The sequence below is a fragment of the Glycine max genome, chromosome 7 (genome assembly GCF_000004515.6).
Source record: "Glycine max cultivar Williams 82 chromosome 7, Glycine_max_v4.0, whole genome shotgun sequence".
NCBI classification, from domain to species: Eukaryota; Viridiplantae; Streptophyta; class Magnoliopsida; order Fabales; family Fabaceae; genus Glycine; species Glycine max.
Window position 1 is genome coordinate 13,489,412 of NC_038243.2, and position 72,089 is coordinate 13,561,500.

Below are 72,089 nucleotides of genomic sequence, written 5' to 3' on the forward strand. Positions count from 1 at the left end.
CCTTTGAAAAAAATACCCATACCCACCTCATACTTGTTACAACTTTTAAGTATATTAGTAATTATTAATAAGAAAAAAATGTTAATGTATATTAATACTATCTTAATTAAAAGTATAAAATTCAAACAAATACATATATAAAGATTTATCTCTGTACTTAAGGAAATTCAATTATTACAATAATAATATAAAGATTTTTCTTTATACTTTAAGGTAGTTCAATTGTTACTAAAAAAACTATAAGGGTTTCTCTCCATACATTTTTTTTAAGGGTCTCTATATTTTAAGAAAAATCATTTATTATTATTCAGCTACTTTTGGCAGCCTGATTCTAAATTAGCAATATACCAATATGAACCGGCATGTTACCACCAATACTATCTTACCTTATGATCAAAACTACCACCGTACCTTATCACCAAAACTATCGACTGATTTTTTATTTTGAATAATAGCTCATGTGCTTATATATATATATATATATATATATATATATATATACTTATTAGACAACTGGCCTCAATTATCTAAAGAAGGGAGATTGAATTAAGATACAAAATTATTCTCAATTAAAATTTAATTTTCTTTTCGGATTAACAGTACACCCTTAATATGAATTACTCAAAAAAAAACAATTCAAAATAAACTTTTTTAAAGTGAAAGATAAACATCAATAAATAAAAGAAGTTTAAGAGAAGAGAGAATGCAAACTCAGATTTTATACTGGTTCAGCCATACCCTGTGTCTACGTCCAGTCCCCAAGCAACCCGCTTGAGATTTCCACTATCTTATAAAAAGCCTTTTACAAAGTCTAAACCACACAGGGTCACTTTTCCCTTGTGTTCGGAAATCCTTACAACTTAAGAGACCCATGGTCTCTTGAACAATTCTCTTTAAATAAGAAGAAGAAATTTCTCTCTTTAAGAGAATGATATTACAATGTGAATATCACTCAAGATTCCTTATTGAATATGCAAGTGTTTGGCTAAGAAATATTTTGAGAGGATAAAACAGTTTGGTTTTGAGAGGATAAGACAATTTTATTTTTCTTGAGGAATTTCGTACCCCAAGTCACCTATTTATAGGCCTTTGATGGTCATTCAAAAACTTTTTGAACAGTTGTGACTCTTGGGAGTTATTTTGAAAAATTCTTTATTAGTAATCGATTACATAAATGTGGTAATTGATTACAAAGTTAATTTTGAAGAATTGTGACTCTTTAGACTTGAAATTTGAAATTTTCGTGTCTGGTAATCGATTATACAACTGTTGTAATCGATTACAAGCTTTTAAACTTTAAATTCAAATTTTTAAAAGTTGTTACAAATAGTATTAACTTTTGGTAATCGATTACATGCATTGTATAATCGATTACACTGTTTTAAATTCAAATTCAAAATTTATAAAACTGTTTCAAAAATTATTTTAGTTATTAGTAATCAATTACATCCTCTAGTAGTCGATTACCAAAGAGAAAACATCTTATTTTTGAAAACATAATTTTACTTACAAGTTTTTGTAAGATATTTTCCTCTGTCAAACTTGTGCAGCATCATCTAAGAAATTCTTTTCAAGATCCTATGAACTAAGTACATCGTTCTTCTTGAATTTTTTTATTCTTGACTTAGATCGTGCTCATCTTTGACATCATCAAAACTTCATATCATATATGCTTCTGCAATACTTTTTTCACTATTGAATTAGGAATGAATGAGGGTTTTGGCTTTAAATACTTTTTTATTACACCAAATGTTGGCCCTCATGAAGCTCTAGTTTGCATGGTGGGGGTGGGGGAACTCAGACCCCACATAACAAATAATTAAAAAAACCTGCAATAAAGACTTTCTAAATTTTAATTTATCACTAATTCAAAAATAATTACAGAAAATTAAAAAAAATGAAAAACAAAGAATAAAAAGGGAACATAGTCAATTTCAAATTGAAAATTAACAAAAAGGAATAATGAGAATAAATTAAGGCATTTGAATTTAACAATCAAATTTGATTGGTATCATTCAATTTATGCTAATTTATAAATGTAAATGAATAGTTATAAAAGTAAAAGTAGGATAAAATAGATCGCAAAATGTGTAAGGCAAGCACTCAACATTTGATTCTAGTATTTTTTTTATCTATAGGAATTGAAGACACTATCATTACAATAACTCATACATCATGTTCAACCAACTAATTAGATCCCCTTTTACATTTGATTCTAGTCTCTTAGAAGAAACAATGTTAGAACTGTAATTCAGATTAAAATTTAACAAACAAAAAAAATAAAACAATGAGTAAAAAAATGATAATAAATTAAAGGATTTCAAATTACATTTCTTATATGATAGTAAATTAGGGGATTTCAAACTACATTTCTTCTTATATCCTTAAATACATTTCTTCTGCAAACAAAATAAAAATACATTTCTTCTGCTTCTACAATTCAAACAAATTAGGAGTTTATAACTGTTGTTAGGGTCTCTCCATATTCATATTAAAAACAAAAAAGAACATCATTTGAAAGAGTTATAAAAACAAAGGAGAATGTAATCAACGTCATTTGTGATCTCGTCAATTATAAAAGTTGATTTACCTATTTAATATTTCGTAAGCAAAACAATTCAAAATTTAAATGTACCTATTTACAAACTCATTGATGTTACAATTTTTACTAGAATAGTTTTTTTGAGAATGCCGAATGTAGCTTTCCTTTAATTTTCTATTTCAAATCAATTTATTTTGAAAAACTCATGAGAATACCATGTGTAAGTTTCTTTTTTAAAAACATTTTTGTTTGTATATAGTATAGATATAGATGACAGAATGATGACCAATTTTATTTACAAGGACCGGGTTTAAAAACTTTATAACAATCGACTGAGTTGACTATGAAAGTCACATACATATAAGAATTAAAAATATAATTTAACCTTCTTGATTGTTATTTGGAGTTGAGATGTCCTGACTGACAGTAACTTTTCAACTTAGTTTATAAGAAATAAAAATAATATTTGGTGAAAAATAATAAAATTTGGTTGTTATTTTGATCTCCCTAGCGCTCAAGTGCCGGTAACTTTAACCTTAGGCTACTTAGCTTTCACAATGGAGTAACTAGTTTAGGATTGCTTTCAAGGACCCAAAAATAAATGAATAGCTTTCAGTAAATCCTCATTAGCTTTCTTTGTTCTTATTATCTAATCAGTCATAGATAGACATGGCAATGGGGCGGGTCGGGTACGGGTATTGTCTCCCCAATCCCTTACCCCGACTCCTTAACATATCTCCATACCCGTACTCGATACCCGACGGGTTTGAGTTTATTGTCCCATCCCCGTACCCGTCGGGTATCGGGTATCCCCAACCCGGTTCCACACACCATTTAGAAAAATATTTTTTTTTTGTAAAAAATATTAAAAATTTGATTTTAGAAAAAAAAAATTGATTGTTAAACATTTATTTTTAACTACTTATATATCAATAAATTTATTATAACACGTGTGTCTACATAAATAGTTAAGAAAATAATATTAAATTATGTAAAAATTTTAAAATAAAATTAACTAATAATAAAAATTATATGCTTTTTGATTAAATTATGCAAAAATTCTAAAGATTTTAAGTGGCGGGGCGGGTTCGGGGTCGGGATGGGTCTAGTAATCCCATACCCGTACCCGTACCCGACTTTTGATTATCGAGAAAAACCCGAATCCGAACCCATACCCGGTCAACTCGGATATTACCCGTCAAAGTCGGGATGGATTTGGGCGGGTACCCACGGGTATGGGTTTTCTTGCCATGTCTAGTCATAGAATAGTTGCTAAATGCTACTACGTTAATAATTAGTATTCTAAAATAATGTTTTCTCCTTGGAAGAATACTAGTACATCAACAATAGAAAAAGGTCAAAAACAAGCACCAGAAGTAAGCTTAGAATCTTGGATTCCCGTAGAATTATCTACATATACATGCAAGGTAAGGGCTTCCTATTTTCTGTAGCAGTCACCAAAATACATAATGCTTTCTAATTGGTAAAGAAGCTCCTAGCCTCCAACCCTCAAATTAACTACAATCCTTAGCTTTATATAGCCAAGTAAACAAGTGAGCTTGAAGCAGTTAAGCAATATATTAATACTGAAAATTCTGCTCTAGCAACACTATACACCAATTACCAGAATTGAGCCAAAAAGTTTTCCAGCATAAATGAAGTTATCCCAGATCAGATTGTTGAACCGAATCTTCTGTAATTCAAAAATCAGATATAGCTACATCCGAGAATCAATGTTTGAAATGCTACAGGAAAAGCTATTGTACCCATATGTACATTCTCATTGATACTGAAGACACGAACTGTTAGTAGGGGTCACAATACCAACTTTCACTTTCTCCACACTCCTTCATTGGTAACTAAGAAAAAAGGGCGACAAAGGATACCCACACCCTTCAAACTTGATGATTTCAAATAGACTATCAGACCAGACAAAGCATTATGGGCAGCCAGGCCAATTTTGGCTGAAAAGATTCTGGTTTTCTAAATTTCCATGGGCATACACTTTGGGCTCTTTAACCTGCAAAGGGTCAAAACAGAGATCAATACTTTTGGAATGAACAAAGCATTCATTGTTTGAGCGGGTTGTGAACACTAATAGCAACTACCAACCAGAAAAATTGGTGGAAAGCCAGGTTTCAAGCGGACTCTTGAGAACCCATCTTCAATAAATAGGCACTTGAATCCATTGATCACAGGATGTTCACTGTTAAAGATCAACAAGGACGTCAGAGAAAGGGGGAAATTTCTTGCAATTAGTCAGTGAATTGACATGTGAAATCATACATAAACTTCCAATTCAAGATCTCCAGACATTCATTTCATCTCTCTCTATCACATTCTACACACACAAGCACAGAAAGATGACAGAAGTCAAACAAAATTTATTCATCCAAGTGCCAAATTGTTAAATATTATGGGAGTTAGAGACGTAATATAAAATCATCATGCATCTTCACTTTAATAGCTCAAGATTTTGGGATAATAGGTCCAGTATATGGTAACAAAGATTCTATGACTTAGTGTTCTAGATTTCAATCTGTGCTGCCCCAATTTTTGTAATAAAAAGTTAAATTTAAGCACGAGGCTGGTGGGATTGCACACTATCCACGCTTCAAGCCATAAGGGATTTGGCATGAAGGGATAATTGAGATGTAATATAAAACTATTCATGCGTCTTTACATAAAACTAAAGCTTGTAGGATAGTTGGTTCACGGCAATGACCATTATGCACACAACACATGCTGATGCAGTCCTTGCCAACAACACATACTCTTCAAGGACGAATCTGAAGTACAAAGTTTATCAATTTTATTTCACAGACTTACTCACTTGACGATACCAACACTTTGTGTCAACAGTCTGTAGGATCTCTCATCATAAACATAGCATGTGTTATCCAATTTATGTGTGTCAGACAAAGTACTGGAAATAACACTATCATCATGTTAATAGATAACTCACTTTATAAGAAAAGTAAAATTTCTCTGCTGAAATTCTTGCAAGCTAATTTGTTCTTCTTTAGAATACCTACACCAGAGAATAGTAGATAAGTAACTTGTAGTTGGAAAACAGTGGAAAGCAACATAGTCTGATCATTGCAAATTGCAAGCAATCAATGCAGAAATAATGAGAAGTATACTGCTAATACCTCGTTAACAGTTAAATCTTCCCCATAACATCCTATCTCATTCTTATTTAATCATTTGTGTGTAGTTTTTCCACAATTTTTCCATGTGGACATCACAGACCATGTAGCAGATGCAAAAAACAATCTTCATAATCATCATGAGTATATGAACGTTACGAGGAGTCGCCCTCTCTTAATATTCAAATCCAGAATTGAACTTGGTAGCTACAGAAATGAATGGTATAGAAGACACTTACAATTAGATGTTAAAAAATGTAAACCCTAGAACCACAAGGATGGCTCAGTTCAGCTAGAGATAAGGTGCTAACTAATGAACCTGAATATCGTAAGCTTCAGGAAAATATATCAAGGTTTACTGTTTTTTCATTAGTGGAATAAGAAACACATTCACTAATCCTAAATAGCTCCAGCTCCTTGTCACTCTGCTCGGAAAAGCTGCAGTCAGCTAAATACCTCATACTGGACTTGAGAAAGCAGATTACATACTTCAGCAACATTATCAAGGCCTCCACTACCTGCCTTCCGAACAGAAAGGTACCTATGTCATACTGAATTACAGTTTACTGTGGAAAAATAAAATCAAATAAACAAATCCACTCCTTTATTCCAAGGATGGAACCGAAAAATGTGAATGTGCAAGTCGAAGAATTCAATTAAGTTTTTCTTTGCATCAATTTATTACTCAACCAAAGAAGCAATTTTGATGATAACTTTGAAAACATAACTTCTGAAAATAAATATAGTTGATCTCATTCCAAGTAGGACAATGAAATTAGAGAACTGAAACTTTCTGTGGATACTGAATCATAGATAAAGGCTGAGGAAGGCATGCCTTCATTGGTCCACAAAAATGAGATTTAGTCAAGGAAAGGTTTGTTTGCATCCATGCAATTAACAACTTGATGCATCATTAGCAAACTGCAAAGAAAGAAGTAAAATATACCTCCATGGGAAATCACTTTCACAAAAGCGAGATATCCCGTTCATGGCTGAAAATGTATCAATGTGCACCCACCGTTCATCTGTATCATTATGAAAGCCTGCAACAATTAAAAAATCAAAAACAAAGACCAAAAAATTGATGACAAGGGGCAGTATCAAAAAGATAAAAACAAAAAGCTCATTACATTAATATCTTCTTTAGTGCTCAATTTTTCATCTTTTATAGGAATTTCCTTCTTTTTATAATTTAAATAGGGGGTTTTCTGGATTGGAGTTGTTTTAGGTCTCAATGCCTGCTCATTTGAATTCTAATTCAGATTAAAGGAATTCTGAGCAAGAAAAACAATTGTACAAATCAAAAAAATCCTGTTACATCAACCAAACACCAAAGAAAAATCTTCCGTAATACCACAGTAACCATAAGCACAATCCTTTTCCCAACACAACCCATCAATCTATAAATGTGTTTCAACTATACCACAGATTCCATATTTATATAATAAATGTAATAATCATAAAGATACAATCTTTCTAATTGCCATGTTTACATGATACATTGAATGTACAAATAATAATAAATCTTTCTAACACAACCCGTCAAGCTAGGGCATTAGCTCATATGTGGCCAGAGCTAGTTTACAAAGATAATAAGTAACAACTTGTCCAATGAACTATCAAAAGATTTGGTGAAAATATCTGCTAGTTGAGCATTTGGATTGACAAAACAAGTTATGATGTCTCTAGAATGCATCTTTTCTGATAGAGTGACAATCTACATCATTGTGCTTGGTCATCCCCTAGAAAACAGGATTGGAGACTATGGAATGCATCTTGGTTATCACAATAAGTATGAGTATCACAAACAATGCCTTTGTATTGTCCTTGAGAAAATCAGAAGGACCAGTACCAACCAGTACTTTATCTTGGTCCATGCATAAATTAGCCAAAAAATAACTCATCAGCTCTATACACCAAAGGGAAAGCTTTGGCATATTTATTATGACTATGAAATTCTAATTATTTTTTTGCTCAAACCACTGAACAAAGAATAATATAGTTTATTCTAGAAATCCTTTTGAGAATTGACATATATTTTTGGAATGCGGGTAAGAGATTCAGAGAATGAGTCTCAATAAAGCACCCCAAAGTCACACATCATTTAATTTAGTCCAAAATGTCATACATATGAACAATCAGATAGAACCCATGGAAATAATTTTTAGAACAATAAACCGTGACCAAAATATCAAGCTCAGTACTGACCCATATTAAAAATTGATGTTTAGTAGTTCATCAGAGGATCCAACAGATCCAACAATATCAACAATTTTTAACAGAACTTGCCACTGTTGATTATGAAAAACAGAAACTGCAACTCCAATATTTTACCAGATTAAGGAACAAACATGGAGCAGATTCTCTCTAGGAAAATTCTAGCAAAATAATTTGCAGCCAATGCATGATATTTCAGGACTTGTGTACTCACCAATTCCATGCAATTTTTTTAACGCATGCCCACTAGGATAGTTCCAATATGATGCCATGAAACTTGTGACGGTGCCAGCAAGACTGCAAGGTAGAGACTAAGTACAAAAAAAGAAGGATATATCCATCACCAATGAAACAAAATGACTAGTGAACCAACCTCATTAAAAGTAATCCCAACAAAATGAGGAAAAGCAAGTTCCAAACCATCTTTTTCTTATTGTTGTAACTGAAACATTTCAGGATGCATATTAATGAAGGCTAGTAACTTAAAAGGGTAAGAAACCAAGAAAACAGATATAATACTTCACAAGAGGGAAACATCTGAAATTTCCATATTCTGTTTAGATTGTAAATACAGTTCAGCTCAATCATCACTCTTCAAATCAACCATGCATTTCTCATTTGGTTTACAACTCCTCCTTTCATTCTTCAACCAATCTCATCTAACAAGCTAAATAGATTATAAAAAAAAAAAAAGCCATGGGATTGATAAATATATTGCACACAAACTGGATCTGGACTAGAGTTATGTATTTGGCTTCTTTTTGGCACACAGCTCACAAGTGACAGCAGCTTCAACAGTTTGTGTCTTGCATAAAGAAATTGGGAAACTGTGCTGGATTCATAGCTTTCTCATTCCTATTCTCCTTTGGATTTATATCTAGTTAACTTTTTTCTCGATCAAAATGGCTAGATGATGATCATCATTATAATGTATCCACACTATATTGCCTCACCACCCAGTAGGTTAAGGGTTGTTTTCTGTAGTCATATTGAATTAAAAACTAGTAGGTTAAGGATAGTTTTTCTGTTGTCATATTGAATTTAAAACTAAATTACCAATAAGCAAAATGAAATTTCACACATAAATGACCTCAAACCACCTAATGTTAGAATTCCATCAAAATGTCAAATACCTTTTGGATCATGCAATGATGCAAATTGTCTTGTTGCATTCACTTGGTGACTAACAAAATGAATAGAACAGCCATATTGTATTATTAGAGCACAACCCATATATATTGTATTATTGGAGCACTATACTAAGCCCAGTCCAGAAGAACCAATATATATAGAAGACTGAGGAAGATGCTTTGTATATTGAACTAACTTGTTACAATATATTTTAGCAACTGCAAGTTCTTCAATTTTTTGAGCTACAAAGGATGATGAAGAAAACATGCTTCTCAACCCAGATTTTACATAATTTAAACAAGGAATATGCATGATCCTTGATAAACCATGCAACGACCTTATATGAACATTCTTAAGGAAAAATTCAAGCTTGTCCAAAATAAAGAAGCAGGGGCAACTTCCACTCCAGTGCTCATAATCAAGTATTGTCATTTGAGAGCAAAACTTAATGCCTTGGTCTAATGAGCTTCCTGACAGGTTGACACGGCATCATCATTCTTGAAGCCAAAACTTAGGTTGACTAACATTAAAAATGTTACGAATGTTGTTCATAATCCAATAACAAATGAGAAAGAATGCTTACTAATTCCATAGAAACAAGAAAAAGAATACACATTCGTTCATATTTCAAAATCTCAATAAAAAAACTTGCCTTCCCATAATATCCATTTTCAGTTGTATTTTAGTATACAAGATTATACACAATGCAATAATTTCAGAAAATACAAATAGAACCCCATTAGTTTTTACAGACCTATACAATACCCATAAAGAGAACTTACATTCTATTAGAAGCAATTGAAGCAGACAAGTTAAATATTGGAACTGAACTTATGATAAAGCGAAGCTCCTGCAATTTAAATCAGAATAATACTAAATAAATGCTTCAGTCTGAAGACAGACACAAATTAAGCAATGGGTTTCAGATTATAATCGTAATACCTTGTGGGGAAGCTTAGAATAAAGCAAAATGAAGGCAAGAACTGGAAAAGTGAAAGATCGTACCCTTCTGTCTACAAAAAGGCCAAACTACAAAGAAGACAGCATGTCAATTGTCAAGTGACTGAAGTTAGGATGAAAAAGAGGCTTTCTTCCTTTTCTTTTCCCAGTTCTTTTTCATTTTTTTTTTCCTTTTTTTTCACTTTGAGTAAGGTAGAAAAAGTGGCCTATACTGTAGGGCATGTGATGTTGATCAATTCACCTAAAGAACTCTTCTAAGGCAAGAGTACTCCTCTGATTGAGTTTCAAATATTCACTGAAGAAAAGAAAATCTAAATATTGTATTATAATGAAGTCCAAATAACATGAGAAACTCAAAAGATGTTTATAACCCAAAGATAATGAAAATCCCAGTTTAATATAAAATCCTAATTAAATACTATTAATTTCCTTAAATGTTAAATCCTAATCGAATTAAATTAAACAGGAAGTTTTAACATGACAATATTTTCTTAAGAACATATAACTTGAAGATAAAATCCGTAAAAGAGTAAGCCATCTCTCAAATAAAAGGAAATTCCAAAACTTATGAGCATAACATAAAAATCTGTAAATAACACAACAATCCTCAGTGCTGCTTCATTCTACATTGGTATGCTAATTGTTAAATAATTGAAAACATTTTCCTTACTATAAGCCACCTTTCTACCAACATCTAAATAAAACTTTCCATGCTCCTTAAAAATAAGTTCTTGAATCTCCAAAAAATCAGGGAATTGAAGCAGGGCAATAGGGCTCATTAATGATAGTCAGGGCCCTGAGGGCAGATGATTTTAAGAAATTATTTGCCGAATCTCACACATACTGCATAATTTATACATTACTTTCCTGTAATTTGCGTATTGATACTAACTTTTTTCACAAAGTAAACAGCATGGTGTCTGGCACTTCAAAAATCTGGCAATGTAAGGCAATAAAAATAACTAAATCCAGAAAACTAAGAAGCTCGAAGGGAATTATACATACGAACTTGAGGGGAAAAAAAGATTCAGGAAAAAGAACAATCTTTAATAAATAAATATTAAAACACAAACTCAATTAAATAAAAAAACTGCTAGAAAGAAGTGTGTCATTTGATGTATCCCAGCGCTATTAACAGTTAAAAGTTGAAACTCAAATAACTAGTTGCTTTATGTTTTAGGTAGATTTATGTATCATAAAAATGTATAAAGAATGAAGAAGGAAGTCCAAAATGCTTAAACAAAATGACATATAATTTTAAATTCATCCTATAGCCATGCACGGCCCCACATATGTGTCTAGAACAGCATACCTTTACACATGAGATCCCAATAACAGGAATGAAATGTTAAACCAAGAATGTGAATGAAATAACTCTACAATTTTAATTGTCATGTGCATATAATTCCTAATCTAAAATTATTTATTTCTTTCCTTCTCTAAAAAATATTTATGATACATTCTTCAAGGGCAACAGCTACATAAATCATACAACAAGCCTGATCTTCAGTGCAATATACCATGACTATCCACAATCCAAATATCCTATTATCTTTTAAACTAGGTTTTCAAGAATATATATGACCAAGTGTATGCATTTTAGATATTTGAACTAGCTGAAAAGTGAAAACAAATAGGGAACAAATAGTTTCCAAAGCTAACAGGTAAGAAATATTCTATATTAATTCATAGTTCAAACATAAGTCATAGGGAAAATATTAATCTTTAAGTGGTAGCTCAAACTAGACAAAGGAAAATTTGGGTACTACTTTCAGACAGTTCAATTTTAAGAAGAAAACCCAAAATATTTCATATTTAAGTTACAAAATGTTAACCAGATCACTAGAAGTGGAATAAACCACCATGTCAAGCTAGAAATCAACATAAGCAACAATGCAATCGTTAGATAATATTTGGTAATCCAAGACTTACCAGTGAAAGTGGAAATGCAGCAAGTAGTGAACGAGGAAGTGCTGAGGTGAAGTACCAATGGAAAGCATGTGTCTAACAAAAATATTATCAAGGAACATAATAATTTATCAAATACAAATACGACAATGTTATCAAAGGCAACAGACAATATGCAGATTTTAGATGATGTCATGATAATAGTGCAGCATGCCTTGTCCATGGGCAAAACAGAGAGAAAATTCACAATGATCAATGAAGATTACAAGTATTAGCCAACATCCAAACCCTAATCCCAATACACCAAAATCCTTGTTGCAGAAATTTACTAATTCCTCCATTTCATATTAATTATCTTTTAAGGTAATGCACACTTCTTAAGAAAATTATTAGTTACACAAATTACTATGATAAGATAACTTTCTTTGAGAAAACTACCCTTATTTAAAGAGTTAGAATGTATTTGCGAATTCATTCAAGTATTAAGGTGAGATACCCATAAATGAGGGTATTGATGGAAAAAAAAGTAAATAACGCTTTCCTGATTTTCTAAAAGTGACAAATATTTTGAAACTAACTAAAATACCCAAAGAGCCATATAATATGAGACAAAGGAAGTACAAATCTCTTTGAAAAATCCTTCTTGGGTCACATAAATGGCTTTCAAAGGCAGCCAGCACATAATTAGATACAATTCAGTACTCACTTCAAAACAAAGATCCGAGTAATCCCAGGATTTCCAAAAGAAGTAGAAAAGGATTACCACCCAAAGGAACTCCGAATTATGTGAAGGGGCACTGTAAAGTTTCACAACATCCAGAGAAGCAATGGAAGAAAGAACATAGCTATTCACAATTAAACCAGCCAAATCACTCTTAGAAAAATTAACCTTAAAATCAAAGATAGCTTCCAAAAAATTAATAGAAAGAACATTCACAAAGGTATCATTATCCTCTAAAAAGTGAATTATCAGCAAACTTAAGATGAAGACCATAACCTCCTCTAAATGGTAAACCAACTTTAATAATATCTCTATCCACATACAGCAATTGAAACTATTCAATTCAGAAGATCAACCACTAAAGTGAACAAGAAAGGTAACAAAAGATCCCATCTAGTAACTCCTTGCTAAAATAGGACTTAGCCTCATCATTCAGTCATATAAAAGGTAGCAAACAAAGGCCTGTTTGGTTAAAACGTCATATGCTTTCACAAATTAATACCTCTATTTTCACTTTGTTTCCTGTTTTCAATGATTTATACAAGAAATAGTGAAAAGGGGTTTTTGTTCTCTTTTTTCCTGTACAAACAAATGTTTGGAAGGAGGAAAGAAAGTGAAAACAAGGTGGGATTTTTGCAATTATTTGTGAAAACTAAAAATGTTTTTTCAAACCAAACAGAACCAGAAGAAAATTTAAAATACCCTGGTCATGAAATATGTATAACATGTATTTTCATATTCTACAGCTATACAGTTGTTCAATATAAACTTGGTGCAGGATACTCCCCATTCAGAGCTCTTGTTTAGTACAGAGTTAAACCAAAAGACTTCAAATTCAGGCCACAATAATCTTTTCCACATAATTGAATCAACCAATATGGTTAGACCTGTAATCAGAAGAGCATAATGTTATAATCATATTTTAACAATAGCATCTTATCATGCATAAAATTTTATTTTCATTTAAATAACAGATTAAATTTAAAATAAAAAAGTATATGTCACCAACCTATGCAGAAGAGAGCCATCCCAGTGCAGTGTTTTAGAGCACCCCACACAGAAACTTTTTTTGTCTTCCCTTCAAGAGATGAATTTTATTAGGCACAAAGCATGATCATGTTACCATAAGATTGGGATTTTCAGAATAAATTTTCAATTTTATAATAATTATCAAAATTGCGAGGTCAGAAAATGAGGATAAGAAAATTCATCAAACAGAACAATTAACTTCAGATGCCAAAAATAATAAACATTGTTCTCCAAAGATTTGATAACGACACAAGCATAATTAACACAATGAAGTTCTATGTTTAAATGTTAAATATAAATTAGAGAGTCAATAGGGTCATACAAATTGGATTAGAACCGTTGCCACAACAGCTTACAGATGTCAGATTACATTCCTAGCTAATAGTAGTTTAGGAATCCATTTCACTTTTTTCGCTCCAATTCATCCCATGTTATTTAATATCTCCTAACTATTAGCTTTTATATCTGTTGCCAGCTAACTAATTATTAGGTCCTTAATTTTATAGAGTAATTTTACAAAATATATTCTGTATATATTCAAAACAAAGTGACATAAAAATATATATCAATAAAATTTCTTCTCTGTTTTTACAGAAAACGTGATCTTCATTTCATTGCCAAGATATTGACATCAGAAGTCCAAAGCTGATATGGAATAAATATATTCCAGTACCATGAAATACCTACTGTTTCTTTATTACAATACTCTTACACTTGACTTGTTAAACGTAAAGCATAACATTATGAAAGGCAAGATAAAGAATAGGATGTAATAGTTTAATAGACACAGAGAGTGGTGTTAGAAAATAAGAAATTCGAGCACCGAACAGAAAATAACGAGCATCGCCAGATTTTTCCTTTTCTTTTTAAATATATAGAAGAAAGTGTATCAGGAAAACAAGAACAGGTACAAGTAGGGGGAAGCATCATTAATCATTAGATATCCTCCAAACCAAACAAATTAAAGAATTGACAAGCTCTCTATCAGTAGCTCAAGAATTTAAGGAGAAAACGAAAAAATGAAAAGCAAGTTACAGAAAAGCACAACGTACCAAAAGAAGTTGCAGCCCAATAGGGCAAAGAAGCAACAGCATGTCACATCTGAATACAGTTGTAGTAAAAATCTGATAATCCAAAAGGGCCAAGAGATTATTTCAGAAAAGGCAAAACATATCAAGCATACTATGATATTGAGAATTAAAAGGGCCAACTAATTAACGAAACCATTCTAGGCATCAACAGTAAAAGGAGTATAGTCCCCTTTCCCCCTTTCTCACTGTGTGTGTGTGTATGAAAAGATGATATATTAAACTAGTAGAAACATTAAAAAAAATCACTTTCATAAATTGATTTAATTTCAAACTTATTGACAACAAAACGATGCTAAACTATGTACCCAAAAAAAACATACTAAATTCTATGATTTTAAATAAATAATATAAAGAGTAAGTGAGCTATTTAACATATTATAAAAGCTTGATGACTTGAATCAAGAATGTTATGCACATTGTAAACCCACATCTAGTTCAAGTTTAAAAAAATATTTCAGGAAGGTTATAATCCCTGATAATTCAGTATTCTCGTGTTTCAGTCGAAGACATTCTGAGTGAGGGAGGGAGGTGGGTTTTGTTTCATTATTGAGAATGAAATGCATAGAGAGACATCATTGATCACCCCTTACCACTTACCCTCCACTCTAACCACACACCACTGACACTGCACTACTGTCATCACACTGCATCTTACACTACTCTAACAACCCTCTTTAGGAGGTCATGAATTTTTCTCTCAAAGTTGATTAGGAGCAAAAATATCATATATATACATTCTCACAAGATATTCTTGCCCTTGCAAGTTTCCAAAAAAATGTAAATGCCATGTACAGTCCACTTTTATCGCCCATAAAATATTATAAAATTGCGGATAAATTTTATTTTTCCCTCTATTCTGGTCAAAATGGACCAAGAACATTTCATTCTCACCTTAATTGTACCTTCTTTCTTTCTAATTTTCCTTTCCTTTAAAAAAGTTGGGGCTAAGAAGTTGCATATATTTATATGCTTAAGAAGTTAATTTCAAAATCTCTTTCATTAAATTATAAGCTATTAACTGAACTTTGCAGCATATGCAAAAGAAGGAGTCATTTAGTTGTGCAAGAGACTCCATACATAGAAAATCAAATCAAGGGCATTGAATTTGTCTCTGAGATCAGAATCATAAACATAGATGCCGATAGACCCTACTAAATAATAATCATCGGGAGGTAACCAATACTGCCTCCATGGAATTCACATGTGTTATTACACGGGCAACTAGTTCACATTCACACATACACATTACACATACAAATGAGAATTAAGAAATTTTGTTAATCTAACAGAATAGGTTCAGAATCAAAAATTAAGGAAATAGAATCCATGTAACTGGCCCCACCTAATGGAACAAGGCTTTGTAGTTGTAAACTTGATAATATAAGAAGTTGAACTTTTCTTTTTTAAAATTTAAAAATAGCAATTTTACTCTAAAAGACTAGTTTAAAAAACTAATTCTGGCACGGAATATTTAATCACAATATTCTGGATTACCAAAATATGTATATTATATGAAGTGAAAAAAAAAATACATAAGGGCTTATAACATTCAAAAGAAAAAATTTGTATTGAGATGAACCTGAAATAAAACCACAACATACATACCAGAGAGTTTAGAGCTGCATAAAAACGTCCCCTGAACCAGTATCCATATGCCAAATTCACTGCAAAATAAATCAAGAGAAAATACAGCACCATGACATTGAGTAGCAAGCGAGAAAAATCCCTTATAAAATTGTAGATACAAATTTGACGGATAATTAAATAAGGGCTAAAATATAAAATTCAATTAATTAATGCAACAAAAAAATTTCTTTAATAATTTATAAAACAACAAAAACACTATCAGGAATATTAAAAAGCAAAACAAGCTAGGTAGTTACCTAGGCCCAGAGCAAGAATGTTGGGAAGTGGACGGGTACAATAGAACAGAAAATGAAATTGAGTTGCAGTTAATATCACAAAGAAGGCTTCTACTTGATGCCCAAATTTATTCCTTATCTGCATAGCAAAGATCATTTAATAGAATGATAAGAAAAGAAAGTTTATTGCTTCCTTGGGAAACTTGGAACAATTCTACAATGCTCTCAAATTTGGTGCCATGCACCCTTTAGATTAATTTTTTCTCTCAATATTTTACCAGTTTCATCCTTTTCAAAAGTTTTAATCAATGCTCAAAGTTTTTCCAATGCTGGCAGGCACGACAAGGTGAAGGAGGCACATGCGCCAGTCCATCGGTGACACCTAGTTAAGCTTTTTGAGAGATGAACTAGGACAGCACAGATAAAAGATATGCTACCTACATAACCAAAATTTTTGCCATTGCTTGAGAAGGTTCGACCCCATTTGAGTTCCTCAATAAATTTTCCAATTTACTCCTTTGTTTTGATTAATCTCTTTCTCATAGTCATGAAGCTCAATAAAGCTCTGGTGAAGCTTTAGTCTTTACAGAACATTTTCATAATTTTAAAATTTTTAACACTACATCCCTCATAAATTGAGATAAATTATCTCAACTGTTGAATTATTATTTTTATTTGATCAACAGTTAAAACATCTTTGTGCATCCATGCACCAAATATACAAGGGTGCAAGATAGAAAAGTCTTGAAACTTGAGCTTTAATTGGATAGGTACAATATCAGAGAGTTGAATAAACACTTATTGGGAAAACCCAAGTCCCACATTGGCTAGAGATAAGACAAAGATAGAATATATAAGTAGCGGACAACTCTCACCTCATGAGCTAGTTTTCAGGGATGAGTTAGGCTCAAACCCACATTCTAAGATAGTATCAAAGTCTATCCTAGATCCATTAATGGGCCGCCCACCATACTATCCACACACCAAGCCCAAAGTGTTTGGGCGGGAAGGGATGTATCGGAAAAAATCCAAGTCCCACATTGATTAGAGACAAGGCAAAGATAGAATATACAAGTGGGGGACAACCCTCACCCCATGAGCTAACTTTTGAGGTTGAGTTAGGCCCAAATCCACATTCTAAACACTAGTCCATAAATAAGTAAAAAAATAAATAAATTTACTTGCTTTGAGTCTTCTTTATTGATGATCCAAAGGTACATACCTGATGTCGAAAAAATCTTAGTGTGTATAGTATTATGCACCCTAGGGCCATCCAAACTAGACATCAACAATAAGACATATTAATGTACTTTCCACCACATTCTCAATTAACAGAGAGCACAGGAGAACATAAATTGACACCATCATCTTGGTAATTTTAAGCATTTTGACATGGTATATGATTAAAAACTCTGCTATGAATTGTAAATTACTAGATTTGATCAGTCAATTCAATTATTTACATATAACACAGACATTTGCCTGCAATAAATGCTTGTGAAACTAACATAATGATGCAAAACAACATAGACCAATGACTCAGTGAAACAAGTACATTATCAGAATTATTTTTTGAGCTTTTGTTTTCCAGCTAAAGACAGTGTTATAGACTTTAAACTTCTAGTGTGATTGGTTTCTTATCTGTACAAATTCTCAGGCATCCAAACAAAAGAGTAATAACTAGATACTTCTTGGCATATGTACGTCAGGCTCCTCCCAACAAAAAAAAAACACACATTTGATCATTAGCGCCAATCTTTCTTTCAATTTAAACCAAAGGAAAGGAGAAATCCAGAGGGAAAAAAAAAGAAGACAAAAACAGCATTCTCTGAAATGAGGAAAACTAAAATAACCAAAAACCAATATGCAATGATTGTCAAGTATGAAAGAAGGATACCTATGAGAAGAGCATAAAACTTCGGCAAATGCAGCAAATTTGCAGTTAACACAAACGGTGCTGCAATTAATGACACAAGCAAAGCACCTAAAACAAAATAACAATAACCCAATTAGATAACATATAATTATATAACAAAAAGAGAAGTGCTACACTAGCACACACCATCTTATACTGAGGAGGCATGGCCATTTCAAAAAACGCATTCTAAACAATCCAACTGAACATCATCACGGTTAAATTTCCAGCACTAAAAACTAAACAAACTTGAATAACAGTCGTAACACATGCTAGTCACAAATCACAATCTCAAAGATTATTAAATGGATTCATTCATTCACATCAGGCACACAAGCAACGCAACTGTATAAACGAGTCCATAATCCTTATTTGCTTAATTCTTCACAAAGTAAATTATTATTTTCCATAATAAATCACAGAGACCTGATTAGTGCTAAATACGAAAGCATAAACCAAAAAAAAACTTGATGAATAAATAAAAATACACATTTTGAGAGAAAATGGCTACAAAATACAAAAAACTTAACAAGGAAAGTGCGAGGAACCACCCCAGGGAATTCCAGATGATCATACTATTAAAAGAAACATTAAAAGAAATGATCAGTTATATACAAAATACAATAAACTATCAATTAATAAAAAATAAATAAAATAGCAAAGATACAAAGACAACTCACATTGTCTAAATTCAGCCGGTGATAGAGAATATCGTGCATTGCCTTTAGGAAACACAAATGAATTATAATTTAATAAATAAATAAATAAGCAAAGAGAGGGAGAGAGAGAGGGAGAGAGAGAGAGAGAGAGAGACCTGAACGTTGAAACTCTCTTCGACCTTAGTGTAAGGCACGGTGAGTACGTAGAAAGCAGCGATTGATCCCAACAGAAAATCGTAACCATTTCGTTGCAGAAAAGTCTCCGATTTGGAATTGGAAGCCATTGTTGAGTGGTTTGTTGCAGAGTGCGTGCAGAATGACAGAGACGCTACAAAAACATGAAATGGGCTTCGTGAGCCTTACAGAAGCAGGAATTTGGAAAAACCAAACACTCTTATAGATATCTTATACCGATTGATAAAAATATATTTGATGAAATAATTTAAAATTAATAGACTATGCACATATCAAATTTGAGACTTTCACATTATTATTATTAACCTCTAACCAATCAAGTTAATAAATTAATTATATTAAAAAAAGCAATTAACATTGTTATATATAATAATAAAATTTCTAATGTATATTTAATATATATATAAGTTTATATAATAAATTTTATAATAATTAATTTTGATCTAATAATATATTTTATTACACAACGTTAATTATTTCTTAACATAATTAACTTATTAACTCAATTGATTAGAGCATCATGCTAATAACTAAAAGTCACATGTTTGAAACATACGTCATTAATTTTAAATTATTTCGTAAAATATATTTTCAAACAATATGTAAGGTTAATTCATATAATTTGGCATTCATTTACAAGCTGTTTTGGTCATCCTGTTTAAACAAACTCTTTTTTTTTTTTCTTCTTCTTAATCATACTACTTTTTGATAAAATTGGATCATTTTAATATTTTATCATATCATCTTAAATGTCAATATGATATGGCGATAAAGTAATTTTTTATTAAATATTTATATAAAAATATTTTACATTGATAATATATATAATTAAACTCTAAAAAAAGTAGAAATCAAACCTATCTAAACAAAACTCTCTTTAAAACCAAAGGAATGGTGCACTAGTATAAGGTTTCATTCTGTTCATATGTAGAGGAATGATCTATTTAGTGAGAGAATTTGTGTTCAATTTTCACCTTGTGTGAAATTTCATTAGGCTAGCAATAACCACGCATCATGAGTGAGAATAATATTTGACCAAGTGGATTAGGAGTAGGGGTGGATACATGGACCGGTCTGACCCGTTTAAGATCCAGGGCACAAATCTTGCACTTTAGATGAGTCAAATAAGCTCAACTCACAAAATAAATGGACTTTTTTCAATGTTCGTATCCAGCCCACAAAAACCCATGGATAAACGGATTGATATGTAGGCCCAAATAGTATTTGACAAAAATATTTTTATAAAAAAAATACTTTAAAGCAGTGAAAAATGTATAAAGTTAGAAGAAGAAAAAATGGACTTCATTTTTTAGCTAAAATCTATCACACTAAAATATGCTAACATTTTAAACATAATAGATTAACAATAACAAGCTAAATTAAAGATTAACATCTTAACATAAGAAATTAATAATACTTGTATATTGGACTAAGGCATGTTTATATGGGTAGTCCACGAATAAAGCCTATCAAGTCCGCATGCTTAACGGCTTAGACTCAAAAACTTGATATAATTGTGTGAACTTTAAAAAAAAAAAAAAAGAGGCTTGTTATTTGCAAGGTCCGCAAACTTAATGAGCCGATATGTGAATCTTGACCCAAGAAAAAAAAATCTTTCAATTCCTCTTTATTTAGAAAATTCTCTTTTATGCTTATATATGAGAAACTATAGGTTTAGAGATCCTACATTTAAGCTATATAATTTATTGATGAATTTGTTTTGAATTTGTATTTTGTTAGATTGGGGTGGTTGTGACTTTTTAATTTTTGGTCTTTAAATGCAATTTTCAAAACAAAACACGTTTGGTAAAAATGGAACTAAAATGGTTCTTAAATAATTTTCGAAATATTTTTACACTCATTTTCAAATCTAGAAAAAAAAATTGTGAATTTGATTTAGTTTTAAAAAAACACATGTTTCCCACATTTGACAATTGTATTTTTTTGTTGCCACCACTACTATCATCATTACCACCACCATTGCTACTGCCAATGCCACTATACTGCCACCGCCATCACAACTACCACACCATCATTAGCATCGTCATTGTCACAACCACCACCAACAACAACAACACCAATATCACCTTTGTTGTCACCACCACAACCACGACTAACATTGTCGCAACACCACCATCATTGGCTGCCAACACCAACACCAACACCAACACCATCATCATCATTGTCACCGATATTACTACTACCACCAATGCCACCACCATCACCATTGTCGGCACTACCACCCCTGTCATCGTCACTATCACCACCATCATTGTCACCACCGCTACCACCTGTCACCGCCACTACCAACAACATTAATGGTTTGGTTTGCTAGAAGCAAACTTATTTTTTTTAGTTGCCATTTGCCAATATTTAATGATACACTAAACATGACAGGAACATAATGGACCGATGCAATAATCCAGGAAGAGAAATTTATTACTGAATATTATGGATGATAAATAATATTATCGGTATTATATATGCTTCACAAATATTTCTAGAGAGGAGTTTACAACCGAAAACCTTAGCTATGTTTGGATAAAGGATTTTTAGTGTGGGAATATAAGTTTTCAGAGGATTTAAAATCCCAGGAGAATTTTGTTTGGATACACAACACGATCATTTGAAAAATTCCAAAGTATTTTGGTAAGGTATTTCATTACTCAAAATGAAGAATTCAAAATTCCATCACTCACCTCATTCTTCTATTGATACATGCTTCATCTCATGTTGCAGCATCTAATTCACCTTCATAAACTCTAGAAGTTGAGCAGTGAATTTTTATCTACTTGCCAAGAAGTGAAATAGTGTTCTATAATATACGGATTTAACTGCATTTTTGTTTTTTCTTTAATACTCTTAATTTCTTTTTCCTTTTTGTATTCTTTGTTTGATAGCTGTTATAATCTTGGTTTAAGCTTGATCTATACCATCTTCTTTGATCATCTCTCTATGCTGTCATCTATCATTCCCACTTGTCAAATGGCCATGGCCATGACTACGAGATAAAATATTTCTGGCATAATTTTTGTATGTTTTATAATAGCTATTTGCTTGTGATGATGATTCATGGATACTTCATATGCTTGATAGTTGATTTGAGGAGTCTAATATGGTTGTGATGATGATTCATGGATACAACCCACACCTTCAGTTTGCATTTAGGTTATCTCATTTTCTGATGGTTTGGCCTCTGCAATCCTTCCATCGTCCATGGTCTCCTCAGCTTCAATTATGCATCGGGTACCTTGTGATTCTTTAAATACTGTTTACTTCTTTATTTGCTCCTCCTCCTACTCTTTGATCTAATTGTTTTGCTTTGTTGCTGAGTCTGTCCAGATTAGTGTCCTTGCAAGTCAATGATAATTCCACCGAAAGAAGTCTCAATTGTTTCCCTCAAGGAAATTGCCACCTGGTGATTATCTCCTTCTGCACACTGCTTTTCTTTCTTTTTACGTAGTTTTGGTTTAATTTGGGAACTTGGGAGGTGCATAATTTGGCATGGCATTTCATGCCGAGGATGCTAGATGCTGACTGTTGGTTTTTGTTTCGTTGGATGGACTTCCCAGCGCTGTTAACTAATTTGGTCAGACTTTTGGAGTCTCAGCGATTTGGGAATATTGGTGGAGTTTTCAAAGCGGTGTTTGGAGTTCTAGCTCTTGAAAAAAGGGATGTTGATTATACTTTCATGGCAAAGTTTGTAGCTGCTCTAATGGTTATATAGCACGATGGTAGTAATGCTATGCTAGGATATTCAGATGGTAGAAATGGTTATATTGCAAGAATACCCATGCACATTCTGCAACTCTCGAATTATGTTCAATTTTAGACTAATGGATTTCTTAATTTGATTCTCTAGGTGAGGGAAGGGATTTTCCACTGGGATGGTGAGAAGTGAGAATATTTTCGCCGATGACCATGTATTAAAATTACCTTACAGGTTTCCTTTCTTTCCTTCTATTTTAGGTGTCACACCAAATATCTTATCATAATCATTTTTTATCATTTTTTTTTAAATATAGTTGTTTATTCATCTTATCAAAGTCACTCTCAAGCCTAACGAGTCCCAAGCCTGGGGTTAAAGGAGGGAGCCAGGGAGGGTAGTGATAAACCCTGCAGCTAACATAAAACATATGGAGACACTGAACGCGTGCATTTGTAACATGAAGAACAAAGAATGACAGGGTATTGCTTCTATTCTATTGTTCCATCCTTTCTCTTTTCTTTATGAAACAATTGGGCAAGACATTGTTAAATATTGTGTGTAATTGAATTTGATTTTGATACTAAGACAATGTTCCACCCTTTATCTTCAGCTCAATGAGGATAGTTCTCGGGAGACTAATGAGGATGGTAATCGAAAACCAAATGCACAAGGCAAATTATGTGAAGTGAGACATAATGTGTTTTGATTCACACTGAATCAGGTGAAATTATGTTGAAAAGCCAACACAATTCTATGTTTGAATGTTAGTTGATTACTTGATGGTGACCAAATACTAAATGTACAAGGAAAATTATGTGAATTGAGACTGAGACATATGGTTTTGAATTCAAGGTCGATCAGCCAAAATTATCGGTTAATATAATTTTAGACAAATATTTATACTTAATTTCATGTTGAAAAACATCTAAACATAAATCCCACTCAAAAACTTAAAGTTTTATTTGAGAGATTATAGGAGAGGCATTTGATTGAAAAATCAAAGGAACATTAGAAAAAAGAATCGGCTATTCGCAATAAATTCAAACACTACTTCCGCGAGTCTCTAAAAATCGCTGTAAGCAACAACAAAAAAAGATCAAAATGGCTATAGGGTAGTAAGAAAAATGAAGATTATCAAACACATTGTAAAAAAGGTTTATGCGCTGCCTGCAATTTAGGGTTTGTCCCTGCTTTATCTCCTTAAAGCCCGCACTACTAACCCTAGACACAGACAACACACAGCAATTTTATGAACACGATCGCTCCTTAGCATAACTCAGAATCGATCAAAATAGCACTCCCGAAGATCAATTATACCAATTTATTTTCATCTCAATAAAAATAAAAAACGAGATGCATGTATGTAAATTAATAAGCACAAATTAGTAACAAAGATCACATAAAAATAAAAGCCCTTACAGTAATGGGTAGGTAGTAACCTAAAACATCACACACCAAACAATAACCATTGTTGGATTGGATCCCTAGTTTTTTTACCCTACCCCAGAGGGTCTTCTTGACGGTTCCGGAGTGGTGGGATTGGATTATTGTTCAAGAGTCCTTTGAGGAAGGCGCGTCTTGATCGGAGGACTTGGTGGCGGTAGCGGTGGCGGTGGTGGGAGGAGGGTTGCGACCGAAACGCGTGACGAAGATGTTGATGAGGCTGTAGAAGTGGTAGAACAGTTGCGCACTCACCAGCACTATCAGGCACAAAACGACAAAATCCATTTTCAAACACCGGAAGAAGAAGAAGAAGAAGTTTGGATCGACACAAGACCGAAAGCACCGACGAGGAAGGTGAGGGGAAGCAGAAGGCACGAAGAGGCTTTTGGGAAAGATCAAGGTGTGTTTCTTACTTTTTGTTTTTTAAGGAAAAAAAACTTGAATGATTAGAGTAGGGATATATTTGTCATGTATATATATATATATATATATATATATATATATAATTTTTCGTTTTTTCACTCCACTAATAAATATGTCTTTACATGATGAAAATATAAGATTGATTCCAAGAAATACTGAAAATATATGACGAATTATATAAGAGAGAAATTATGGAAAAAAAAGAATTAAAAATAGTAAAATATATATTAAGATTTGAACTCTTATACTTTAACTATTTATCTATTTATCCATCTATCAAATTGTTAATTAATTTTTTAATTAATCAATATAACTACTTATTTTCCAAAATAAAATAAAACTCTTTAATTTTATGATATAAAAAAATTGAGTTACAATTTAAAAAAATGAAAACATTTTATTTCTTGAAATTTTTTGTTTCTTCAATTAATTATTAATCTTTATTACGTACTTTGTCACAGGATGTCAAATGGAATGTCAGCACCTAAATCAGTGAGAGATACAACTCTGCGTCCCCTTTGTATTAGTTTTTTTTTTCGTTTTAAAGTTAACCTCTGAATTAGTTTGAGTATTATTGTATTTTTTACTTAAATTTATTTGAGTTTTTTATTTGTTAGTAACTGTTTTCATTTCATTCATATTATGTATAATAACAAGTGTTGTCTCGAATGGAAACATATAAGATTTATCCAAGTTATTCTTTCATATTTGAGGTATATATATATATATATATATATATATATATATATATATATATATATATATATATATATATATATATTATCATTTATCTATATACAAACAAGGCCCTGAGTGGCCACGTGTCAAGCGTTCCTTGCCCTGTTTCCCGCCTAAAAACATCACATCGTGCTACAGTGCCACCGTGAATAAAATATACTTTTCTTTCTCCTCTTTTTTTACGTTTTTTTATTTTACGCTTTTATTTTTTTCCCTTTTTCGCATTCCTTTCCCCTGTTCTCTCTCCGCGTTGTGTTCCCGAACCTTCTCCAAGGTGGTTCGTTGCCAAACTCCATGAAGACCGGTTGGTTTTCTTGCTTTATCTGTCAAAGCTTCAATTTTTTTGTGTTCCTGAGCTTTCTCCGACGTGCTTCCCCCGCCATTTTTTATTTTTATCTCCAAACTCCATGAATACAGGTTCGTTTGCTTGCTTCGTTTTCCCTCATCCGATTCTTCTCTGTTTTCTTTTTTTTTACCTGTATTTGCATTTGTATGCTTTTTTTATTTCGGTTTTTTGTTTTTTCAATGCACGTTTGTTATTTCTTCTAAAGCTGCGATTTTTATCTCATAAAGCTTCCATTTTTATCTCCAAACTCCATGTACACAGGTTCGATTTCTTGCTTTGTCTGTCAAAGTGAATACAGGTTCGTTTTCCCTCCCTGTCTTCTTCTATTTTTTCTTTTTTTACCTCTATTTGCATTTGCATGCATTGTTTTATTTGGGTTTTTTGTTTTTTCACTGCATGTTCATTGTTTCTTCTAAAGCTGGGATTTTCTTGCTTTGTCTGTCACTGCATGTTCATTGTTACCTCTATGTACACAGGTTGGTTTTCTTGCTTTGTCTGTCAAAACTTCAATTTTTTTGTTTTCCTGAGCCTTCTCCGACGTGCTTCCCCCACCATTTTTTTTGGAGTTTTTATCTCCAAACTCCATGTACACAGGTTCGTTTTCTTGCTTTCTCTATCAAAGCTTAATTTTTTTTGTGTTCCTGAGCCTTCTCTGTTGTGGTTCCCCCCCCCCCCCCCAACCCCATTTTCATTTTTTTTCTAAAAAAAAGCTTCCATTTTTGCCTTTATCCTTGTTGATGTGGTTTTCATGTGTTTTGTTTTCTGAAAAAGCTTCGATTTTTGCCTCAACACAGGTTCATTTTGTTGCTTTCTCTCTCAAAGTTTCAATTTTTTGGTGTTCCTCATCCTTCTCCGTCGTTGCTTTCTTTTGGTTTTCTTGCATGTTGGGTTCAGATCTGTGTTTTCTTTTTACCTCTTTTTTCATTTGTATTCATTTTTTTTTTGTTTTTCACTGCATGTTTATTGTTTCTTCTAAACGTGTGAGGGTATTTTTTTTGTGTTCCTGAGCCTTCTCTATCGTGGTCCCCCCCCCCCCATTTTCATTTTTTTTTCTAAAAAAAGCTTCCATTTTTGCCTTTATCCCTGTTGATGTGGTTTTCATGTGTTTCATTTTCTGAAAAACCTTCGATTTTTGTCTCAACACAGATTCATTTGTATGCATTTTTTTATTTCACTGCATGTTCATGTTTCTTCTAAAGCTGTGAGGGTATTGTGATTCTTTTGTATTTCGGTTTTTTGTGGTTCCTGTGCTTTGGCATGTGATTCTTTTATTTCGGTTTTTTGTTTTTCACTGCATGTTCATGATTCTTCTAAAGCTGTGAGGGTATTGTGATTCTTTTGTATTCCGATTTTTTGTGGTTCCTGTGCTTTGGCATGTGATTCTTTTATTTCGCTTTTTTGTTTTTGACTGCATGTTCATGTTTCTTCTAAAGCTGTGAGGGTATTGTCATTCTTTTGTATTTCGGTCTTTTGTTTTTCCTGTGCTTTGGCATGTGATTCTTTTATCAGGATGGTTACCTTAAAATATTGGGAGGGTATTTGGAGAAATCTAACATGTTGAGGCAACCCTTCACAAGGCAATTGAACCCTTTCATCCAAACCTATCTTCTTGCATCCTCTGCATAGCCTTTATGAGTACCTTTTTTCTTTCATTCTATTGAATGCCTTTGTGAATTTGTTAATGTTGTTGTCATAGTTGTAGTGTTATGAATTGGTTTGTTGTTGTGATTTGTGATCCTGTGTATTACCTAACATTTCTATGTCATTTCATGAGTTCTATTTATGTTCATCAACACTTTATAATGATTCAAGCCACTGGCTTGAATTTGTATTCATTTTGAATTTGTTTATATTTTGGTATATCCTAACTGATATTGGTTTTTAATTTTGACCAAGACCAACAAACTACACGAATAATAGTGTCTGGCATTTCAAGTACAGGTTTGTTGAAATTTTATTATTGTTTGCAATCTTTATTGTCATGAATTCAGTTTGGTCTTTGTTTGCAATTTACAGTGACAACCCTAATATTTGGTTGCTTTAGTGTCTTTAGCATTTGTTGGTTATGATTTTTTCCTACGGGTGTTTACCAATGTCATTTGTAGATAATAATTTGTTTGCTTTTGTAGTAGTGGTACATTTTGAAACACCTATTTATTATTTGTGTGTGTATTCTGTTGTTTCAAATATTAAATTGCACATTTTGTATCCATTGTTGTTGAGTAGATTGCTTATTTGTGTTCTGCCTCGGCTGTGAATGACTTTTTTCATGCATGTCTACGATTATTAATTGATTGGTGGGTTATGCTCTGAAACATGTTGGCCTTCGCAACTTAAAGTATATATTAACTTAGCCTTCACAATATCATTCAGGTTTTTTACCTAAGCTGTCTATGTCAGCTCTAATCTTTGGTTACTTTGATATCTTTAGCATATGTTGGTTATGATTTTTTCCTGTAGATGTTTCCCAATGTTCAACACTACTTTAAAATTATTCATGGCATTGGGTTCAATTTGTATTAATATTGGAAAATAAAATTCCACCTTTTGTAGTTGAAAAATTAATTTATACATTCTTTGGTGCATGTCTATGATTCTTTTTTCTTTAGACTTTACCTTTCCTGTGTATTATATTTGGGAGGGTATTTGGAGAAATCTAACATGTTCAGGCAACCCTTCACAAGGAAAGAGAACACTGTCATCCAAACCTGTGTACTTGCATCCTCTGCATAGCCTTTACGGGTACCTTCTTTCTTTCATTCTATTGTATGCCTTTGTGAATTTGTTAATGTTGTTGTCATAGCCGTAGTGTTATGAATTGGTTTGTTGTTGTGATTTGTGATCCTGTGTTTTACCTAACCTTTCTATGTCATTTCATGAGTTCTATTTATGTTCATCAACACTTTATAATGATTCATGCCACTGGCTTGAATTTGTATTCATTTTGAAAAATTAAATTGCAACTTTTGTATTTGAAAAATTAAGTTGCACCATTTGTATTCTGTTGTTTAGTTAATTTTGTTTATATTTTGGTATATTGGTTTTTAATTTTCACCGAGACCAACAAACTACACGATTAATAGTGTTTGGCATTTCAAGGTAACGTATAGACACCTACAAAATCCCGTCAGCAGATTTTTTGGAATTTGTGTTTATACAGGTACTAATGACTACTAACACTTTATCCTGTGGATATCAGCATGTATCATATTAATAGTCTTTGTGTAGTGACCGTTAATATTCTGATTTCAATCTTTGAAATGGGATGTCACATCCATCATCCATCATAATTATTATAGTACACTACCAACTGTTTCATGACATATAATTTCCCGTGCAATTAATACACTACTAGATGTTTGCTGAGGTGCAGTTTCTCAATGTCAAAACACTATGTGTCTATTCATATTTCATACATCGGGAAGTAAAAAACATCATCTTTTCCATATACACATAATTACTGCTTTTTATAAAGAGTTACTGTTATTATTTTTTTGAATTTAACCTTTCTATGTAATTAGTTATTACTATTTAATTATACACTATAATAAACTAGCACGGGAAGTGTAATAGCCTCGCAATAAAAACACAACAACATTAACCATAATAAACTAGCACGGGAAGTGTAAAAGGTTATCGGTTACTTTGTACATTGATAATTGTTCTTGATAATTGTTCACCCTCCCCCTCCCATAATTAAAACGCAGTATTATATATATCTATAACCACCCAGTATCACCAAATCTTCACCCATTTGTCTAAGGACTTCTCCAAACACAAAACACTATGAACACATCATCATCGAATGTGTCTGATGCTATAAGTTTAACTTTTCCATCCTTTATGTTTACCTTCTTATATGTTCGAGTTTGCTTCATCATGCAACCTTCATCCTTCTATCCTTGCTCTTTTCGTTCATACTACATGTTTGATATTGCGATATTTATCTTCTCCTTTCAATGGGTACATCTTTGTTCACTTACTCATTACATAAACGTTTCTCATCTAGGGCCCATCAAATTTACATGTACCGAGAATTGTGCACCGATTTGAAGCGTCATTCCATGTTCAGCAGGTTATGACTCTCACCTCTAAACATTTAGTTATTTATGTTAATGTTAATATCAAATAAATAATATGCTTCAAATGTTAATGTGCAGAACATCATGGAGGTTCCTTTGTCTTATCATAGACAATGGTCCCCAAATTATCCAAATTATGTGTTATTCGACTACGAAGGAGACAAACATTTTATAAAGCTTCATAAATATGGTAACCGTTTCTATTTTGGTGATGGACTCAAGGAACTTAGGAGAATCCATGGCATTCACGAAAGTGTTCTCATGCGGTTTGTTGGAAGGGACAAAAATACTACTTTCAGTGTGGACATTGTGGGACCTCTACACCAAAGGGCAGCCCCAACCATAAGGCACCATGTTTTTACCATTGATGTCTCTGAAGATATGATACAACAAAATTATCAATTGGTAGGTGTTTCTTAATTTAATCATAATCCTTTATATTATTTATTGTTGACTTCTTATATTTAATCACTGTGTTCCTTCTAACCTAGGTTCTGCCACCAGAGGCTTCAATTTATTTAACTGCATCAAAAAAATATATGGTTGTGGATCGTGGTAGTGGTAGGCATAAAAAATGGATGATCACCATGAACAATGGCCTATCATGTGTTACTGACGCATGGATTCATTATTTAGGTGACTGTCATTTGAAGGCTGAAGATGAGGTCATCTTTTTCTACAACATTGACCAACATCTATGGGAGGTCCTCTATAGGAAGCAGGTTACATGGGATGACACAGAGGATGAAGCTGACTCCCCTTGAAGAAATATTTAATTACTTATCTTTGTTTTATTTTGATATATTATGTCTGTAATTTAATTACCCTCGGGTAATGAACAATTTTTTTTTTTACTTTTGTTTCTGTTTATACATTGCTATCAACAATACAAATATTATTATGTTTTATTCTATGTTTGTGGGTTTGATTTTTCTATGCTATATTTATTATTTAGTTAGATTCAATTTTGGTTGTTTCCAAATAATATTACTTGGGCTTTCGAAAAAAACCTGCACTTTAATGAAGGTGATTGTTCACCTTTGCAGAACCAAGGGACAATGAAATGTTGATCTTCAAATGCTTCAAGTACATGTAAGCTATTTTTCTTTGTCTACTTTGTGATTCATTTTTATTTACTTATTGTATGCATTTATTGTTGCAGACCATTGAAGTTGTCGAGGCTTATTATTTGGGATCAGAGACCCTAATTCAAGATGGAACCTTATATTTTATGTGTGTTTGACATTGTTCTTTGAATTGTAATTACATTAGTAGTCTTTTCACAGAATGTTACATCTTTTTACATTAGCAGCCTTTCCAGTCTGTATTATCTGTTTGAATATTTAAATTAATTTTTTGTACATTTTTTAAAAGATTATTAATATTTAACAATTAAGAAATCTCAAATCTGAGAATAAACATATGTTGGTAATATTCAAATAGGAGTATGAGCCCGGGCGTTCACAACTCTAGTTGATTAAGGAAAACGACTTATAATTTCACTTTAGCTTTATCTAGTTTAAATTTTGTGAGATTTTTTTTAAAAAAAATAGTTGATTAAATTCTTTTTTTTAAAATAAATAAATTTGGTTTCGCGATCGGTTGTGTTTTTTCTACTCAAAACTCTCGACATACTATTTTCAATCTAAATAAGATAAAGTTTTTTTTAACAGCAAAGATTAAGGTTTGACAAGGAAATCAAAATAATAAAAATATATATATTAAAAGGAAATTTAAAAAAATATATTGCATAAGAACTAAACAAATAGGAATAGTAAATTATAAACACATAATAATAATAATAAAAATAATTAGTCACAATTTATTATTAACGTCCGGATATATTTGTCGCATTTTTTATACTTTCAGGGACTAAATTTTGCATTTTCATCTTCAGGGACGCATTTGTCAGCGAAATGGGAAGATGAAAAGTCAAAAAAATATTATGACAAATATGTTATTATGTTGGCAATCCACGTTGGCAATTATTTAAGTGACAAATTTGTCTCTCTGTGTCACGTAGGGTATTTTATTAACGGTGACGGATGAAAGTTAACGGTATGACATATTTGTTGCACTTTTTACACTTTCAGGGACTAAATTTTGTATTTTTATCTTTCAGGAACGTATTTGCATAACTCGAGAGATGGAAGCCATATCCAAGCAGTTTGAAGAGCTTGATGTATGTGGCAAAATGACTCTAAAGAGTAAATTTTGGGAAATTGCCTATTCTGATCTAAATTCTATGTGTACTCCTCCTGAAAAGGTCAAAACAAAAGGTGCTCAAAAGAAACATATGACTAAACATCAAAGATCAACAAAGCGTGATCCGTCTTACTGAGAGTATGTCAATGCATTACATTTGGTGCAAAATAACAATTCCACACTGAAACGTTCTACACCATCATCTGAACAAACAAAACCAAAGAGGAAGATGCCCATGTTGGATCAATTTCATCCATGCATTCATGATTTCATTGAAAACATTGTCGATGTCAAAATTGATGGTAATTGTGGATAACATGTAATTGCTACCTTATTAGGTATGGTGAAGATTCATGGCCTTTGGTTCATAATCATTTGGTGAAAGAACTTGCACAATGGTCTGATGAGTATATACACATGCTTAGTGGCATAGACAAATATGAGGAGTTAAAGCGGCCGCTACTTGTTGATGGATTATCCATGGTATATAAGTTTTTTATTACATATTCATGGATAAATATTTTTTTTAATAATACTAATTAAAATTGTTACGTGCAAGTAACCATGGCTAAATGGATGAATATTACCGATATGGGTTATGTGATTGCATCAAGGTATAATGTCATCCTTGTTTCTCTTTCTCTCCAACAAAGCTAATCAAACAAAGAAAAAAGTACTTGCATCAAGGTATAATTAAAAATGTTAGTTCCCTTGTGTTACCTTTCTCTCTCTGTAAAAGAAGATAAAAGTCCCCTGTCACCTATTTCCAATGCACATGTAATTAGAGAACTTAATCCTATAGTAGTCACTATGCCTTCAATTTCAAGTTCAAGCCTTCCAAATTTCTATACCTTCTTTCCATAAGAGGCCAACTTCAACTCATTACATTCTTGCAAATAATTAAAATTAATTAGGTAAATTAAAATGATAGATAGTTATTCAAATATGATGTAATTAAACAAATAACTACCTCTCCTGCCCAAACCCTGACTGTCACATGATCAGCATATGACGTCAACACTGATGTATCATGGGGCCCACCTGGAAAACCTTGTTAGCAACATGATTCGTAACTAACTCTTGATGCTCCTCCTACATGATTCATAATTGGCTCTTGATGCTCCTCATAAATCTCGTCAGCGGCATGATCTACATGCTAAACATCCTCAACAACAGCTGCAGCTACCCGTTGTGACACTCTCTACCCCATACATATATGTACTAATAAAAGGAAAAGAAATCATAATTAATTAAAAGTTTTTAAAATACATTTAAATAAAATATTCTCAACAAGGTAAAAGGCTCACATTCACTTTCTTTTACATCATATTCAAACTTGTCCAAATAAATAATAAAGTCATCTCAGCTTAAAACAAGGCCACCTAAGACTTCATATAATTAATATAGAAACCTATACCCCAATGTCACATCCTATCAGAGCATTGTGTCCCAACGTCTTTCAGCAGAAGGTTCCTTAAAGCAATTCACCTAGTCATCTACTCCCCCGAACACAAAGTTCAAGATCATCACAGGATCCAAACACAAACAACACATAGGGAGCGAGTTATCACATTTCTAACTAATAGAGAAACAATAAAACTAGATATACATATCATATAAATGAGATACAACTTAATTAAACATAACTCACGTAATTCCACCACTTTGTCATTTAAAATTCACTTTTCAATCATCAATCACATTACACATGAATCACACACTCCGATCAATACATAATAGCACATCAATTTCATAATAAACAATTAGCAAGCGTATGCAACAGTTATGCTAAGACTCAAGCCTATATGCAATGTGGTACCATGTTAGTGAAAAACCACCCTGGGGCGCTTAGGAGTACATAACAAGACACACCACAACATGGGTATGTCAGGTTACTTTCACTAAGTAAAATCATAGGGAGATCAGTCAGGGTCACGCTGTTTTGCGAGAATGCTCCAACCATGTGGGATCAGCACAGGCTTAAAGGAGCACTCAAACCCAGGTGTATTTACCCCCAAGGCCTACACTCCAAAGACTCCGTCAGGGCCTTTTCCTCTTGATTTAGGTCCAACCCCTAAAATAATTTTTTGCATGCAGACACTGCTCATGAATTATACAATACCCACGACCTTACACTCGTGTTATAAACACGTTTAACACATTGCGCTACAATTTAACACTGGTTCCTAAATAAGAAACTTACACTTTCTCTTTAACACTGTTCCTAAATAGGAAACCTACATCTTTCAATTCATTCTATGTACCCTTAGTGGTCCCTACTTGTTTTGCGTACTTTTATTTTCATTTGGTTTGTTTTTCGTACCCCTTTTAACGTGCTTTAACTATTTATTTAAGTTGTTATATCGCCTAATAAATGATAAAATGAATTTCAACCAATCATTTATGTTGTAATCTTGTTTAATCACTATTAAAATAAAATTCAACCGATTGTTCACGCCGTAACCTCGGTTAAATAAAAAAAAAGGTAAAATAATAATAAAATAATCAAAATATCTTTGAATAAAATAATCAAAAAAATCAATCGGACGTTTTTCTTTGGAAATTTCCTCAAATGAATTGACTAATAACCAAAGTGAAACTAATGCTAAAATCAACTCACAAATCAAGCTTTTGTCCGCAAAAATCACTAAAAACCGTTTTAAGGTCCAACGCCTTAAATGGTCATCTTTGCTTTTATCGGTTGACATGGACTGTTTAAAAGCATAAAATCAATGTGTAACTTTACCGCTTTTGTTGACCACCTCAAGAGATCGTTAATGGTCCAACGCCTTAACGTTTCTCTCCTTTCAAAATCAAAAGATCATTTAAATGGTCTAAACACCTTAAGTGACCTTTGTTCAATTAAAATCTATCTTGCGGAAAAGAAGATAAAAACAACTTAACCAACGTTTAGTTCCGAAAGAACTACATAGGTCTGATTTCCTCATCGCAATTGAGGATATGTAGGAGCGAGGGAAACACCCTTGTCGACCACACCAAAATAAAAAATATAAAAAGCATAAAAATACAAAAAGACATAAAAAAGGAAAAACATCTTGAAGTCATATTTGCACACTTGATTAAAGGCTGTCATCCCTTGTGATGGACGCGTGGGGTGCTAATACATTCCCCGTGCATAAAAACAACTCTAGAACCTTTCACGATTAAAGTTCGTAGACCACATCTTTCCGGTTTTTCCGACGTTTTCCTCAAATAAACGTTGGTGGTGACTCTGTGCATTTTCCTCCCTTGGAAGATGCACCCGTGAGTCTCACGTCGCCCTCCCGCCAAAGGGTAGGTTGCGACAGTTGGCGACTCCATTGGGGACTATTTTTAGAGAGTTAGGCCTTCTAATCTCGTGCAAAATCATGACTTCCTCTTTTTTCGGTTTCCTTTTATTTCTCTTACGTTCTTGTATATAACTCTTTGATTCTTTTAGAGTGTTTTTATGCATGAGATAAATATTTATTCATTTGATGCACACAAACACCAACACTATTTGCACACACGGTGAGTTGAAAAGGGGCCCTATACCCGGGTCCATGGGAACATAAGGAGTGGAGGTGAATCTGTGGTCATGCTGGGTCTCCGACTTGCTTAATAACAGTGAACCCTCATCTAGAGTTGTTCTCTTTGATAACATGTTGTTGCTGGTAGTCCCTACTGCCGCAATATGTTTTTTGAAGGGGATGATACCTTTAGAAACCATCAAGAGAGATATGACCACCTTGGGAATTATCACTAAAAGCCTTTTAGTTCCTCCCTTTTAGGTCCCTAAAATAGGGGCACGAAGCGAACACGCTACGTGTCTTTTAAACACTACCATGCACATAAACTTAAATGACATATGCACCTTTTGCTGTATGATAATTTGTGGATATTGCCATGTTGTGTACATCTCCTTGTTCTTTTTTTTTTTGCATCTGCATCATGTCATCATGCACAAGTTGCATTTTGATCCCCTCATTTTGTCACGAGAAGTCGGAAGGTCCATACCACCTTCTTAAATGCATGCACCGGGCGCTGTGCTGTATTTAAGAAAGAGATGATCTCCTGGGCTCTCGTATTTGTAAAATGCATCTGGGCCATAAGCATTTCTTCATGCATTCATCCATTTTTCCGTAACCGATGTCGGAGTCTTGATTCGCACAGGTTTTTATTCCACTTTAGTAAAAACATGGGATCGAGTCAGGCGCCTAGGCTCAAAAAGAGGTTCTATCAAGTCAAGATCAAGAGCCTAGGAGTCGCTAGTTTGAAAGAGTTAGGACAATTGATGGGTCAACTCCAGCGACGAGCCTTTCGCAAGACCTATGGTAAGATCTGGGACCTAACCATGGCGAAGGTCTCCACGGAGGCCATTGCCTCCCTCGCCCAATATTATGACTAGCCTTTGAGGTGCTTCACCTTTGGGGACTTCCAGTTAACACCCACGGTGGAAGAGTTTGAAGAGATCCTGGGATGCCCTATGGGAGGAAGGAAACCGTATCTTTTCTCAGGCTTCTATCCCTCATTGGCTAGAATTTCCAAAATAGTCAAAATCTCGACACAGGAATTGGACCGAGGAAAGCAAGTCGAAAATGGGGAGGTTGGAGTACCGAGGAAATATTTGGAAGCAAAGGCAAGAACCTTGGCAAGTCAAGATGAATAGGCCCCGTTCATGGACATCCTGGCACTCTTGATCATCGGGGTGGTCCTCTTTCCAAATGTGGATGGGTTGGTGGATCGGGCAACGATTGATGTTTTTCTCGCCTTTTACGACTACAAGGAAAGCCCGGTTGTCACTATCTTGGCCGATCTATATGACACGTTTGACCGAAGATGTGAGAAGAGTAGTGCAAGAATCGTTTGCTGTACACCGGCCCTCTACATATGGTTGGTTTCACACCTTTTTCACCAAGAGGTGAGACACGTTTGCCCGCTAGAAGGCCACCGCTCATGCACCGAGAAAAAGGAGGCAAACTGGGACCAAATCTTAGCAAGCAAAGAAGGAGGGTCTGTCAATTGGTTCCCCCGATGGAAAGAAGGAAGAACTGGGATTCTTATTTCGTGTGGGGAATTCCCAAATGTTCCCTTGATGGGGACGAGGGGTTGCATTAATTACAATCTCGTCCTCGCTGATGCAATCCTACCCCCTAAGGACATTAGATAGAAGACTCCAAGAAGATTGGGCCAAAGATGCAAGAGAAGACCCTAGGGTTCTCATGAGCCTTAGGGTAGATTTCGGGCTCATGGGCTAAGTATGAGCCCACTTATCTTTATACATATTAGATTAAGGTTTCATTAATTTTGGTCCTTGTATTTAGGGCTCCATAATGTAGGTAGGGTACCCTAGAAATATAGGATTTTTCAGCCCTTGTATTTTAGGGCACTTAGACTAGTTTTTGTATTAGGGATAGTTTTGTAATTTCACATGCACTAAGTGAATATTTGATGTGTGTGGTTGGAAATAAATTTAATTGAATTGGTAGAAGCCCAATCCAATTAAATTTTAGAGGGGAGGTGAGCATTTGCTTACATACCCCATTGCCACATCATATAGTCACACTTTGTGCATGTCCTTCATGCTTTACATGCCTCATGACACCTAAGCACACTTAGTAGAGAATCTTGGAATTGATCTTGGATTAGTGGGCAGAACCATAACTAAAATTCACTAATCATAATTAGTGAAATTTTGGCTCCACAAATTCAATTTCAAATTCAAGTGAAATTTGAATTGAAATTTAAATTTCCCTCCAATTTTGTGTGACACTTAGGCTATAAATAGAGGTCATGTGTGTGCATTTTTTAACTTTGATCATTTGAATATTAAACTTCAGATTTCAGAGCTCTTTTAGAGCACAAAATTTCGTGCTCTTCTCTCCCTTTCCCTTCATTCATCTCCTTCTTCCTCCAAGCTCTTATCCATGGCCTCCTATGATGGTGAGCTTCTTCTAGACTCATCTTCTCCTTGAAGTGGAGTCTCTTCTCTCTCTTCCTTCTCCATTCCACTGCCATTCATCTTCCAAGAATCAAAGGAATCCATTGATGAAGAAGATCCTAGGCCTACAAGCTCCAATGGAGCTTACATCATGTGGTATGAAGAGCATCTTCATCTAGGTGATGTTCTTTTGCTTCCTCTATCTTTTTGTTCGATGAATTCTCTTTAATTCCTTGTTCTTCATCTTATTCTCCATGTATATCCTCCATTGGCTTGTTGTTTGGTGCTATTTAGAGTAGATTAAAAAAAAAATAAACCGATTAAATCTTAGATCTACACTTGTTCTTGCATTTCTATGGTTCAAATTTTGTAGATCTACTCTTGAATCATGTTTTTGTGTTGATTTTAGGTTCTATCAATTTTCATTCATAATATTCTTGTGCTGAACCTTTAGATCTAAATTTTCTTCCAAAATATTGATTAGAAAAAAAAACACAAAAATCTAAGTGTAAATCACTTAATCCATGTTGTCTTAGAGTCATGTTTAGTCATAGTAATTGTCACATTATGCTCTATGTTTGTGTTTAATTTTTATTTTGTTTATTGAATTCTAGATACATTTGTTCATGTATTCTTGTCATTCTTAGCCAATCTTTTGAATTTTGAGTCTAATTCATGCATGTTATTTAGTTCATAACATGTTCTAAATCAATTCCTAGAAGTAGTCTTGTTGTTAAACTATTTTTTTTTTTCTAAGTTTCCTACATGATGCCTATGATGAAGTTGAGTTGTGGTGCTGAGGTCTGGTTGGATTTGTTAATCAAATAAGTCTTAAGCTCTCTTGAATTGTGTTATTCAAGATAATTGAGCATAAGCAAACACAAATTGTAACTATCTAAGCCTTAAGCAACATAAACACTACTCTTGATTTCTAGGTTGAAATCGCTGGTGATGGCAGCTTGAACATATGAACTTTTATAAATTACTGGGAATTGGTCACTACGTGTTTTGAGCTGAAATTTTTACTGAATTTTCTAGACATCTGGACCAAAATTATAAAAAAAACCAAGCGATTTGGATTAAAGGAAAAAATAAGAAAAATCACACAAGTTGGCAGAAAAATCAGTGTCCAGGAAAAAAAAGTGAAAGGGAAGTGTGCTTGTTGTTTTGACTCAAAATTTGTTCTATAATTGGTGCCTATTTTATACCAATCATAGTTCTGAAATTTCAATTGAAAATTATTGTGAAAACAAGTGCCAAAACTAGAGGTTTCTTGAGTCTTTTTTTTATAGTTTTTTTACTCTACTCTAGAGCCATTCTAAGTTTCTCTGAGTCCTACCTTGCTTTTATGAGCTTTTCATTGCTTTAATTGTTGAATCATCCTTGAAAATTTGTCTTGTCAAAACTCTTTTGGTTTAGCTTTCATCTCATTTTTTGGTCTTTGGTTATTGCTTGTCTCTTTGTTTCCTTGTTTGTGAGTTGCCATATAGGGAATTAGAAAGGAGGATTGATGTCATCCCTTGAAGAATTTGAGTCAAGAAGCAAGGAGCCAACCACCTTAAGAGATATTGGAATAAGCACTCCAAATTGAGTGAAACACAAAAGAGAGAATAGCCACCAAAATTGAGGACTTTTTTTTTTGTAATTTGTAATTGGAAATTTTCTTTGCTTTCAAACTTTGTAACAAAAAGGCCTTTCATTGGAAGTAAGTTGGGAGCCTCCAATAGGTCACCCTACTTCCATTTGTGTATAATAATTTTAGAAAGTTTTCCCTTAGGATAGTGAGTGTTTTGTTGGGAACCTTAAATGAGGTCAACCAAACACTCTTAGGATCCACCTAGTTTGCATTTCTTGCACTTTAATTTCTTTCTTACTTTCATAGCTTATTTCCTTTATCATCCATTGTCAAACTGCCTAGATAGCTTGCCTTTTATCAATTAGTTTTTACCTTATCTTTCACACCTCTTTTAGTGTTTATTTTGGCTAGTTTCAACCATAGTTTCTTTTACCTTTTTTCAAACCCCCAACAAGAAAGAACCATAACTTAGGAACCAACATGTGTTTTCATTCTTCATCTAGTGTTAATGGTGAGGGTTCTACTCCTAAGGACCCCTTGTATAAGATATTAGATGAGTTGAGATTCCTTAAGTTGTGGAAAGAAAAACAAGAGAGAAAAGAAAAAGAAAAAAAAAGAGTGGAAGAAATAAGTCAAGATGAAAGAAAGAAAATAAGAGAGGAAGAAAGAAGAAAAATCATGAAAGAAATGAAAAGAGAAAAACATGCCTCCTATAGTAGTCATAACTCTTGCAAGAGCCTAAGTGAAGAACTTCGTGACTATTACGAAGGAAGGCATAGGTCAAATCTTAGACCTCACTCCCATAGGAAAGAAAAGGAAAGAAAGCCTCAAGAGGCTAACATTTACCTCCCATACTTCCATGGGAAGGACAATGTAGAGGCTAACTTAGATTGGGAAATAAGGGTAGAGCAACAACTTATAAGGAACTCTACTTCAAAATCTTATGGCTCTAACTCTTATCCAAAGAAAGACCAAGGTCAAGGCATCTTAGGGGTGACTCTTTCTAAGCCCAAAGATGATAAGGGGAAGACAATAGAAAAGCAACCCTTTAAGGCTAGTATGCAAGAGAAGACTAGCTCCATGAAGTGCTTTAAATGTGTTGGAAGAGGACACTTTACTTCTCAATGCCCCACCAAGAAAACCATGATTATGAGGGGCCAAGACATTTATAGTAGCCAAGATGAGGCTACTACTTCACCTTCCTCTAGTGAAAGTGAAGAAGCAAAAGAGGAAGAATCTAGTGAAGAAATCTACCCCCAAGAAGAAGGACAACCTTTAATGGTTAAGGAGGAGTGTAAGGAGGTAAGTGTCTCCTCCAAGAGGTTAGCTAACAAGGAAATACATTTTGAAATAAAGACAAATATCAAAGAAATTTCCCCTCTTAGACAACCTCCACATTTTCTCCTTTGTAAAAAGACACTTGTTAGCATTGTCACACCTCTTAGGCTTGAGTTTATTCCTCAAGTAAAGGAGTTGTTGGATGAGTGTTTGGTTTGCAAGAGCTTAAATCCTTGTGCGTTGTTGGTGCCCAAAATAAGCATTATTAGGCACCAAATCCCTATGATAGGCGGTATGATGAATGTGTTAAGTGGTGCAACACTCTTTTGTAAAATCACTCATGCATCCAACATCTTCATGATTTGTGTACATAGGGACTCATTAGGTAGGTTTGTTCTTATTTTTTGTTTCAATGCAAACCTAGGTTCTCATGTGGGACACCTTAGGTTTGTCGTAATTTTTTGTAGGAATAATCAACATGAAAATAAAGAAAAAGGTATGTTTTATTCCATTAGTTTCCCTAACTTTTTAAATAGTGATCAAGGGCTTCCCATGGACCCTAAAAGAATAAAGGTCATTCTTGAGTGGCCTACTCCACCAAGTATAAGGGAAATTTGGGGCTTCAATATCTTAACAAACTTTTACAAAAGGTTTGTCCCATATTTTTCTATACTTGTAGCACCACTCATTGAGTTGGTGAAGAACTATATTCTCTCATGGGAAGATGTCCAGGAAAGGGGTTTTCCATCCTTACCGTACTCTAACATACCCAACATCACTAATACATATGTTTTTATTCTTTTTACAAGTGTTGAGAAAAAACTCCATGAGTTTCAAGAACCTTTGGATTTGAGGTCAAATCCTTTTCAAGGGGGAGGGAATGATGCAATCCTACCCCTCAAGGGCATTGGATAGAAGACTCCAAGAAGATTGGGCCAAAGATGCAAGAGAAGACCCTAGGGTTCTCATGAGCCTTAGGATAGATTTTGGACCCATGGGCTAAGTATAAGCCCACTTATCTTTGTACATATTAGATTAAAGTTTCATTAATTTTGGTCCTTGTATTTAGGGCTCCATAATGTAGGTAGGGTACCCTAGAAATATAGGAATTTTCAGCCCTTGTATTTTAGGGCACCTAGACTAGTTTTTGTATTAGGGGTAGTTTTGTAATTTCACACGCACTAAGTGAATATTTGATGTGTGTGGTTGGAAATAAATTTAATTGAATTGGTAGAAGCCCAATCCAATTAAATTTTAGAGGGGGAGGTGAGCATTTGCTTACCACAACCCATTGCCACATCATATAGTCACACTTTGTGCATGTCCTTCATGCTTTACATGCCTTATGACACCTAAGCACACTTAGTGGAGAATCTTGGAATTGATCTTGGATTAGTGGGTTGAACCATAACTAAAATTCACTAATCATAATTAGTGAAATTTTGTCTCCAAAGTTTGGCTCCACAAATTCAATTTCAAATTCAAGTGAAATTTGAATTGAAATTCAAATTTCCCTCCAATTTTGTGTGGCACTTCGGCTATAAATAGAGGCCATGTGTGTGCATTTTTTTAACTTTGATCATTTGAATATTAAACTTCAGATTTCAGAGCTCTTTTAGAGCACAAAATTTCGTGCTCTTCTTCAATAGCACCAACGCGGGCATGCTTCAGAGGGTCCGTAAGGCATGGGAAAGAGTGCAAAAGAAGGACAAAGAACTTAGGGGAAAGAGACGTCAGCGGAAGGTAAAGAAAAATTCAAGTCAGCGGCTGTTAGGATCCGAAAAAAGAATGCCGAACTAAGAGACGTCAACATAGCCACCACCAAGGCCTTAGAGCAAGAGACCAAGAGGGCCAGCAAGGAAGAACATGGCCGAAACAAGTTCCGAGGGGCTCAGTGGGGCAGTAACAACGAACTTAAGCTCCAAAGAGAGGAAAGAGACCAATTGCGATTAGATGGCATAATTCTGAAGGACAAATTGAAGACTTGCCTAAGGTCAAAAAGGAGTTTGTCTCAGCAGTTATGTGAGACCGAAACAAACATGTTGGCCATCATCAGCCAGTACAAAGAAGAATTAAATTTGGCCACCGCCCACGAGCACAAAGTGGCGGACGAATACGCCCAAGTGTACGCAGAAAAGGAGGCTAGAGGAAGAGTGATTGACTCATTACATCAAGAAGCGACGATGTGGATGGACCGGTTTGCTCTCACTTTAAACGGGAGTCACAAGCTTCCCCGATTACTGGCAAAGGCCAAAGCAATGGCGGACGTGTACTCCGCCCCCGAGGAAATCCACGGGCTCCTCAGCTATTGTCAGCATATGATAGACTTGATGGTCCATATAATTAGGAGTCGTTAGGGAGTTTGTATTGTCATTCAGATCTTGGCTAGTTATAAATTTCTGAATAAAATGAGTTTACCCCATGATTTTACTCCAAAAAATCAGTGCGAATCAAATCACTCCCACACTTTATCTCTAGCATGCATTCATTCTTCACTACGTACTCCTTACATTTGGTCTCTTTAGGAAAGACGCCATAACTAAACGCGCCCCAAGGCATCCCTATCGCACCAAATCCTAATCAAGGACGATGAGTAACCTAGAGGAAGTGCAGGAACATATGAAAGTCGACATGTCGGCTTTCAAAGAACAAATGACTTCTATGATGGAGGCCATGCTAGGGATGAAACAACTAATGGAGAGTAACGCGGCCACCGCCACTGCTACTAGCACGGCTGCCGAGGCAGACCCGGCTCTCCCGACTGCTGCGCACCATCCCGTTCCAAACATGGTGGGACGAGAGAGAAGCACATCAGGACATATCAGCAACCCCCATCCGGGATACAACCGAGGTGCTTACCCCTACAGTTTACCACCCAACTACACACCACCAGCCATGCATGAAGACATGGATCATGTTTCCCCCCTCATCCTCAAAGGGGAGCCTCCTCGGCATCCTAACACGGTCCACGAGAATCCTCGAGAGCACGCTCAGGGAGACGTTGACTCCTACTCCCCGTTTCCCGCTGAGGGGCCGGCGCCCAACGCACTACCTCAACCCAACATCAGGGGAGAGCCTCGAAACCACCTAACACAGCCAATGTTTCTGTCCGTGGGAGGGCCACCCCTGGCAGTGGAAGGAAAGGGGAAACTCAATCTCATCAAAGAGAGATTGAGGGCTGTTGAAGGATTCAGCGATTATCTGTTCGCAGACATGACCGAACTGTGCCTGGTGCCGAACGTCGTCATCCCTCTGAAGTTCAAGGTACTTGACTTCGATAGGTACATTGGGACGACTTGTCCTAAGAATCACCTAAAAATGTACTGTCGAAAGATGGGTGCATATTCCAGGGATGATAAGTTATTGATGCATTTCTTTCAAGATAGTTTGGCTGGGGCTGCAGTCATCTGGTACACTAACCTAGAAGCTTCCCGCATCCGCATCTGGAAGGATCTGATTACGGCCTTCCTTAGGCAGTATCAGTACAACTCTGACATGGCTCCCTATCGAACTCAACTGCAAAACATGATTAAACAGGAACACGAGTCTTTTAAAGAATACACTCAACGTTGGAGGGACCTAGCAGCGCAAGTAGCCCCTCCCATGGTCGAGAGAGAAATGGTTACTATGATGGTGGATACCTTGCCTGTATTCTACTATGAGAAATTAGTAGGCTACATGCCCTCTAGCTTCGCAGACTTGGTTTTCATTGGAGAAAGGATCGAGGTGGGTTTAAAGAGAGGGAAGTTTGATTACGTCTCCCCAATAGGTGCCAGTGGTAGGAGGACCAGAACAACTGGGGCAAAAAAGAAAGAGGGGGATGCCCATACTGTCACTTCAACACCTGCGTGGCCCAAGCCACCACAAACCCCCCCATGGTACCCACTAATACGCACAACATCACCCGAGTTTTTCGGCTCGCGCCCGGGGCTCTTCTGACACAGCGCTCGCCCAGCCAAGGGCGCCCACACCCCCACAAGGGGGAGCTTCTCAGGCTCCGACTCCAACTCGGCCTCACCCAGCCAACAATGCCCACCTTGGCTTGGGCTCCAACATGGCAAGGAACTTCTCGCCAAGGCAGGATCAGATTTTCACCTCGATCCCAATGACGTATAGGGACCTCTTACCATCTCTCATCACCAACCAATTGGCCGTGGTAATTCCGGGAAGGGTCCCCCAACCTCCATTCCCAAAGTGATATAACCCTAGCGCAACCTGTGCATACCATGGGGGAGCCTCGGGCCACTCAGTCGAACAGTGCTTGGCCTTGAAGAACAAGGTCTAAAGCTTGATAGAAGCCGGATGGTTGACATTTCAAGAGGACGGGCTAAACATAATGCCATCGAGGTGAGTAGGTCGCACGGGCCCAAACTTTTGAAGGACGTAATGACCTCCAAAAGGTTTATTTACGAAGCTTTGCAAAAGGCAGGTGTGATTCCCCGCAGCGAACACAAAGAGGATTCATGTTTAATGCATCTGGGCGTACTGCATGATATGGAAACGTGTCCAACGGTAAGAGATCTATTACAACAAATGATAGACCAAGATCGGCTTAAGGTCAGCAATAAGGGGGAAGAGGAACAACATATATGCATGCAATCGGCAGATAAGGAAGGTCCTAAAAGGCCTAAACCCTTGATAATACACTTCACCAAGGACATGGCTCCCCAAAGGCCCCGACACCCCTTAACAGTGTCGGGTGTTTGGCCTATTCTGTTTCCTTACAAGAACAGTCACGCAGTTCCGTGGAGGTACGCCCCTCCGGGCGGTATGAAGGAAGAAGCTATCGACGTCGCCTCTCTATCGACCAAAGTAACCAACATCACTGGGCTGAGCGACATAACTCGCAGCGGTCACGTGTTCGCACCCCTTGGCCTGCCAACGCAACCCGCAAACGCTAAAGGAAAAACAAAAGTGACCGAAGGACAAAATGTCAAGGTGATCCCCACACCGGATGAGGAGGTTCCGGCGGAGGAATTGGCCGAGGGGAGAGAGGGCTGCGGCAAGAAAAAGGTATCACTTGAGGAGGCCAGCGAGTTCCTCCGCATTATCCAACAAAGTGAGTTCAAAGTCATGGAACAACTCAATAAGACCCCAGCTAAAGTCTCCCTTCTGGAGCTGCTCATGAGCTCTGAGCCTCACCGAGCTTTGTTGGTAAAAGTTTTGAATGAAGCTCACGTAGCCCAAGACATCTCCGTAGAAGGCTTTGAGGGGATCGTCAATAACATCACAACCAACAATTACCTCACCTTCACTAAAGAGGAAATCCCCGTCGAGGGGAGAGGACATAATAGGGCTTTACATGTGTCGGTCAAATGCATGGAACACGTTATGGCCAAAGTACTCATCGACAATGGCTCAAGCCTGAATGTGATGCCCAAGAGCACATTGGAGAAGTTGCCATTTAACGCCTCCCACATGAGGCCGAGTTCCATGGTGGTCCGTGCCTTTGATGGCAACCGCCGAGAGGTGAGGGGAGAGATCGACCTCCCAATATAGATAGAGCCTCATACCTGCTGAGTTACATTCCAAGTGATGGATATCAATCCGGCATACAATTGTCTTTTGGGGTGTCCATGGATCCACTCAGTAGGAGTCGTCCCTTCCACACTCCACCAAAAGCTGAAGTTTGTAGTGGAAGGACATTTGGTCATAGTATCAGGCGAGGAAGATGTCCTAGTAAGTTGTTCTTCCTCTATGCCGTATGTGGAATCCGCGGAGGAGTCATTGGAAACGACTTTCCAATCTTTTGAGGTAGTAAGCATCGCTTCCGTAGATTCCTTCCGTTAATCAAATCCGATTAACATCTATTACAGAAAAAAGAAAAGGCTAATAATAGTGACTCAGCGTAAAATTCTTATAATAATTAAATCATTTTAATGATAATATCCACATGCAATTTAATTAATGAGATCTATTAATATTTATCTACTAAAGGCTATCATATATATATTATCTATTCATATTATTATTATTCCATTTTACAATAATCTTATGGTCAAGAATAATTTAAATTAAAATTATAAAAGACTTATTTTTTATTATTGTTATAATCTCTATCATAATTTAATCAAAAACTTATTAAATAAAAATATTGACAAAATAATAAATAAAATAAACAACACTTTTTTATTAAAATTGATTAGTGTGGTATTTGAATTTCTGATAACTCATATTGCAGCATGCATATTGGCATTTTATTAATTGAGTTGGGGAAGGCATCAACAACCTAGCTAATCTTCTGTTCTATATGAGATTCTCCTGCTAAGATATTATTGCTTCCCTTTCATATTATTGGAAGGACTTAACATCTTTCAACTTCTCACTCAACTCTTTAACTTCAATCCGCATTGGTGATATTTCTATAACATAATTCCATATCTTTGATTTAGCCGCCTTCAACTTTAAATTCACGGTTTTTAAACACTTCTTACAATGCTTACTTTTTGCTAGGTAACATTGCATTTGGACTTCAGTATTGGAATGAACATATTAATCTAAATTCTAAACCATATTAATTAGGCGTTTGAATGCAAATTGTTATTTTTTAATTCTTTAACAAAAAAAATATTTGTTAATTTCTTTTAAGGCACATATATATTAATAATTTTTCTTGATAATTACTATCCTAACATGTTGAGTTAGACTTTTCTTATTGTTGTTCACACTATACTAAGAAACACGTATCTTGATGAATTTCCTTGAAACCCAAAAGTCCTTCAATTATTATAAGCACAAAGTAGCAATAATTTTTTTCCCGCCTACCATCAATAGATGGTCAAATAATGAACTCACACATGTACTATTTGATGTCCTGCTTAATCAATGACGATTCGGTTTATTCATAGATACCAGGCACGTGGTACGGGTGCATGATTCGTGTAAGTATGCAATTCATCACTTTCAACGTTGTTATTATAAGAAGTCTATTAAAGAGAACTTGAAATGAGGTATGGAAGTTATTGACACAAGTCTATAATTATGAGTTTAACAGAAGATATATGTTTGTAAAAAGAAAAAAAAAACAGAATCTCTCATAATGTAACGAAACCGTAAAAGTTTACTAGGAATCGAAATTAAGGACAAAATATTTTATAATAATTCACATATTGAATCATTAGACCTTTTGTTAGTATCCAATGGGATAAAGTTTAAATTCTTATATAAAAAAGTATTTAGATTTAGTATTTAATCATTTTTTAAGATTATCTTAAAAAGAAGATATATGTGAGTTCACATAGACTCTGCTTACAATTAGTCAACTACTTTCTATTAGTCAACTACTTTCTAGTACAAAAACAAAACTATGGATTCACTTCCTCTAAATTCTACCGGATAAGCTTGGTACTTGGCCACAAATCTTTCATGGAGAAAACAGTACACATAGCAGTAGTTCCTGGTCCTGGCTTTAGCCACTTGGTCCCAATTCTTCAGTTCTCCAAGAGACTTGTTCAGCTCCATCCAAACTTTCATGTCACATGCCTAATTCCCACACTCGTGTCTCCCCCAAGTGCCTCAATATCCATCCTTCAAACTCTTCCACCAAACATCAACACTATTTTTCTTCAACCGGTGAAACCTGAGGACCTACCACAAGGGGCTACCATAGAAACTCAAATTCAGCTCATAGTGGCTCTCTCTATGCCCTCCATACATCAGGCCCTGAAGACCTTAACTTCAAGGACTCGCTTTGTGGCCTTGGTGGCTGATTCTTCTGCCTTTGACGCATTAGATTTTGCTAAGGAGTTCAACATGTTGTCCTATATTTACCTCCCCATATCAGCAACAACACTTTCTTGGTACTTCTATGTGCCCATGTTGGATAAGGAGACATCATGTGAGTACAGAGATTTTCCTGAGCCTATTAAAATACCAGGTTGTGTACCAATTCATGGCCGGGATCTCAATAACATAGTTCGAGATCGATCAAGTGAAGTTTATAAAACCTTTCTCCAACGTGCTTGGCGATTCCGTTTTGTTGATGGTGTCTTAATGAATACCTTCTTAGAAATGGAAACAAGTCCTATTAGAGCATTGAAAGAGGAGGGAAGAGGGTACCCTCCTGTGTATCCTGTTGGACCAATTGTCCAAAGTGGTGGTGATGATACAAAAGGGTTGGAGTGTGAAACATGGTTGGACAAACAGCAAGTTGGTTCTGTCTTGTATGTTTCTTTTGGGAGTGGTGGAACACTCTCACAAGAGCAAATCAATGAGCTTGCTTGTGGTTTGGAATTGAGTAATTATAAGTTCTTATGGGTTGTGAGAGCACCAAGCAGTTTAGCCAGTGATGCATATCTCAGTGCACAAAAGATGTTGATCCTTCGATTCTGCCATGTGGGTTTTTGGAGAGAACCAAAGAGAAAGGTATGGTTGTTCCTTCATGGGCACCCCAAATTCAAGTCCTTAGCCACAGTTCAGTTGGTGGTTCTTGACTCACTGTGGTTGGAATTCAATCCTCGAGAGTGTGCTAAAGGGTGTGCCATTCATCACATGGCCACTGTTTGCGGAGCAGAGAATGAATGCGGTTTTGCTATGTGAGGGTCTCAAAGTGGGAGTGAGGCCAAGAGTTAGTGAAAATGGTTGGTGGAAAGGGTGAAATTGTGAAGGTGATAAAGTGTCTAATGGAAGGGAAGAAGGTGGGAAAATGAGTGGAAGAATGAATGAGTTAAAAGAAGCTGCTACTAATGCACTCAAAGAAGATGGGTCTTCTACAAAGACCCTTTCTCTGTTAGCACTAAAGTGGAAAAGTTTGGTATAGGAAAATAAGTTTTATGAAATGCTTTGGTAGGAATCTTTGCCTTTTTTTTTTCTTTTTCCTGATTCTGCCTTCTAATAATTGCTATTTATTCTGTGCTTGGCACCAATGGATACTACATGTAAAATTCCGATCTAGAATGTGATCATCATCATGATTATTAGCACTATTAAGCTCCTATTGTAGCATAATCCTGTAGCATTATATTAGACTGTTTGATTTGAGTTCGTCTTGTGTCTTCAAACATGTGAACCCTTTTATAAGATTTGCTTACTGACGTGTTTGACGGTACAATAATAGGGTTATACGAAATTAGGGACTAATGATTGTGCAATATTGGATTTGATTACCATAAGTTCTTACAAGAGCAAATAACCGAGCTGGCTTATGGTTTGGAATTGAGTAATCATAAGTTCTTATGGGTTGTGAGAGCACCAAGCAGTTTAGCTCGTGATGCATATTTTAGTACACAAAAAGATGTTGATCCTATGCAGATCTTGCCATCTGGGTTCTTGGAGAAAACCAAAGAGCAAGGTACGGTTATTCCTTCATGGGCACCCCAAATTCAAGTCCTTAGTCACAGTTCAGTTGGTGGATTCTTGACTCACTGTGGCTGGAATTCAACCCTTGAGGGTGTGCTAAAGGGTGTGCCACTCATCACATGGCCACTGTTTGCGGAGCAGAGAATGAATGCGGTTCTGCTATGTGAGGGTCTCAAAGTGGGAGTGAGGCCAAGAGTTAGTGAAAATGGCTTGGTGGAAAGGGAAGAAATTGTGAAGGTGATAAAGTGTCTGATGGAAGGGGAAGAAGGTGGGAAAATGAGTGGAAGAATGAATGAGTTAAAAGAAGCTGCTACTAATGCACTCAAAGAAGATGGATCTTCTACAAAGACCCTTTCTCAAAGAAGATGGTCTACAATGATTCTTGGCACCAATGGATGTTACATGTAAAATTCTGATCTAGAATGAGATCATCACCATGTTTATTTGCAATTTTGTTTGTAAGATTTGCTTACTAATAAATTTCATTGGTTGCCATTTGCCAATGATTTTGCATACTTGCACAGTTTATGTTGGGGGATAACTTTTTGGTTTTGTTATGTCCTGATTTGTCAGAACCAATTTTTTGCATATATCATGCCACTTGTGTAGTGCTTGTGTTTCTAGGTGTCTTAAGATGCTTAGCCTAAGGTAGTCCATAATAACTAAAGAGAAATGAGACAGAAGTATCACTGAGAAATGAGAGAGAAGTATCACTAGTGATGAATGATGGGAATAAACTATATTTTTCATTACTAAACACAGTTCAGAAAATACAACTAGAACTTAACAGAATCAACCTATTATCAGCTTAACTGTGTCATGCTTCATAATTTTTTTTTTTTTTTATGAATAAAATTGATGGGGAGGAGATGGCACCCTAGTCCAAGGCAGGGAAAAACATCGAGCTCAAAGAATACTTACAGAAATATTTACATTTATCTCATCCCAAGGTGATGAGCGGGGGTTCGAACCTATGACCTGTCATGCTTCTTAGTTAGACATTGGTTATCACTCAACACAATTCACTGATGACTATGGCTTCAAGCCAGTCACGTTTCTTTTCTCCCATAATTTCATATGCTCTTATCCTAGAAAGGATTATACTAAGTTACTAATTTTTATTCTCAGATTTCATCACCAATTTAATGATGTTCAATAATGACTTCTGAAAGAACTTCTACTGTGCCTTTGACATCTATATCACATAACTTTCTCTAGTGTTTGTTTTCATCTCCTTCACTCCTTATGAGAAATTATTATATGATTCAAGACTATTATGTTTCCATGAATCTGTGTTTAGTAATGAAAAGTATTGTTTATTCCCATCATTCATCACTAGTGATACTTCTCTCTCGTTTCTCTTTAGTTATTATGGGCTACCTTAGGCTAACTATCTTAAGACACCTAGAAACACAAGCACCACACAAGTGGCATGATATATGTTAAACTTAACTAATTTTCAGGAGAAACGCGTAATTAAGTTTTCAATTAAAAAAGAGTTAATATATATAAAAAAAAAGATTTAATAAAATTTGATTATATGTAATGTGGTGATTGTCCCACACTATTATAGCCTCTGTCTGAAATATTTTTTCCGCATTCATTCTCCTTTATATGAAGAAGTAGCTATGCAATTCATCTACAGTTGTATTTTCCGGAATTTTAAAATTTATTTTTGGACATGTACGTCATGCATAATCTGTGCCAGGTGTTAATCCTAGTGATTTTTATTTATTTATTTATATGGTAAGATAATGTCCATGTAGATCTTTATTTACATAAACATGGACAATACTACAATTCAGTGAACAAACAGAAGACTTTTTTATTTTATTTTTAGAAATAACGCAAGAATTTTCTTGTGTTTTTTCTAGTTATTAAAATCTCTAACATTAAGCACTCTTAATCAGAAGTAACAAGTTAAGTTAAAATTTGAATTTTTTAATCAAATTTATTTAGTAATATTCATATAATAACCATCTTTATTTATTTACTTATTATTTTTATCTGTCATATTAAAAGAATGATATTTAAATAATTTATACATTAAATATATTTGTTTGAATTCTTAAATTTATACATTGTAAAATGAATATTCTTTTAAAATTTTCCTATATATATTTTAATACTAATCAAACAATTTATTTAGAAGATTTGAACATTGAGACAACTTTATTGATGGTGACTTCTAGTATAAAATTATTTCAACTCCAATTTGTTTATAATACTAGAAAATTAACTTTTAACATTGTCATGTTAACATCGGTTATGGCGAAAACCGATGCTAAAAAATACGTAGTGATATTTTTGTAAATAAGATGTGATCATTAACATCGGTTTTTTAAAAATCAATATTGTATAAGTACTGACAACATCTGTGATGTTATATGTGCTTAAACAACATCGATTTCTTAAAAACTGATGTTGATATCCCCCTCTTAACATTGATTTTTGAAAAACCAATGTTGTTGGGTTTTTTTATTTTATAAAAGATGGGTTCTGGCGCCCAAACTCTTTTGACTCTCACTCTCCTTTTTCTCATCGCGGCATTGCAACTCTCATTCTCCCTCTATGACTCTCACTCTCGCTCTCTCACTGTGACTCAACTCTTTACGGCGCGACGTGCCCACCATGCCACCACCACGTTCTCGCTCTATGACTCTCATTCTCACTCTCACTCTCGCCCTTTGGTTCTCGCTCTCACTCACAGCTCTACTCACTTTAGTTCTCGTTCTCGATTACGAAAGGTTAGTTTTATTTCTGTGTTTGGTTGTTTCTATGTTGGGTTGTTTCTGTGTTTGGTTAGGAAAATGCTTGTTAATGGAACTTTGTGTTGGTGTGAGAATTCTGCCACAGCCTTAGGCTCCCAATTTTTTTTCGTGATAGGAATATCATTCTTGGTTTTCAAAAATGGGTATATGCACTACTGTTTACTCCATGGCATGTACTCAACCAAACTCATATGTATTGGTTTACTACTACTAGGTAGGCATGCATATTTATTTTTAATAGTAACTTTAATATTGTAAATGAAGTTAAGAAACTATGAATGAAGATCAACAGAACTGGAAGAAAATGACCAAGACAATGATGGAGACTACAAAAAACCAGAGAGAAAATGTTTAAGACAGTTCATATTATGGATCATGTTAGAAATTTCAAGACTATTCTCAAATAAACATGACATGATATAACACATTTGCTTATATTAGTTTGCTTGTTAAATGTAGCCTTATGGTGAAGTCAGTAGGTCATTTACTGTAACATGGAAGGATGAATTAGAACATACTTGACATCTGCTAGACAATAATGGCAACATGCACTCTGGTACATACAACCAAGATCTGGTGAGTTCAGCTCTACTGGCTAGATGGATAGAACTCAAAGATTTTTATAGACTTATTGGAAATCATCAAGTGACCCTGACTCATTTTGGACAGAGTGTTTTCTTCCTCACCATCTTCAAAAGTAGCTCTGAACCAAAAAAATATCCTAAATGACACTCATTGTACCACCAAGTTCCTAACTCAGTCACTTTTAAAGTCCTGCCAAGTGAGTACAAAGTGACCTGCAACAATTTTGTGAGTAATTAAACACTCTTTTGTCTGTCAAATTGGAAAATCATATACATATCTAATATGAAGTGAATGTTAATTTTAGGATGTGTCGAGTATCATGTACTCATTTATGAAAGCTGCAGGATTCATCCATATGAACTAGGAAAGGATTACGGAGTGTGGGATTGTTTATAATCATTGAAGGAAGACTGCAAAAATTGGAAATTGATGGATGACTTTTGCACAATCACAAAATTGGAAATTATATTTGAGTTATCAGATGCAACTTCTAACTTTGTTTTATTTTGGATTTGTTTGTAATTAAAGTACATTAAACTATAGTATTATCGATCTATAAATTTTTGTTTATAAGTCTTGGTGGTATATTATGTGGGAATTGAAACATCCTAAACACATTTGTGGGAAATTTTTTGTTTATAAGTACTCTTGGTGCATGGTATATTTTGTTTAGAAGTCTTAGTGATATATTACTTTATGTAATTTTTTGTTTATAAGTCTTAGTGGCATATTTTGTTTATCAATTTAGCTTATTTTGAGTTTTATACAACTTTGATGATAAGTTGTCATATGAATAATTATAGGTTGGTAATTAAAAAAGTAGATATGATATTAAAAAAATCTAAAAAATAACATTGGTTTAAAAAAATGATGTTGTGAGTGAAAAACAACATCAATTTTCCAGCTATGTCTATTGCTTCCTCTGAAATCATTTGGCTTCATGGACTTTTGTCTGAGCCTAGCTTCTGTTAGACCAGTGCCACATCGGTCTATGCTGACAATACTAATGCCATTCATATTGTTAAGAATTCAGTTTCTCATTAGCACACAAAGCATATTGAGGTGGATTGTTATTATATTAGGGAAGCACCGGACAATCAAGTTATATCTCTTCCTCATGTTACATCACAACTTCAACTAATAGATATCTTGACCAAAGGACTGTACTGCGACCCCACCATCAGTTTCTCATCAACAAATTGATGCTCCTTAACAAGCTGCATCAAATTGAGAGAGGGATGTTAATAAGGGATCATGTGATTATTATTTCCTATTATATGTTGAATACAATCAGTTTTATTTGAATTAGTAATTTGTATATTCATTGTATATAATTATGTTGCTTAATTATAGGAATTAGAATAATTGTGCCATTAATGTTATTTATGCTATAAATATCTATGTAATATTTATAGATGATTCACTATTAATGAAAATGATGAGAAAGACATAAATTCTGACAAATATGACTACAACATATATCAAAGTATCACTTCTACATATCATATGTTTGTAAACACATAAATTTTATTTTTAATTTGTATTGAGGTTCATCTTTCATGCGATCTACTTATAAGAACACATATACTATTCCTAATTCCCAAGAAAATTTGAGAAATGAAGATCATATATTGCATGATTTACTTTATTTCAAAATATGATTAACACCTTTTTGACGTTCCTCACGCATCGTATCTGCCTCACCCATCAACTTCTTGATCATTTTGAATGATGCATTATACTTCCTTTCCACTTCAAATAGGCTTCTCTCATTTTTTATAACCACTATAAGTAGGGCATTTAGTTTCTCAATGAGATTTTGAGATATTCTCATAAGCTTTAATCTTTTGAATCAATTATGAGACTATTTTTTTTTTTTATCTAAGAATTGGTTACATTTAAAGTTTCTTGTCAATTCCCAATGATGTATTTTCTCAAAATCGAACTCAGCACTTAGTGTGTATTATCAACTGAGCTAGATCCATTGGACACGAGCTTCTTCTCATGGAATCGTTCTTAAATTTGATATATTTATTGATTAATTTGATACTACTATAAATTAAATTAATCAATCAACATTGATAAATTTAAGTGGTATATTTATGATAAAACTTAAATACAATATCTAATTATAATTTGAGTTTTATATTGAAAATATATTCTCATTGATAATTGTCTTAAGAACATTATTTTAATGACTATTTTGTGGACAATTATGTTGATATTTCAATGCATTTAAGCTTGTTTGGTCTTGTTTATAATTAAGTTTTGAATAAATTACAATAGCTTTAAAATAGTTTAAATGTTTGATTTTTCATCTAGTTTTAGTTTATTTTGTTGTAGAAATAAAGGAAGAAAGAAGAGAGGTGGTATTGGGACCCAATTCAAGGTCCTTTTAAAGGAATTTTTCGAGGCTGAAGGGATTAGACATGTTAGGTTCAATGCGCACCTTAGGCTCAACCTACAACCACTTGATCCAGTGCAACTTTTGTATGCCTACTCAGCGAGTAGATGTGCGGTAAGCGCACAACTCAATTATGCAAAAATGATAGTGCAACACATTTGGTCCTATTTAAGCATCAAGGATGCAAATAGAAGACAAATTTGATCAAGGGAAACTATCGATAGTTTTAGGTTGCAACTGTGAAGCTCTCCCTTGCCCTCCATGGCTTCCCTACCACTTCTCATCCTCTTTTTCATCCATTTTCTTCTTTTTTCTTGTTGTCATGTAGTTAGGTTTACCTATTTTGGGGTTGATGTAGTTGAACGGAACTCATCTTTATATATACATTTTGATTATTAATCTATGTTTATTGTTTATTATTAAGTGTTCTTTTTTATGCATTATTGCTTGCTTTGGTGTGATCACCCTTTACTTGATGTATTTTTGAACTTAGAAATGGAAAGGAACACCAAATGAATTTTGTCTAGGGATGGACCAAAGCTTGTTAGTTATCTTTTAATTCTTGTTCTTAAAGCAAATCATTTTGTTAGACTAGTCAAGGAATTCATAGTTTGGTTAAAGGACTTAGATTTTTTTCATTCGAGGGATCGGGATTTGAATATTTTTGTGAGTTGATGATAATAATTAGACTTTGAATTTGATTAGTAACATTTGTTTGCATGAGGAGGTGATTTAGTGAAATCAATCTCAACTCTTTCTTCTTTGCTATTTTATTTCTTTTTATTACACTCTAAGTGTTCCTAAAAATGCCAAAAACAATTTGTTTGTTTATGTTCTTGCTATTTACACTTTCACATTTAATCAAATTATAATTATTATTTCTAAAAGCCATAATTATTGAATATTGTTATTTTGTTGAGTATTACGTGAATTTCTATAGATACGATACTAGAAATTCCATTTTATACTATTTGTATGACTTGTTTACTTGTAAAAAAATTCAACAAATACTCATCTAGATATTTATGCAAGTTATTTATATAAAACTTTAATTTTAATTGAAAACAAAACTAAAAATAAGTAAGAAAATTGAATTAAGTTAAAACTGAATTAAGTTTTCTACCAACAATCATTTCTTTAAAATCTACTAGTGATGGTCTAATGGTGTAATTTTTTTTAGTTTTAGTACTTCATTACACCCATGGTACATACAAATAATAAACTTTTGACCATGTATTACACACTTCTAAAGTATATTTAAATATATTTTTTTATCGTTATCATAATTTTTTGTTCAAAATTATCCTTGTATTTTTTTCCCCACGTATTATATACCTTTTTCTTCTTCTTTGTAATGAGTGAATAGACAATTTAGTCCCTGAGATTGTACCCATTTTGCATATTAGTCTCTAACTTAATGTTAAATTCAAAATAGTCCCTATATTTACATAAGTGTTGCAAAATAGTCATTCCATTAAATTTTAAAGTAACGTCGTTAGTGAGGTCAATTTTAGTGTCACGTGGACTATCCAGCGTGGCACTAAAGGATGACGTGGCATGACACGTGGACATGTCTCCTAAAAGATGCCACATCATTTGATGATAACAAAACGAGTAAATAGGCAATTTAGTCTCTGACTTTGTACCCCTGTTGCATATTAGTCCCTAACTTAATGAAAAATTCAAAATAGTCCATATCTTTTGCATAAGTGTTGCAAAATAGTCCTTAACTTAAAAGATGCCAGAAATCGTGCTTAAAGTGTCCATGCATTGCAAATGTTGTGCCTTGCATGATTTCTGGTGGCGCAGATTTCTCATTGGATTCCTTGTCATCTTTTGATTTCTCTTGGTTTTTTTTTTCTCTTCTTCTTTCTTTTCTTCTTCCTCTGCTTTTTTCTCCTCCACTTTGTTTTCCTCTTGTTTTTTCTCTTCCTATTCAAAACACAAAAAAAAAAAAAAAATCAAAACCTGGAATGATACATTGATGGTAATTGAAGAAAAAAAAAAGAGGAAAAGAGAATGGTTATCCATATCTCGCCCATTGGTGTTGACTGCTACAGAGATAAGATTGTTGTTGTGGATTTTTGGTTCTTTTTATTTGTGCAAGTGTGTGTGCGTCCTTTTTCGTATATATGGCTCAATTGGTTCAGAACCATCAAATTTGAAGAAGCCACTCATTCTATCATCATCAAATGACATGACACTAAAATTGACCTCACTAACAACGTTACTTTAAAATTTAAGGAAGAACTATTTTGCAATACTTATGCAAAAGATAGGGACTATTTTTAATTTTTCATCAAGTTAGGGACTAATATGCAACAGGGGTACAAAGTCAGAGATTAAATTGCCTATTTACTCATTTTGTTATCATCAAATGACGTGACATCTTTTTTAAGAGGCACGTCCATGTGTCATGCCACGTCATCCTTTAGTGCCACATTGGATAGTCCACGTGACACTAAAATTGACTTCGCTAAAGGACGTTACTTTAAAATTTAACGGAAGAACTATTTTGCAACACTTATGCAAATATAGAGACTATTTTGAATTTAATATTAAATTAGAGACTAATATGCAAAATGGGTACAATCTGAGAGACTAAATTGTCTATTCACTCTCTCTGTAATACATAATAATTTGCTTTTAGTTCTTATAATTGCTCCAATAAACAAATTTAAAATAAATCAAATATTATAAGAATTAAAATGAAGATAAATATGCTGTAAAATAATGAAGATACATGTAATATAAGAACTAAAATAAAATAAAAAAATCCAAAATATAAAAATAATAAATTTTACAAATACCTTAATAAAAAATACAAGAAAAAACGTACATATGAGGAGAAACATATTTGAAAAAAAAATTATTTTTTTGAAATAAACCCTGAAATTCGATTATTACTGTGTATAATTTTTTTTTACCAAATTAATAATCAATTATTCTGTATTGGGGATCAATGAATGATGAATCATCTAGCATACATAATACAATTTTTTTTAAGTACACGATGCAACATTGCACCGTGAAAATGGGTGTGAAAGATTGGTAAGAAAGTACTCAAAAACCATTAATTCGGTGCAGAATCTGAGAACACGAGAATCTCCGATTCGAGATGTATCAGTGGAGGAAGTTCGAGTTCTTCGAGGAGAAGTACGGCGCGAAGTGCGCGGTTCCTGAGGCCGACGAAGACGACAGCGGCGTCATCGCAGCGGAGAGGAAGATCGAGTGCTGTTCGAGCGGTAGGGGCAAAGTCGTCACCGGCTTCGACGACGGCGTCGTTTGCTTCTTCGATCGAGGCCTCAAGTTTAACTACGCTTTCCAGCCTCACTCCTCTTCCGTTCTCTTTCTTCAGCAACTCAAGGTATGTGAGAGTGAAAGAGAGAGATAGATGAATGTTGCAATTTTATGAAATTCTGTTTTTAATTGTCAAAAGTGGTGAAAGAATTAGCATGTTTAGTATTAGTATGGATTTTTTTTTTTTATTTGGTGTGTGTGTGTTTTAAGGATAGATGAAGATAATTTTGTGGTTTAGAGGTTTTGTTAGTAGTCTTAGTAGTTCGATTCCGCTTTGATTCTTGAATTGAAGTTTGATTACACTTTTAATTGATGGAATCAGTAGCAGTAGTAGTAGTAATTCAACCTTACTCTTATAATGTGAAATCATTGTTGGAATTTTCTAGAGTCCTGTTTTCAAACGTGTCTGATTGATTGCTGGTTGTTTCGGTGTTGGAATTTTCTAGAATCCTATTTTTAATTGTGGAAACTGGTGAGAGAATTACTGGGCTTAGTAATTAGTATTAGTATCAAGGTTTTAAATTGTGGTTGTGGTTTTGTTGCGATCCCTGATGTTGTGGGAAATTGCAGACAAATGTGTTGTGGATCAAATTGCGGTTGCACACCATTTATTAAAACCTTGCTTAGTAGTATAGATATTTTTTTTTCTGTGTATTAAGGATTGGACATTGATGAAGGGATTTTGTGGTTTAAGAGCATGGTTGGATGTCCGATTCCAATAATGCAAACTGATGTTCATACATTCCAAAGCATGAAATGGAGAAGCAAATTTTTTTGTCATTCGCGTTGAATGTAGGTTTTGTTAATTTAATTTCAACTGATAACCAAACACACTCCCGATGTTTTGTTGTTGGTCTAGGATTGTGCTTTTATTCTTAAATTGAAGTTAAAAGATATGTGTTTTGTGTGTTGATTAACCAGCAACGCAACTTTCTGGTAACAATTGGGGAGGATGAACAGCTTACTCCCCAGCAAACAGCTTTGTGCCTCAAGGTTTTTGACCTTGACAAGATGCAATCGGAGAGTTCGAGCACGACAAGTCCTGATTGCGTTGGGATATTGCGAATATTCACTAATCAGTTTCCTGAGGCAAAGGTAATGAATGACACTGTAATGGATGGTTGTTACTCTTCATTTTCTGATGAATGATGCCCATTTGGTTTTAGTAAAACTGGGTAGCAATGTAATTTTATTATCTCGTCCTGTATTTTGATGATTTTGGAACTACTGGGTACTGCAGATTACATCATTTTTGGTTTTAGAAGAAGTGCCACCTATACTACTCATAGCTATTGGCTTGGACAGTGGTTCTATTTACTGCATCAAAGGAGACATTGCACGGGAGCGTATCACTCGTTTCAAGCTTCAGGTGGAAAACAACCATTCGGACAAAACTCTTTCTGCTGTAACTGGACTTGGGTTTAGGGTGGATGGTCAATCTCTACAGTTATTTGTTGTGACTCCAAGTTCAGTGAGCTTGTTTTCGTTGCATGATCAACCGCCAAGAAGGCAGACCCTTGATCAGATTGGATCTGGTGTGAACAGTGTTGCAATGAGTGATCGATCTGTATGTTGGTGGTCTTTGTTCATTGTTCTAAATGAATTTTATAAGTTATCATAATTATTTTCTTTGTAAATGCTGAATGTTTCTATTTGTTAATATGAATAGGAGTTGATAATTGGTCGACCAGAGGCAGTATATTTTTATGAAGTTGATGGGCGTGGTCCTTGTTGGGCTTTTGAGGGAGAGAAGAAATTGCTTGGATGGTTTCGTGGATACCTTTTGTGTGTTATTGCAGATCAAAGAACAGGAAAGCATACTTTCAACATCTATGACCTGAAGAATCGATTAATAGCTCACAGTGCATTGGTTAAAGAAGTTTCTCATATGCTCTATGAATGGGGTAACATCATACTCATAATGAATGACAAATCAGCTTTATGTATTGGAGAAAAGGATATGGAAAGCAAGCTAGACATGTTATTCAAGAAAAACCTATATACTGTAGCAATTAATCTTGTACAGACTCAGCAAGCAGATGCAGCAGCTACTGCTGAAGTGTTAAGGAAATATGGGGATCATCTATATAGCAAGCAAGACTATGATGAAGCAATGGCCCAGTACATACATACTATTGGTCACCTTGAACCTTCTTATGTTATACAGAAGTTTTTGGATGCTCAAAGGATCTACAACCTCACAAATTACTTAGAGAAGCTACATGAGAAGGGTCTTGCTTCTAAAGATCACACCACACTTCTATTAAACTGTTACACTAAATTGAAAGATGTTGAAAAGTTAAATCTATTTATTAAAAGCGATGACAGCATTGGGGAACTTAAATTTGATGTGGAAACAGCAATCAGGGTTTGCCGTGCTGCCAATTACCATGAGCATGCAATGTATGTTGCAAAGAAAGCAGGGAGGCATGAATGGTACTTGAAGATCTTGCTTGAAGATCTTGGTAGCTATGAAGAAGCCTTGGAATATATTTCAAGCCTTGAATCAAGTCAGGCAGGGATGACAATAAAGGAGTATGGGAAGATTCTGATAGAGCACAAGCCAGTGGAGACAATTCAGATTCTCATAAGGCTTTGCACAGAAGATGGTGACAAAAGAGGACGCTCAAATGGAGTGTACATGTCTATGTTGCCATCTCCTGTTGATTTTCTTAGCATCTTCATTCATCATCCTCAGTCCCTTATGGATTTTCTTGAAAAATATACCAATAAGGTCAAGGACTCACCTGCTCAAGTTGAGATTCACAATACCCTCTTAGAGTTGTATATATCCAATGAATTGAACTTTCCTTCAATGTCACAAGTTAATGATGGTGGAAATTACCTTAATGGAGCATCAGCAAAAACCATGATTTTAAGTGCTCAATCTAATGGAAACATTGGTGATCACAAAAGTTCAGAGCAGGAAAAGAACCATCTCGAAAGACTTGAAAAGGGTTTACGCTTGCTTAAGACTGCATGGCCTCCAGAGACAGAACATCCACAATATGATGTTGATTTAGCTATTATACTATGTGAAATGAATGCATTCAAAGATGGGCTTTTGTATTTGTATGAGAAGATGAAACTCTATAAAGAAGTGATTGCTTGCTATATGCAGGCACACGATCATGAGGGGCTAATTGCATGCTGCAAGAGGCTGGGGGATTCTGTTAAAGGAGGGGACTCATCTCTTTGGGCAGATGTACTTAAATATTTTGGTGAGCTTGGAGAAGATTGTTCTAAAGAAGTAAAAGAAGTTCTGACTTATATTGAGAGGGATGATATTTTGCCCCCTATGATTGTGCTTCAAACTCTTTCCCGAAATCCATGCCTCACGCTTTCTGTGCTCAAAGATTACATTGCTCGAAAGCTTGAGCGGGAATCAAAGATGATTGAGGAGGACCGACAAGCTATTGAGAAATATCAGGTTCGGTATTAGTTTTATTTGTTTGTTTTTTGGGTATAATGTTGGGTCTTTTTAATTTTATTTTATGGTTTATAAGGAGGACCAACAATATTAGTTTTATTTGATTTGACTAAAATTGAGATCAGTAAAAATAATGTACAAGATGGCTTATTAGAAGTGGCATGACTGTCACAAACCATCCAAAATTATATGGATAATATCATAGTACCTTAAAACTTAATCAGTGTATCGTTTCAACATTGTGACTTCCTCATCTCTTCTATTCTTTGGTTTCTATTCATTCCCTTCCTTAATAAATATGAACAGGAATTTATATAATTGAACAGAAAATGGAGATATCAAAATTTGTCATGCATGAACACCTGAGTAACTATTGAACTAACGAATGAAAAACATGTACTTGAAATTTAGAGGTTAACAACTGGGTGATTTTGATTATTCAATGTGAGGCAGACATCTGTTCTCTGTTATAATATCTGTTACAGTCAGCATCTTCATGTTATAAAACATGCCACGTGCTTTTTATTCATGAATTTTCATTGCCTAGGACTCCTTTGTTTCCTGTTAAAGATGCAGATTGGTGCATTGTGATGATAAGCTGGTAAATATAAATGATCATGTGCCCCTTTGTTTAAGCTTTTAAAACAAAAGTGATTTTAAGAGTGTATAGAAAAGTGGTTTATCTTTTTAGAGATTTTATGCAAAGAACAATCTATTTTTTGTTTGGTAACAATTATAAAAAATACTCTTTTTTGTTTTAAAAGATAATTATATTGATAGTTTTTTTTCCCAGGAGCTATACAAAATATCTTCTCAAAATAATAAAATATCTGATTTCTTTTAGTTTCTAATTATTTTCAAAAGCGTTGACAAACTCAATTAACATTTTAAAAGTGATTTTCTTAAAAATAAAATTGAATTTTGTTGAGAAAAAAGCTACAACAAATGGATTCTATGTTGATAAGAAATAGTTTCTTTCTATATGATATAGTTTAATTTATTGAGAAATATTTCTCAAATGATCATGTATTAAGATCAAATTCTGTACCCTGACATTATTAATTCTGGAGGTATTGGAATTTGTCATACATGAAGACCTGAGTAATTATTGAACTATGATGAATGAAAAACACTTTTTTGTAGTTTAGAGCATGAACAGTTGGGTGATTTTGGTTATTCAATGTCAGGCGGTCACCTGTTTTCTGTTATAATGTGTTACAGTCAGCATCTTCATGTTACAACAAAGCATGCCACTTGTTTTTTATTCATTTGAATTGAATTTTCATCACCTAGAACACTTGTGGTTCCTGTTGAAGATGTAGACTATTGTATTGTGATGATAAACTGGTAAATACAAATGATGATTTTGATAAGAAATTATTTCTTTGAATATAATGAAATATAATTTATTAAGAAATATTTCTCAGATGCTTTATATATAGATAAAATGTTCTTTGCCACATATGAGTCTGGTGATCTTCTCTGTTGTTATTCTTTATGCAATTAGTATGGAAGGATTTACATAAAATATGTCTGTGCAGGAAGATACACTGGCAATGAGAAAAGAGATTCAAGATCTTAGGACAAATGCTCGAATTTTTCAGCTTAGCAAGTGCACTGCATGCACCTTCACCCTTGATTTGCCTGCCGTGCACTTCATGTGCATGCACTCATTCCACCTGCGCTGCCTTGGTGATAATGAAAAAGAATGCCCTCAGTGTGCACCTGAATATAGGTCTGTCTTAGAAATGAAAAAAAATTTAGAGCAAAATTCTAAGGATCAGGACAGATTTTTTCAGCAGGTGAAGAGCTCTAAAGATGGGTTTTCTGTCATTGCTGAATATTTTGGAAAAGGGATCATCAGCAAAATAAGTAATGGATCCACTTCTGGTCCCGTATCCGGAACTGCATCATCCAGTAGTGGTTTCTAAGGCTTGAGATTTCTGGCACTTGCTTTCTGCACTTATTCTCCATTTAACATTAAACAAGTTGGGCTTTGGATATTGGATGAAATTTAGTTATTTTTTCGGGTTTTGATTTTCTTTATTATTGCTTGTTGACTGGGGTCCAGGCTTCATATTTTCCATAATGTGCTGACTGTTATAAAGAAACCAGGAGTGGTTCGTTCATTAAGGAAAGTCCTTGAATGGTCTTCCTCTATTGCCAGAGTACTGAACTTTCTGGGAGGATTTAAAGTTTGTCTTTCTATGGATCAGAACAGAACATTTTCATGACAGCCTCTCCTTAAGGGAAATACCGGACAAATATTCAAGGCAATGTGAGATTGGTTAGGTATGAATTCAAGTGATACTTTTCTTTTTCTTGTTTTTCATTGTGTAAAATTATGATGGATTACAATCATGGAAATGAGATTTTTACTTTGATTGTTTTAATTTTTGTGAAGGCCTTGAGCAATAGTAACAATATGAATACTTGAATAGTCTGTTTTAGCCAACTGCATTGATTTCGTGGACTTCTTGTCCTATTTTCTGTCTTTACTCTGTAAGGCACATTATGAGTTACTTCTGAATTCTAATTTGGTTCATGCCAGAATATTTAATTGTGTCATACTTAAGAAAAAAAAAAAAAACTAACGAGGTTCTAGCAATATTTGATCTTGGATTTTGAAATTTAAATCTTTTATTAGGATTTATTTTTGTCCTGTAGTCAGTGTTCTTTATCCAAAATACATATTCCGTCATTAGTTAAGATTTATTGAAGACTGTATCCTTAGGAGAAATACTCATCAAATAAAAAGAAAGATAAAATAAATTTAACTTTTTATTATTTAAAATGAGCTTATGGATAAGTTAAAAATTAATTCTTAAAAAAATTAAATGAGAGAATTTTTATAAATTAGTTTATGTATATATATTTTATTCCAAAAATCAGTATATGAATATTGTTTTTACTCTTTATAAGTATTAAACAAAACAAACAAAAATACAAAGTTTCATACAATCCATTCCTAATAACAAACATTAAATTTAAGGATTAAATACATTTAATCCGGGTAAGTTAACTTTTTTTTTTTTTGTTTTGGGTTCCTGTAAATTTATTTTCTAATTTTAGTTTATGTAAATTTTTACTTTTATAATCTTGATCCTGGTAAGATGTTTTTATTTATTTTTAGTTTATGTAAATTTATATTTTTTTAATTTTAATTTTTATAAACGTGAATTTATGGAGATTATCAATAAAAAAAATTAGAATCCTTAAGAAAAATAACTTTGAAAAACACATATTTATAAAGATTAAAAATAAATTAATTTTTTCAGAAAAAAAATTAGAAAAATGCTAACTTAAAAAAAATTAAAAGAATAAATAAAAAATATATTTAAGCCTAAATTTAATTTTGAAATACTATATCATTGTTCGGCCATGGTGCAACTTGTTTCAACTTAACTTGTTCCAACTTGCAATGAATTTGCTCTGGTCGACGATGCAGCCTCCATATCCATGGATAGCGGTGGCACTTAGAGTGTTGCTAGGTGCACCTAGCATTTTTGCTGGTGCACCCAACACTTGAAGTGAAAAGTCCGTAATACTCCAGACTTATTTTTAAAAAAATGCGAGACTCTCTCTCTCCCGCCTGCGTTTCGGCTTCTTCTTCCTCAAACCGTTTTCTTCTCTTCTTCCTCAGACTATTTTCTTCTTCTTCTTCTTCCTCACCTCAGCCATTTTCGTATTCTTCTTGCTCACCTTACCGGCATTTTCCATTTGTCACCATTGTTGCTGTTAAGAGGAGGTTGTCGGGAAAGGTTCTTCTTCTTCTTCAGCCACCATTGTTGTCGTGAAGAGGAGCTTGCCGTGAAAAGGTTGCGAGGTGCATCGAGGAGGTTTCCGTGAAGAGCAACGTCACCGTCCACCGTCGAGGGAGCTTTGTCACCGTCTATCATCGAGGTAAGCTCCGTAACCATGTCGTTTCCACCATTGTTGTCGGAGTTAGGTTGATCTGATAAGGTAGTATGTTGATCCATAAGTAGAGACGAGCGTGTTACAGATCAACTTGATCCGTAAGTTTCTTCAACAGCTTACGGATCAACTTGATTCGTAGTCTTCAATATATTGTTGAAAAATACATATATTTTTATAATTTGATTTGCTTTCCCAGTTGAATATATTGCCTGTCAAGGATCAATTCTCCTGAAAGCCATCATTGGAATGCATATTAAAATTTAAATGAGGACAATGCACAGGCTTATTGTGCCTCATTTTAAAATTCAAATTTAATTAGTAGAATCTAGTTGACAAGAATAAAGCTCTTGAGTCTTGACTGCTTAGTGATGTAGATGTTTTAATATTATGTTCAAGACCTACACTTAAAAGTTAAGCTGAAGGTTTAAGATTAGTCTTATATCTTCTCTTTTTTACCAATGTCTTTTGTGGTTGTTGTTGTCATTTAGAGTAAGTAGTGAAGCAACCTAATTGAGTAGCAAGTTAGGAAAATTGTTTTTGATCCAAAGATTAAAGTTAGCTCACATGCAAGAATTTTTAAAATTGACAAATATTTGATAAATAGTGACTTTTTTTGAAATTAGGATTTAGGGTTAGTTGATTAAGTTTATAATAGTTTGAAATTTGGGGGATTATGTGTAGAATACAATAACATTTGAATTTGGTGTCTTTTTTTTCTTAAATTTGCAGCTTACTCATCAAGGTTCTTTCTTTCTCACGAGGTGTTAGTTACACGAATTCTGAGGTAAGTCTGCTCTCTTTGTTTCATGCTATCTTCCCTTTCTTTGCACTTCTACACCATCAATGTTGAATATTAAATGAAGGAGCTAAGGTGTTTGTTTGAACTTTGAATTGTAAGTACTTTATATATTATAGACTTTCTTTTTCCAACATTGAGTATTACTTTGGTAGAAGATTACATAATACCTCTAATTTGGATCATTCTTATTAGATTGCTGGCACAATTTGCTTTGTCAATTTAGCAAGAGCATTGGTAACTGTGATGTTGTATATTATAATGTTGGAAGCTTTTTTGGTTTGAATTAATGTTTACTATGCATACTACATTTTGTTTGTTTCTGTTTTAATTGTTATCATTCAATTTTGAGGGTTAATGGTTGAAAAACCACCTTATAAGTGGAGTTAATGGTTGCATATGTGTTCCATTTTGTTCCCTTTCCTGCTTGAATCTTTTTCATCGCAATATTTGTCAAGTTAGCTTCATCTCTTTCCCTGGCCGCTAAAACTGCTGGCATCGATGATATCAGCTCAATAAGCACAACCCAAAACTAAAAATAATGAATATTCAGTTTATTATATTAGGACTCTAATACATTGAGAAATGACATTATTGAAAAATATTTTGACTCATACAAATAGTTCATTGAAAAGTTATGTTCTTGTAAAACATCCTAACTTGCATGCAAGTCAAGGTACTGCTGAGTGCTGAGAGCATACATGTTCATTAAGTAAAATAAAAACCAGGAAAATGGCAAACTAAATTTACAATTTTTAGCCACTTGATATTCTACTTTTTCTACATACGACCAGTTAGAGAGTGGAACATTTTTTCTCAATGCTTGGATTCGTTAAGTTTAATATAACTAGAAATGATATATTGTGCTATTAAGGCCAACCCATTCTCTCTTCAAAATTAGAGCTGCCAAATTCTAAGTCAACAAGACAACAGGATAAAATCCAACTCCTAGGCCTTGTTTGGATAAAGTTCTCCATAAGCACTTATAGAAGGAGAAAATAGGAAGGTGAAATGAATTAACCTTCTCCATAAGCTAAAATCAACCTATGCATTTTAGCTTTTATAAAAATGAAGTGCATAAGTTGATTTTGGAAGAAACCCATTTTATTTTAACTTGTTATTTTCTTCTCCTATATGCGTTTATGGAGAAGTTTATCCAAACAAGGCCTTAGTAATTTGCCACTCTCATTAAATAGGGAATGCTTTAAATTGCAAGAGAAAAGAGACTATTACAGTTCGTATGCACATGCCAACAGAATAAAAAGCACAACCATGCAAAGTAAACGCTGAGAACCATACATAAATGAAATCCTGACAACCTTTCAAATAAATAATTGGCTGAATGACAACCCTACAGTCAATGAAATCCTGACAACTTGCATGACTTTGAGTCAATGAAATTTGTGTTAGACCAATGAAATTTGAGTGAATGAAATCAGTGATGGAATTTGTGGTAGACATTTGCAGATCATGGTTAGGACTCGAGGATTAGGTCATGCCTTAGGGCACGATACTGGCAGAGGTGTGGGCAGAGGAGATCGTGATGATTCCGATGATGCTCCGCAGCGTCGACGGCCTACGACATCCGCACGCCGGCAATGTGATGTGATCCTGACTAGGAGCGGATCGCTTGATACAGGCTACGGAGATTTGGATGACGCCACTTCCAGTGAAGGAAGATAAGTCAGGGTAGACGCCACAAGGATTACCTTGATAAGTCTGAGATTGGTTCAACAAGGAACCCAGAGAGAAACTCTCACCAAATTTTATCAAATGCCAAAAAGTTTTTTTATTGAAAACAAAAACCAATACTTATAGTGTATCTGAACAAAAGATAAAAATAGACATGGGCCTTCTAAACAGTTTGGGCCAAAATTACAATAAATAAAAATTATAACTAAAAAACATATTTAACTTGGGCCTTCAAATTAGTTTGGGCCTTCAGCAACAATTAATAGTCTTGATAGTGTCTCTGCCTCTGGGCCTTCATCCTTCTCCACTTGGGCCTTCATCCTTCTCCACTCGGGGGCTTTGTCCTTCTCCACTTAGGCCTTCGTCCTTCTCCACTTGGGCCTTTAGCCTGTATTTGACCAGTTTCATGATTTTCATCATTCCCTCCTTCTTGGAAAACATTTATCCTCAAATGTCCAGGATCATCACCGGGTTCAAGTACCACTTCCTTCCTTTTCTTATGGGCTTGCTTGGCATAGCTTTCATTCTTCTTTGCAATTTACACTTTCACTTGATCATACAATTTTTTCACATACTCAACTTTGGCCTGTGCATCCTTATGCTGAGTCTCTTGGGGCTTGCTGTTGTAAGTTGGCCTTTTAGGCAATGAAGCTCCGGGAAGGAGATCAACTTGATGTTCTATGCCTCTTGAAGGTGGCAGTCCATCAGGAATCTCCTTAGGAAAGACATTTTTAAATTCCTGCAATAAGGGTTGAACACTAGGAGAAATAGAAATAGTAAACTCATTAGAATTATCAGTATAAATTTTTCTGTCTTTGCAATACTGTAGATTGAGTGGTTCATGAGCAGGTAACACTTTCCTCACTTCACTCGCCTCTGCAAAATAATTAAATTTTCTCTCATGTGTATCACTCTCTCTCTCTCATGTGTATAACTCTTTTCCTCGGGTGTATCACTCTTTTTCATATTCCTTTGTGGTGCCTCACTATTTTCTTTCTCTTGTTCTCTCTTTTCTCTCATTCTGATTTGATCATCACACACTTCTCTAGGGGATAGAGGTTTAAGAGTAAACAAGGAAGATTTGGCTATTCGTCTGTAGAGCTCTTCTTCGTTACGGTTCAACAAACGTTGCATTTGTGTAGTCATCGCATCCTGAAATAAGCGCTGAGATCCGTCCAGTTGATGATATACACCACCATTGTCACCAGCTCTTGCATGATTAAGGAACAAAGAATTTTGCAGTGAATTAAAAAAAAATTCAAGACCTCACCACACTCTACTCACGTGTTTCTCTCTTTGATGGTAGTTCACTCGTATTTGATGCTCTCAATATAGACTTTTGTGTGATGTTTTCACTCTTGCCTTTTACCACTCGTGTTCCCTCTTAAGTTCCTGGATGGACCAAATTAGACACACAAGGTAATATAAAATAAAAGGAAAGACAATATAATTATACTGAGTAACAGATTTGATTTGGGATAACAATTTGGACTTGATTTGGATAGCAGATTGGATTTGATTTGGATAAAATATTAGATTTGATTTAAATAATATATTAGATTTGATTTGGATAACATATTAGATTGGATTTGGATAACAAATTAGATTTAATTTGGATAACAAATATGATAACAGATAAGATAACAGATATGACCAGTAAACTTCAAATGCTCATAACTTTTGCTACGGTTGTCTGTTTGAGGCCCACTATATATCAAAACGCTCAGAATTCAGAGGAGAATCTGGAATAGGGGATTTGATCCACAATTTTCTTTCCAAAAAAATACCTATAAATGCCTCAATTTCGTATTCAAAGAACAAACACCCACTCTTTTTTTTTCAAAATTTCTATAACTTTTTTTTCTTTGTTTTTTGACACAAAGTGTGAAAGACACAAGCAACAAGAACAAGAACGTGACAAGAACAAGAACAAGAACGCAAATAACAAAACACAAGATGCAAACAAGAATGAAACAAGATGTAAACAAGAATGCAAATAACAGAACAAGGACAAAAACACAAACCTGGACAGAATACAAAGAAAAAGATTTGGATAGGATAAAAACTGTATCAAGAGCCGAAGCTCTGATACCAGATGATGTGATCCTGACTAGGAGCGGATCGCTTGATACAGGCTACGAAGATTTGGATAATGCCACTTCCAGTGAAGGAAGATAAGTCAGGGTAGACGCCATTTCCGGTGAAGGAAGATAAGTCTAGATAGACGCCACAAGGATTACCTTGATAAGTCTGAGATTGGTTCAACAAGGAACCCAGAGAGAAGCTCTCACCCAAATTTTATCAAATGCCAAGTTTTTTTTATTGAAAACAAAAACCAATACTTATAGTGTATTTGAACAAAAGATAAAAATAGACATGGGTCTTCTAATCAGTTTGGGCCAAAATTACTATAAAAAAAATTATAACTAAAAAACATATTTAACTTGGGCCTTCAAATTAGTTTGGGCCTTCAGCAATAATTAATAGTCTTGATAGTGTCTCTGCCTCTGGGCCTTCATCCTTCTCCACTCGGGGGCTTTGTCCTTCTCCACTTGGGCCTTTAGCCTGTATTTGGCCAGTTTCATGATTCTCATCACAACGAGTACTTGTCACTACTGCAGACGATGAGCCAGTGGTCCCTGCGACAGAGGCTGACGGAGCTTCGGTTGAGGCTGACGTATATGCAAATGAGCCAAGGGCAAGAGGTGATGTACATGACACTGGGGTAGACACTCCTACAGACACAGGCGCACAGGCTGTTGAGGATGAGCCTGAGGGATTTCTGAGTGGTCCGAGG

The 72,089-nt window shown here is 34.4% G+C and overlaps 3 protein-coding genes across 6 annotated transcripts; 2 read left to right on the forward strand and 1 right to left on the reverse strand.

Annotated features, from left to right (window-relative positions):
- Window positions 1-3,919: 3,919 nt before the first annotated feature.
- On the reverse strand, window positions 3,920-19,568 carry LOC100776070 (dol-P-Man:Man(7)GlcNAc(2)-PP-Dol alpha-1,6-mannosyltransferase). 4 transcript variants are annotated; one of them, XM_014777949.3, is made up of 20 exons: window positions 19,340-19,568; window positions 19,206-19,247; window positions 19,077-19,100; window positions 18,508-18,594; window positions 17,833-17,888; window positions 16,632-16,749; window positions 16,354-16,412; window positions 14,710-14,781; window positions 13,638-13,701; window positions 13,412-13,515; window positions 11,932-12,003; window positions 9,982-10,068; window positions 9,822-9,889; window positions 8,282-8,350; window positions 8,123-8,205; window positions 6,638-6,734; window positions 6,148-6,213; window positions 5,508-5,573; window positions 4,655-4,748; window positions 3,920-4,562 (listed from the first exon to the last, which is right to left on the reverse strand). In XM_014777949.3, exons 5-20 carry the CDS (start codon window positions 17,881-17,883, stop codon window positions 4,482-4,484), a joined length of 1,251 nt encoding a protein of 416 aa, XP_014633435.1. In that variant the 5' UTR covers window positions 17,884-17,888; window positions 18,508-18,594; window positions 19,077-19,100; window positions 19,206-19,247; window positions 19,340-19,568; the 3' UTR covers window positions 3,920-4,481. The 4 variants fall into 4 exon arrangements, with proteins under 4 accessions (XP_014633435.1, XP_014633434.1, XP_014633433.1 ...); XM_014777948.3 differs by having other exon boundaries at window positions 19,056-19,100; XM_014777947.3 differs by lacking the exon at window positions 19,077-19,100.
- Window positions 19,569-48,409: 28,841 nt separating this feature from the next.
- LOC100793815 (hydroquinone glucosyltransferase) lies at window positions 48,410-50,909 on the forward strand. The gene is made up of 2 exons (XM_041017129.1): window positions 48,410-49,398; window positions 50,302-50,909. The coding sequence occupies exons 1-2, from the start codon at window positions 48,465-48,467 to the stop codon at window positions 50,802-50,804; spliced, it is 1,437 nt and encodes a 478-aa protein (XP_040873063.1). The 5' UTR covers window positions 48,410-48,464; the 3' UTR covers window positions 50,805-50,909.
- An 8,223-nt stretch (window positions 50,910-59,132) lies between these two features.
- LOC100793279 (vacuolar protein-sorting-associated protein 11 homolog) lies at window positions 59,133-65,279 on the forward strand. The gene is made up of 5 exons (XM_003528965.5): window positions 59,133-59,523; window positions 60,378-60,551; window positions 60,697-61,023; window positions 61,126-62,886; window positions 64,428-65,279. Exons 1-5 carry the CDS (start codon window positions 59,275-59,277, stop codon window positions 64,815-64,817), a joined length of 2,901 nt encoding a protein of 966 aa, XP_003529013.1. The 5' UTR covers window positions 59,133-59,274; the 3' UTR covers window positions 64,818-65,279.
- The last annotated feature ends 6,810 nt before the right edge of the window (window positions 65,280-72,089 follow it).

Excerpts from the sequence above, each read along its gene's own strand:
- LOC100776070 (XM_006583446.4), bottom strand. The coding sequence starts at position 19,468 with ATGGCTTCCAATTCCAAATCGGAGACTTTTCTGCAACGAAATGGTTAC. Across the intron at positions 19,248-19,339 it reads AAGAGAGTTTCAACGTTCAG|GCAATGCACGATATTCTCTA; the intron begins GTCTCTCTCTCT and ends TGTTTCCTAAAG. Across the intron at positions 6,735-8,122 it reads AAAAAAATTGCATGGAATTG|GCTTTCATAATGATACAGAT; the intron begins GTGAGTACACAA and ends TAATTGTTGCAG.
- LOC100793815 (XM_041017129.1), top strand. The coding sequence starts at position 48,465 with ATGGAGAAAACAGTACACATAGCAGTAGTTCCTGGTCCTGGCTTTAGC. Across the intron at positions 49,399-50,301 it reads AGCCAGTGATGCATATCTCA|CTCGTGATGCATATTTTAGT; the intron begins GTGCACAAAAGA and ends CAAGCAGTTTAG.
- LOC100793279 (XM_003528965.5), top strand. The coding sequence starts at position 59,275 with ATGTATCAGTGGAGGAAGTTCGAGTTCTTCGAGGAGAAGTACGGCGCG. Across the intron at positions 59,524-60,377 it reads TCTTTCTTCAGCAACTCAAG|CAACGCAACTTTCTGGTAAC; the intron begins GTATGTGAGAGT and ends TTGATTAACCAG. Across the intron at positions 62,887-64,427 it reads AAGCTATTGAGAAATATCAG|GAAGATACACTGGCAATGAG; the intron begins GTTCGGTATTAG and ends ATGTCTGTGCAG.